At 38.5% G+C, this 60,948-nt stretch overlaps 6 protein-coding genes across 8 annotated transcripts; 3 read left to right on the top strand and 3 right to left on the bottom strand.

Annotated features, from left to right (window-relative positions):
• Positions 1–2,721: 2,721 nt before the first annotated feature.
• On the top strand, positions 2,722–5,731 carry LOC126790579 (uncharacterized). The gene is made up of 2 exons (XM_050516877.1): positions 2,722–2,908; positions 3,360–5,731. The coding sequence occupies exon 2, from the start codon at positions 3,399–3,401 to the stop codon at positions 5,394–5,396; it is 1,998 nt and encodes a 665-aa protein (XP_050372834.1). The 5' UTR covers positions 2,722–2,908; positions 3,360–3,398; the 3' UTR covers positions 5,397–5,731.
• A 4,063-nt stretch (positions 5,732–9,794) lies between these two features.
• On the top strand, positions 9,795–12,962 carry LOC126790224 (peptidyl-prolyl cis-trans isomerase FKBP62-like). Its single transcript, XM_050516381.1, has 11 exons — positions 9,795–10,140; positions 10,230–10,316; positions 10,737–10,997; positions 11,091–11,165; positions 11,256–11,336; positions 11,424–11,618; positions 11,715–11,801; positions 11,895–12,070; positions 12,162–12,284; positions 12,368–12,514; positions 12,622–12,962. The coding sequence occupies exons 1-11, from the start codon at positions 9,936–9,938 to the stop codon at positions 12,886–12,888; spliced, it is 1,704 nt and encodes a 567-aa protein (XP_050372338.1). The 5' UTR covers positions 9,795–9,935; the 3' UTR covers positions 12,889–12,962.
• Positions 12,963–24,985: 12,023 nt separating this feature from the next.
• Positions 24,986–28,631, top strand: LOC126790211 (histone-lysine N-methyltransferase, H3 lysine-9 specific SUVH4-like). Its single transcript, XM_050516370.1, has 2 exons — positions 24,986–26,408; positions 28,611–28,631. Exon 1 carries the CDS (start codon positions 24,986–24,988, stop codon positions 26,273–26,275), a length of 1,290 nt encoding a protein of 429 aa, XP_050372327.1. The 3' UTR covers positions 26,276–26,408; positions 28,611–28,631.
• On the bottom strand, positions 28,319–31,989 carry LOC126790210 (U11/U12 small nuclear ribonucleoprotein 35 kDa protein). Of its 3 annotated transcripts, none has more exons than XR_007671699.1 (8): positions 31,755–31,989; positions 31,609–31,660; positions 31,429–31,499; positions 30,660–30,750; positions 30,501–30,576; positions 30,172–30,247; positions 28,808–29,904; positions 28,319–28,731 (listed from the first exon to the last, which is right to left on the bottom strand). XR_007671699.1 is itself a non-coding variant. In XM_050516369.1 (7 exons), exons 1-7 carry the CDS (start codon positions 31,983–31,985, stop codon positions 29,365–29,367), a joined length of 1,137 nt encoding a protein of 378 aa, XP_050372326.1. In that variant the 5' UTR covers positions 31,986–31,989; the 3' UTR covers positions 28,319–29,364. The 3 variants fall into 3 exon arrangements, 1 of the variants encoding a protein (XP_050372326.1); XR_007671700.1 differs by having other exon boundaries at positions 28,319–28,639; XM_050516369.1 differs by having other exon boundaries at positions 28,319–29,904.
• Positions 31,990–50,470: 18,481 nt separating this feature from the next.
• Positions 50,471–52,394, bottom strand: LOC126792189 (uncharacterized). Its single transcript, XM_050518662.1, has one exon. The coding sequence runs from the start codon at positions 52,367–52,369 to the stop codon at positions 50,471–50,473; it is 1,899 nt and encodes a 632-aa protein (XP_050374619.1). The 5' UTR covers positions 52,370–52,394.
• A 345-nt stretch (positions 52,395–52,739) lies between these two features.
• Positions 52,740–54,382, bottom strand: LOC126792188 (uncharacterized). The gene is made up of 2 exons (XM_050518661.1): positions 52,867–54,382; positions 52,740–52,765 (listed from the first exon to the last, which is right to left on the bottom strand). The coding sequence occupies exons 1-2, from the start codon at positions 54,365–54,367 to the stop codon at positions 52,740–52,742; spliced, it is 1,527 nt and encodes a 508-aa protein (XP_050374618.1). The 5' UTR covers positions 54,368–54,382.
• Positions 54,383–60,948: the final 6,566 nt, after the last annotated feature.

Below are 60,948 nucleotides of genomic sequence, written 5' to 3'. Positions count from 1 at the left end.
ATGTGGAAAATGAAGTAGATAGTGGAAGTATTGTAGACTGTGGAGTAGAAGTATTCGTAGACTGTGAAAAGTGGAGTGGATAGTAGAGTTTTTCGTATACTGTGAAAAGTGGATTTGACTGTAAAAGTCTCAGTGGAGTGGAAGTATTTGTGGAGCTGTTTGTTTTCAGTAAATTCAAAGATATAAGTGAAGAGTAACTGGTTTCTTATTGTTTTTTGGAATTGCCACAACTCATTCATTCATTTTTGTGTGTAGGTGCATCAATTGTCATCCCAGTAGGTATGCTAAAGTATTAAATCTTGCTAGCTTTGGATCCGGTTCATGCTTTGTCTAATTATATACTGTAACTCCATTAGACTTGTATATATATTCCACTTGGCCTTTGTTGAAGGAATTCACCAGTTGGTGCTATCTTGTTCCAACCTTCAATTGGAACTTGTTTCATGATTAATAATGAAGTTGGTTTTCATGTGCAGGCCCTATCTCCACCACTCCAAAACGTGGAATCATAGTAGGTTAAGGTATGTAAAACCCTTTTAGTCTTTAACATTCTTATGATATGCCTCACTGTTTGGTTTGTTAAAGACATAACCATAACATTGTCATTGTATTGCTAATTTGCTATGAAACAGAAGCTTTGTTTGTTAATTATAAACCTTATAGCTTGGTTCTTTTTAACTTTGTTCAATTTATTAAGTGTGGTCATTGTTTCAGGACAGCTTAATTTCTTATTATGAAGAGGAAAGCAACAACAACCCCTAAGACCAAGAGGAAAGCAACAAAAACCCCATAATTTCTTATCGAACTATGAATTTGTGTGTTTTATGATGTATGAAACCATGAATTGTGTGATTTTATTGAGATATCACTTTGGGATTTTGAAATTATGATGTATTGTATTGTTAGAAGTTAGAAATAATTCTTTTAGGTCACTTTGGGTCAAATAGAACTTCAAATCCTACAATCTATCTCATTCAGTTCAGTTTTTTTTTTAGAAAAAAAAAAACCTAAAAAAATGAGCCGAATTAAACCGGTCGGTTCATTTTTCAATTTTGCCTTTCTATGAACCGTGAACTGAATCAAACTGAATCGATGTTCAGTTTTAGTTCAGTTTTCAATTTGAGTCCAAAATCGAACTGTTTGGACCGAATTCTACCCCTAATCACAAGCCTATGAGAGCAACGAGGTTTATCCAGCCTTTATAGATATGTATGAAGTTTATTACCACTATTAATAATATACATTACCATTGAAGTGTTAGATCAAACAATCACATATCATTTAATTGTTTAAGGGAATGGGAAGAATAAGCTCAACGTACAACCTCCTCATCAAACTGTTGATAAACTAAAAGCGCATTCCACCTGTAGGAAAAAAGAGTTCATGCACCATACCATCGGATTGATGATAGATATTTCTGAAAAGGTACAGTGTAGGCAACAAAGAATCATTTTAAATATGCACATATTGCTTATCTCATATTTGCCACCTTTCATGAGAGTAGTACTCAGTGAGTGAGAAGAGCTAGAAAAGGTGCATTCTAATCTCGAAAACCCATATTACATTTATCTTTAGGCTGCCATAATTTCTAAGACAATTTATCTAGCTGTATCTTTTGATCGATCTTCTCCCTTACGCTCGCACCAAAACTTCACACACATTTGATGGTGCTTCTCAAAGAACAACCAACAAGAAAAAACCCCTATGCAATAACCGAATTAAAAGCTCCTATCCAGCTACACTAAGCAACTTACCTTGTCAATCTTCGATTTTTTTTTTAGTCTCTTTGTAAGTTAAACAAAAGTTTCAATTTGTTGCCGACCAAGATAAATGGATAAATGAAGAAACTTTTTGTCATGTTTGGACTCAATCCGGACCCTAATTTTATCAGCTAACATACTTTTTGTGTCATCCAACACGTACACTCTTACAAAAGATCGACCACACCACTTTTAGTCTAATAGATTTTATGCCTTGAAGCACTCTCATAGTCACTCAATATCTCTTGCATTTCAGTACATTCTTCAAACCTAACATTCCCAATAGCAAATTGCGTCTGGGGATGCATGGAGGCTAGGAGGTTAGGATACCTCATGGAGATATGGCTCTGTTGCGGTATTGCGCTAACCTATTGTGGGAAGTAGAAGCGAAAAATGTTATTATTTTTAGCGGGTAATGATCATACTTATAACGTCTTTTGACACAACATAACATGGACGACCTTTAGCGAGGAATAGATTTGTATTTCACTCTCTCACATTTTAAGTGTACACACGAGACTATTAAACACCCCAACAGTGAAGTTCAATTTATGCACTTATTTTTGGACATTTATTTTTGCTTTGGTTGTTTTTTATTTCCGCAAATAATTTTGCAGGGTTTTGTGTTCATTGAAACACCAAAAATGATTTAAATATGTGTCAAACATTGGTTATTTGTGCTTGCTAATTTAGGAACAAATCCAGCCAGTTACATTTACTTGATAATCTGTTCGGACTTCGGACTGCGTACCTTTTTTCTTCAAGAGGACTACGTACACAATTTGTTGTTGTAACCAAAAAATGAAGATACAAAGTAGATTTTATTTTGAAGAAAAATGAGACTATAAAAACTCTCGGAATTGATGACATGGAAATCGAGAAATCATTAGTCCTTAAACCTAACAATCTCGCCCAAAAAAAAATTTCGAGAAAAAATAAAAACAAAAATCCGAACCCTAAACTCCAACTCATCTCTCTCTCTCTCTCTCCCCCAAACCGCAGCGCTCTCTCTATCTCTATCTATCCATCTTCCCTGATTCGCTTTTCCAATTTGAATTGTTTCAATTGCCCTCTGTGTCCTTGCATTCATTGATTTCAATCCTCCAAAAGCGAGCCCGCCGTGAGATCCACAGCGATCACCACCCGAGGTAGGCCCCCCTTAATTCTAATTTTTTTGTTTTGCTTCAATTGTTGATGGGATTGAATCCCTTCTTGTCTTCTCTGTTTGGGCTCGTAACGTTTCGGTTAAAGCAATTGAAATTCTGGCTTTGTTGATTGTTTTTTTGGGGTCAGATTTTGTTTTCTTCTGATTTGATTTGTTCATTTGCCAATTCGAATTAATGAGGAGTTTCCTGTGTCTGATTCGGTTGTATTCCCCAATTTTGTGTTTCCTTTTCGATTTTTCGGACTTGAATTGGGCATTAGAATCTGTCATTTTCGCTTTGATTGTGCTGACCCTTGAATTGTACAATTCACATGTTTATGTTTGCGATTTTGTACAGTAGAGGTTAGTTTGGTATCGAAATGGTGCTTTAGGGTTTAATACGTGCGAGGTTTTGTGTACTGAATTAGATGCAATCTATATCTTGAATGCTGCAGGAGTTATTCTATTTTCTCTGGTTTTGAAATTTTGAGAACATGTCTCCGGTGTCGTCGAAATCCAAATCAAAGGACAAGAAGTCCGGGAAAGAAGCCCCCGCTCCTGTTTTAAAGCCGTCGTCAGGGCCTGCCAATGCAGGGAGTGGGATCCCGGCTAGTGCGTATAATCCACTTTTGGGGACTTTCCATACCCTTGAATTGTCACCGACGTCGTCTGCAGCGGCTGTCCACAGTAATAGTCGATTTCGAAATATAGATGAAACAGATGACCATTCTGGGGGCTCGATGGCTGCTGGAGTGGAGTATGATTCTGTTTCGAATAATGGTAGCTGGTCTGGTGAGTCGGAGGAACATAAAGAGAAAACGTCTACTCATCCTGTAAAGCCAGAAACAGTACCGGGTGCTGACAGTGACAAGCGAGAGAAAATCCGTCAGAAGAATGAGAGGAAGCATCAGCGTCAGAAAGAGCGCCGAGCCCAAGAGTTGCATGAACGATGTATTGGTTACCTTATGTCAAGAAAATTTGAGGCACTTGCTCAGCAAATAGTGGCAATGGGTTTTGAACAAGACAAGGCAACAGAGGCTCTCATACAGTATGAAGGCCGAGTAGAGGAATCAGTAGCATGGCTTGTTGATGGGGCTGGAGATTTAGGTAAGCCAAGAGATCAAAACATTGGTGGGAGTAATTTAAAGATTGACATATCAGAAGAGCTCGCTCAGTGTGCAGAGCTGGAAGTAAGGTTTAAGTGCTCGAAACAGGAGGTTGAAAGAGCTATTGTAGCCTGTGAGGGTGATCTTCATAAGGCTGCTGAAAGCTTAAGAGTAGCAAAGCAAGACCCACCTTCTATATCACCTAAGCCAGAACAAACGGGTGATCCTCCAACTGCTTCTAATGGCAAGCTTCCAGTCACTGTTAATCAGAACTTGAGGCCACAAATAAAGTCTAATCTTCCTCCTACAATACAACAAAGAAGGGATGATAAGGACTTCAACTACACAAAACAAGGAGCTACAGTTGGAGGGCCTGTAGATTCTGCAAACAAACCTCTACAGCCTTTGAAGAGAGGACAGCCAAAGTTGGAGTGGCCAAAAGGCCAACCGACTCCAGTTCCAGCTGAGAGAAGGTGGTCAAGTGCTGGATCAAATCCTTCAGTTTCCTATTCTTTGGCGCCCCCTTTGCAGGCATCATCTCCACCGATCAAGACAGAGGCACGTTATGTAGCTGTTGGAGGTGAGTTAAAAAATCTTCAGCCTGGAATTGTGAGGGAACCAGTTATCATGATGCAGCGTCCACAATCTGTCAATACGAAGCAGGTTCCTGCTACTAGCATTAGCTCATCACCTCCTGGAACTGCCACCAATTGGTATCCTTCTACTAGTGTCGAACTCATGAGGTCAAGTGGTTTTTTGCCCCAGATTCCAAGCAGTGCAAACTTTAGTACTAGCAGTTTGGGATCAAATCAGATGTACCACCAGTTTCAGCATCAACAACAACAGCAACATCAGCAACAACAGCTGCAACAGCAACATCAGCATTTTCCTGGTGGCCCTGGGGATTCCCCTGGAACAAGTCGAGGAAATAATTTGTGGAATAGAGCAGGTGCATCTCAAACACTCGCCGCTGCCTCCTCCTTAGGACTGTTCTCCAGTTTGGGGTCAACTGGCTCATCAGGGGCATCTTCTCCGGTTGACTGGAGTGCTGGCGGTGGCTCATATAGGCACTTAGATTACACCAACATAGACTGGAGTTTGGATAGAGGTATGACACCTTCTACAAGGTCGAACGGGTTGTGGACAGGGATGCCTTCTGCTATGAAGAGCAATACCAGCTTTTATGATTCCAAAAGTACTGGTTTGGGTGCTCAATCAGCAATGAGACCGGCTTCCGCGAACATGAATGGTGTTACCCTTGTGGGTTTGCAGGATGGAGGTTCAAATGGTGATGCATCAGCTGCTGGTTCCGGGGAGTGGACTTCTCCTTTTGAAGGAGTGGATCTCTTTAGGATACCCAGACAGTTTGTTTCTTCTTCGCCATAGGTGAGAGGGGGAAGCATTTCAATGAAAAAAATAAAAAGAAAAAAAGACCAAAAATTGTGCGTGCATTTGATGTTGGTGTTGATGCTACTGTGTTCATTGTTGGTGGTTTACCTTTTTTTTTTATCAGAATGGCATCCAGCAGTCCCTTCCTTTTCTTCAGTTTAATTGTTTTATGCATTTGGGAAGAGGGAGAGAGATGCATCATTAAACGTTTAGTCCCAGAATACAGAATCCTGGTAAGAACTTGGATAGAGAATTGAATCAAATCTGACAAGCAGAACCTGTTGTACATTAAAGATTACTGTTTCACTGGCATTCATTGCTACAGATAACTGCATTATATCTTCTTCACTACTACAAATGATTTCAAAACCCAGGAACGACATACAGCAACAGTTGTGGTAAATGTAATGGAAGAGGAAGATGAAGCTTTACTCATAGAAAACAATTAAAGTTGATCTATCCCGAGTCGACCATTACACGTTTTAGACTGTGGATCATACATTTGAATGTTTGATCAGGAATTTTAAGAGAACCAGAGTACTAGTACCACTCTTAGTGCTAGAAGCCTAGAACAACTATCAATATTTGTTAGATGTTCTGTCTAGCTAATAACTGCGTTGGCTGGGATCACAGAAAGTATTGCCAAGATATTTATGCAAATTCGGCATATTTGTCAACTTGTGTGAAGCAATTAATGATTAAAGGATACACCGAAGACCAACATTATTTCTCGCGAAATGAAAGACGATTTAGAGGAATAATCCTCATTAATTTTGAGTTTTTAGAAGAAGCAGCACGTCAAGGTGGTTAATTGGGAGCTGAAAACCCCAGTTGCTTGTTTGTGAGATCGTTTGCAACTGACAAAAGTTAGGACACTTATAAGAGGGGGATCATTATTTGGAAAAAAAAAATGAAGTCCTTCAAAGATAGATACACACCTAGCTTAATATGAGAGCATCTCCAATAGCTCATTTAAAACTCAAATAATCTCTATTATAGATAAAAACATCAATTTTTAGCTCCAACAGTTTCTCTAAACCGTCTTTTATAATAGAGAAAGTGGGAAGATAGAGAAACAAAATCTCTAGATTTATATAATTTTCAAAACAATCTCTAAAATTTATTTCTTATCAAAACAAATTCACTCTTGATCCTAAAAAATAACAAAAAAAAAAAGAATGATTTGATTCCGTCTTTATCATTCCTTGTCTGGTCTTGGTATAAATTATGACATTATGAGATTTAATTTGATTTTCATTTAATTATACACATTTGCATTTAATTTTATACAATAGAATATATGAGTTATTGAAGTTGAGGTTTGTTTTTAGAGATTTGGTGTTTTCATCCTTTATAATAGAAAATTTTAAGAGAAACTGTTTGTCACGACCTTGATATTTCGAGTATGAAACTCGAATTCGAAGCCATGAAAAACTCTAAAACAATCTCAATAAATTGAAATCATTTCAACGTTACAGTGGATAATTACTGAGTTCATGGTACAACTCAGTCAAATTGATTCTTACAAACCAAATTTAAAATATAAGCATTATATCAAATGGAAATGTAAAAATCCTCTCAATCCTCACCACAAGATAAAATAAAACAACTTCAAAGTCTTCAGAGTTGTCCGTCGATTCCGCTAATCCACACCTGCAGAACTACCCCCTACAACATCGAATAGGTGCACCGGGATTGTAAACACAAACCCGGTAAGCTTTGCAGCTCGTATGAGTAAGACAACAATATAACTCACATATAAGTACATAAAAGCATACATAAATCATAAATTATAAATGCACTCATGAGTCATTAGACGGCCCCTCTGGTTGTCCAATGATATTTGAAAATATATGTACTCATGAGAAATCAGGCAACCCCTCTGTTTACCCAAATACATTTATAATATGGGTACTCATGAGCGCTGGTACACCTCTGTTACCCCTCATGTTAGTACGCCGCCCGACATTGGGCAACCACTTGCTACCCAATATCTAAAATATGGGTACTCATAAGAGCTGATACACCTCTGTTACCCCTCATGTTAGTACCCCGGCAGACAGACTAGAGCTCTAACGGATCGTAACTGTCGCCTGGCCAAGGCTAGGTTCCAACATGCCAACACGTCCGAAGACAGGTCCACATACCAAAAAAAAACGTTTTAACATAACTCAAGTTAAAACCACGTACAATCACTCATCACATGATATTGTACAAATCAAATTGACATGCTCAAATAAATAAAAAATCAACGCTATAATGAACTCATTCAAAAACGGAAATTATGACAATATATAATATAGCAAACCATATACATGTACCTATTTTACCAATTATACACATACACAATCCACTATATCATATACATATCATAGTTCATTCTTTTAAAATTTAGCGTAATTATGAATCTCCGCATGGGTAGATTCGTCACTGTGAGATTTTACTCACCTTATATTCCTGAGCGTAATTTCCACAATTCCGAACTCGAATCCTTTACTTGTTGTGTCGATCACCTAAAAGAGATAAGAAGTGAATTTAGAAGCGTTACGTAAAACCTTAAATGCCGAAACAGTAATACTGTTTTACTGTTCATCAATTTCTGGTCTTTACGAAATTATTATTCACGTAATTACTATTCACATATTTATGTACAAATACATATCAATTACGTATTCATGTACGAGTACATACTATTTACATATTTCTATATGAGTACATACTATTTACGTATTTCTGTATAAGTACATACTATTTACGTATTCTTGTACAACCATGTACTATTATATCGTAAATACTGTCTTAGTAATTAATAATTACCGATTTACCCTTCAAAAATTACTTTTACAATTACTGTATGTAAATTACATTTATATTTACTGTACGTAATTTATTTTTTACATTTATTGCACGTAAAATAATTTTACATTCACCGTACGTAAAACAATTTTACAAAAATTTACTATTCATGCACCACCTCCGGCGACCGCGCGTGGAGCTCACGCGCCACTCGAACCGGCGCGCGTGGCTTGCCCACCGCCGCCCAAACCTTCTCCTTTCCTTCCCCTCTTCCCCTCCACGGCCCAAGGCCGTCTCCTACCCTCCTTCACGCGCCGCCTTAGGCGGCGGTTCTCCCTATTTCTCCTCCTCCGATTCTCCTCAAAAATCCACAAATTCAACCACAAAGCATCTCAACAACCAAATGAATCGAAACCTTACCTAATTCGAGCCTTGGAACCACCGGAGAGTCGCCGGAAGTGCAGCTTGGACGGCACGATTTTTGCAGATTCTTCGTGTTGCCGGTTGAGCTCCGATGTGACATGGGGCGGCGTGTCGAGCTCGAGGTTTGTTGCGGAGGACCGTGTGAAGTTGTTGGGGCCAGCGGTGAGAGCCACGACGGCCTGGTTCGTGAGATCGCCGACGGAAAATTTCTAAGGGAGAGAGAGATCGGGGAGAGAGAGAGAAGAGAGAGAGGGGTTTCCGAAAATGGAAACCCTAATCTCTAAAATTCCCTTTTATATCCACTTCCAAGATCAGAAACTAACTTCCGTTGTGAATAACTTTCTCGCACCACGTCCGATTAGGATGCGTGACGTGCCCACGAACTCATATCGACGAACTCTACAACTTTCGTGAAGGAAGTTTTCACATCCGAGCGACAGAGTAAAAGTCGATTCTCGCGTCGCGGAAACGTAACGTTTTCCTAATTAAAATTTCCGATAACAGTTTTGTTTTTCGACTAACAACGTCGCGAAGCGAACAATTGCGGCTTATTAAAATTTACAAACTCTATAAATTTCTAAGACTCAATTTATTTGACTCCGAAAAATCGGGTCATTACACTGTTGAAGATGCTCTGAATCAAAACGAACAATTTCTCAATTACACATTGGAGACTATAGAGATCACATAAAACTAGACAACAAATGACTTTTTGAATTCTTTTTAGCGACCGCGGGAGCTTAAACTCTTGACGGAGATCTCGCTAAAATGATTTTCACTACCTAAAGATCCATACCAGAAGACCTCCTATTACGGAAATAACTCCTACACAATCACACACAACATGACTTAAACTTGCTTCCCTTATACCAATTTCGTTGTGATCTTTGAGACTGAAAATTGTAAATTCTTATATTTCTAATAAATAATTTATTTGTTTAAAAAAAATTCTTTTACTCATGGTCTCCTTGGCTAGAATTCCTAGAAAACATATATTTCTTTCCATTTTAGTAAATTCAAAACTTAAAAGCAGGGCTAAGTTGGATTTTGTCCAACCCCACAGAGGCAGAACCTATAAAAAGAGCGTGCGTCAAAAATGGAGAGATTTCTGGAACCATCCTGACTCTCTCTCTCTCTCTCTCTCTCTCTCTCTCTCTCTCTCTCAAGTTTTCAGAACTCTCTAGACCCTCACTCTCCCTCACTATAAAACTCCCCAAATCTCACCCCATCTTCTCCACACCAACATCAAAAGCAAGCAAGCAAGCAAGCAATCAAACAAACCTCTCTGCAGAACTCTCTCATCCTCATTCAGCTCTAATGGAAGACGACTTCGATTTCCCCACCGGCGCCGACCCCGAGGAAATGGACATGGACATCCCCGAGGAAGAAGAAGACGACGCCATCAGCCCCGGCCTAATGAAGGTTGGCGACGAGAAGGAGATTGGGAAGAACGGGCTGAAGAAGAAGCTTCTCAAACAAGGAGAGGGCTGGGAGACGCCTGGCTCCGGCGACGAGGTCCAAGGTATGTGCAAGTGGTTGATGACGAATTGTGTGGTTGGGGTTTCTTTGGGGCGGTGATTGATTGGGTCTGGTGTTGGTTGTTGTGTACAGTTCATTATACTGGGACTTTGGTTGATGGGACTAAGTTTGATTCCAGCCGTGATCGTGGGACGCCTTTCAAGTTCAGTCTTGGTCAAGGTTAGTGATTCGCTTACGTTTTATAAGACTCTGGGTGTGCAAGTGTGTTTAGGTTATGAGTTTACTGTTTACTGTTTCAATTATGATTAAATACCTGTACATGAGTGACATAATTTGGCTGAAACGTGGTTGGGGTTCGTGTTTGGGATTACAAATGAAATGTATGAGTTTTCGGAGATTGGTTTGTGCGTCAAATGGATTTGATGCGGTTAGCTCATTGAGTATGAACAATGATATTCATGTGCCTGTGTTGTTGAATATGGGTCATGAATGTTGTTATAGATTTTGTCGTGTGCTACGATTTGTCATCTGTGACTGCGCTTGTGCTGAAAGGGGTTGTGTGAAATATTGCTTTCGATTGGGTTTTGGTTTGTTTGTTTCTTTGTTTTGAGCTGAAAATTAATGGGCTATGGATTGCAGGACAAGTGATCAAGGGATGGGATGAGGGTATTAAGACCATGAAGAAGGGTGAAAATGCAATTTTCACCATACCACCTGAGTTGGCATATGGCGAGTCTGGATCCCCTCCTGCCATTCCTCCCAATGCCACACTTCAGTTTGATGTGGAGTTGCTATCCTGGACTAGTGTCAAGGACATTTGCAAGGATGGAGGGGTTATTAAGAAGATTGTTACTGAAGGGGAGAAATGGGAGAACCCAAAAGACCTCGATGAAGTATTTGGTACATTGTCTATCCATAATGTTTTCTCTCTTGTTAACACATGTAGATTTATGAATTGAAACTCATTGGATCCTTTTTGTTGGAAACTCTCAGTCAAGTATGAGGCTAGACTTGAAGATGGCACCCTCGTATCGAAATCTGATGGGGTGGAGTTTACTGTTGAAGATGGTATGGTTTATTGCCCGTCATTAATAAAATTCCTTTGCGTTCTTGAATATATACTTGTTTGTAATTAGAGTATGGATCCTCTGCTTGCAGGCTATTTCTGCCCAGCCTTGGCAAAAGCTGTGAAAACAATGAAGAAAAATGGAAAGGTCCATTTGACTGTAAAACCACAATGTGAGTTCTGCTCTAATTTGCCACCTTTATTATTGGTTGTTCACAATTGTGGCCATATCTCATCATTTTTCTGTGGAATTGTTACAGATGGATTTGGTGAGGCTGGAAGACCAGCTGCTGGTGATGAAGGCGCAGTGCCTCCGAATGCCACTCTGGTCATAACGTTAGAGTTGGTTTCTTGGAAGACAGTTTCAGATGTTACCAAGGACAAGAAAGTCTTGAAAAAGGCCTTGAAGGAGGGAGAGGGTTATGAGCGCCCTAATGATGGGGCTGTGGTTCAAGGTACATTGAGGACTCATTGTATAAGTTCAGTTTCATTAGAATTTGTGGATGTTTGTAGGATCTGAATGTATTTGTACTTGTTTTTGTCTCCAACAGTGAAACTGGTTGGGAAGTTGCAAGATGGCACAGTCTTTATGAAGAAGGGACATGATAATGAGCCTTTTGAGTTCAAGACAGATGAAGGTAATGACCAGTGTAGTTTAATAATGCATTATGAGTGACCTTAATTTGAAATATTGTGGTTACAATTTTTTAAAGCAACATTTACTTGTGCAGAGCAAGTGATTGATGGGCTCGACAGAGCGGTGAAGAGCATGAAGAAAGGGGAAGTGGCTCTGGTAACCATCCAACCAGAATATGCTTTTGGGTCATCTGAGTCTGTGCAAGAATTGGCAGTTGTTCCTGGAAATTCAACTGTTTATTACGAGGTGGAGTTGATCTCCTTTGTCAAGGTACTATATTATGTTTCCTGGATGTTTCCTGAAGGACCTGGTTGCGAAGGAACTTGAGTAATCTATTGAACCTTTGCTTTGATTACTGCAGGAGAAGGAATCTTGGGACATGAACACACAGGAAAAAATTGAAGCAGCTGGCAAGAAGAAGGAAGAAGGCAATGCACTCTTTAAGGCTGCTAAATTCGAGAGAGCTTCAAAGAGATATGAGAAGGTAATCTCGTGTTTTGATGTATACAGATGATCACAACTGACCTTGTCGTCCACATCAGATTACAAATCTCTCTTTGGTGCCAGGCTGTGAAATTCGTAGAATATGACTCGAGCTTTGGTGATGATGAGAAGCAGCAGGCAAAGGTACTCAAGATTACCTGCAACTTAAATGATGCCGCGTGCAAGCTCAAACTTAAACAGTACAAACAGGCAGAGAAGCTGTGTACAAAGGTACTTGTTGCTGATTTAAGAACTTGATAGCTGCCTGCCTGTTCAGATATTGTAGGGTTCTTTACTTCCACATCTGCATCTCTAATGTTTCGGAAATGTGAATGTAGGTCCTGGAACTTGATAGCCGGAATGTGAAAGCTTTGTACAGGAGGGCACAAGCATATATCCAGCTTGTTGATCTGGACCTGGCAGAGTTGGACATCAAAAAGGCCCTTGAGGTCGACCCCAACAACAAAGATGTGAAATTGGAGTACAAGCTTCTGAAGGAGAAAGTTAGAGAGTACAACAAGAAGGATGCACAGTTTTATGGCAACATATTTGCAAAAATGAGCAGACACGACCCAGTTCCAATGACAATTGATAGCAAGGCATGACCATTTTATAGTACAATTAGAGGCCTTGTGTTATATTGCGTGTGTGTGTGTGTGTAAGCCTCAGACGTCTGGGAAAATCATTGTCATGGAATAATACGAACACTTGGTTGTTTCTTAATTCTTATTTTGGAAACGCAAAGTATCGGATACAGACTGTAACCAAGTAACCTAGAACTTGTTACAAACTTGTTACAGCAATGGCGGTATAAAAACCTCCAGGTTTGTGAAAAGTATTGACACATTGACACTTAAAATCCTCCTTAACAAATACAAACAACGCCGTTGTGGTAGTAGGCTGGGACAATCTACGTTCCTTAGCACCATCGCTGAACAGAAAGAAGGGAAACCTGCGACTGTTTATGTATACAAGCCTGACTGCATTCAGCTACGTAGTCACTAATAACCTTCGGGGATATATATGTTGGTCAGTTGATCATCTCAAACAACACGTACGTTCTGCCCCACTTTCATGTTCTTCTTTGGCTCCCTTTTCATACCCTTCTTCTTCAACCTTGCTGTAATAACCCGATTTTTTTCGGAACGATTATTGGATTGTTTTTAAATTTATAAAGTTTGTGAAATTCTTTAAACGTGTTTGTGTCGCTTTGCGACGTCGGAAATCGAAAACGGAAACGTTATCGGAAATTCGATTTAGAAAACGTTACGTTCCGCGACGTGAGAATCGACTCTTATTCCGTCGCTTGGTTGTGAAAACTTCCTTCATAAAAGTTGTAGAGCTCATCGATACGAGTTCGTGGACGCGTCACGAGTTTGAATCGGACATCGGACGGGAAAGTTATTAACGTCGGAAGTTAATTTCCGATTTTGGAAATGAGTATAAAAGGGACATTTTTCAGATTAGGGTTTCCATTTTTGGAAACCCCTCTCTCTCCGCCTCCCTCTCTCTCTCTCTCCTCCCTCCCTCTCTCCCTCTCTCAAAAAAATCTCCACCGGCGATCTGCTTCTCCGGCCGTCCGTGCCTCTCACTGCCGGCCCAGGAAGCCTTGCACAGACCTCCACAACAACCCTCTAGCTCGCCGTGCCTCGTCTTGCCGTGCCTCACCTCGCCGCCATGAAGCCGCACGACATCGCCAAGCTTCTGCGATTCCACCGCCGCTGTCGAGCTCCACTCCGACGCCTCTCCAGCGATTTCAAGGCGAGAAATATGTAAGGGTGAGTTCAATTGATTGTTTGTGTTGTTGGTTGTTGTGATTTTGTTGAAATTGGATCGAATTGGTGCGGATCGGAGGAGGAGAGGGTGAGGAGATACCGCCGCCTAGAGGCGGCGCGTGTGAGGGCGTGAGGAGGTCTGGAGGCGGCCTTGGGCCGTGCAGGGATAGAGGAGAAATGGGGCAGCGGTGGCGTGCTACGCGCCGGTCGTAGGCTCGGCGCGTGGGCCCCACGCGCTGCCACAGTGACTGGCGCGTGAGCACCACGCGCGGTCGCCGGAGGTGGCGCGTGAACCCCACGCGACGCCACGTGCGGTGGCACGTGAATAGTATTTTCGAAACAGTAAATTTGTAAAAATTTATTTTTACGTCGGTGAATGTAAAAGTGATTTACGTACAATAATTGTGAACTTATTTTATCTACGGTAAATGTAAATGTAAATTACGTTCGGTAAATGTGAAAGTAATTTCGGAAGGGTAAATTAGTCGTTTTTATTTACTGGACAGTATTTACTGTGAATCGAACATGGATGTACAGAAATACGTAAATAGTATGTATACGTATAGAAATATGTAAAGAATATGTATTTTTACATGAATACGTATTTAATATGTATTGAATAGTAAATACGTGAATAGTATTTTCGTAACCCAGAAATTGCTGAACAGTAAAATAATATTACTGTTTCGGCATTTATGGTTTTACGTAACGATTCTAATCAACTTCTTGTCTTTTCAAGTTGATCGATAATTCAAGTAAAGGATTTACTATCGGAATCGTGGAATTACGCTCGAGATGATAAGGTGAGTAAAATCTCACATTTACAAATCTACCCTTGCGGGGATTCAAGATTATGCAGAATTTTAAAGAATGAAATATGACATGTATATGATATAGTGGAATATATATTTGTATAAATGGTAAATATGTACATATATATAGTTTGCTATATTATATACTGTCATGATTTCGTGGTGAATATGTTCATTTTGGTAATGAGATATTATATATCGAGCATGTGAATTGATTTGTACAATATGACATGATGATTATTGTACGTGGTTTTAATATTGAGTTTGTTAAAACGTGATTGCTTCGGACGAGTTTATGTCTTCAGACGTGTTTTAGGTCTTCGGACGAGTTATGTCTTCGGACGTGTTTTATGTCTTCGGACCAGTCTTTGGACGTGTTTGGCATGTCGGAAGCTAGCCTTTGGCCGGGCGAAAGTTACCATACAGTTAGAGCTTTAGTCTGTCTGTCGGGGTACTGTATATGAGGTAACAGATGGGTTATCGGCTTATGAGTACCCATATATTTTTGATATTGGATGATAGATGGTTGTTCAATGTTGGCGGCGTACTACATGAGGGGTAACAGAGGAGTACCAGCGCTCATGAGTACCCGTATTATAAATGCATTTGGGTAAACAGAGGGGTTGCCTAACTCTCATGAGTTTATATATTTTCACATTATTAGACAACCAGATGGGCCGTCTAATGAGTCATATGTGCATTTATATTTGTTGATTTGTGGATTTTCGTATATATTGATATGTGAGTTATATTGTTGTTTTACTCATATGAGCTGCAAAGCTTACCGGGTTTGTGTTTACAATCCCGGTGCACCTATTCGATGGTGTAGGAGATAACTCCGCAGGTGTGGATTAGCGGAAATCGACGGACCACTCAGAGGACTTGAAGTTATTTATTTCCATCTTGTAGTGAGGACTTTGTGTGGATTTCTTTGTGAGGATTATACATTTCCATTTGTTATAATGTTGAATTATAAATTTTGGTTTGTAATAATCGGTTTGTCTGAGTTGTATTTTGAACTCAGAGATGATCCGCTGTGACATTTAAATGATATCGATTCATTGAGATTGTTTTAATGTTTTTCATGACTTCAAAATTTGAGTTTCATACTCGAAATTTTGGGGTCGTGACACTTGCCCTCCTCTAGCCACCTCATCCTTTGCATCACCATTGGGAGTTGGCGGGAGGAATTTTCGCTTCGTCCTCAATCTTCAAGATGCCTTCAACACTTTGGAGAGGAATTGAGGAAAGGTTGGGTTTTCTTCTCTATGAGGTTCATGTTCTTCAAAAACCATGGGTGCTTCTTGATCTCTTTCATGGTGATCCTTCTTGCTGGGGAGACAAGATTGAGCAGAAGGGTATGACGATTTCCATATCTATCTGCCTGCTCCTCTTGAATAGCTTTGACATAATGATCATAATATTGCTAGAAGTAGCTTGTAATTTCCATGGCATCAGACTTTTCAACTCGAACTAATTCAATACTATCTATAGGTTGGACAACACGTTGGAGCTTTACTACTCAAATGTGAAATCAGAGCACTTGAATCCAAAATTCAGGGTACTATTTATCATGGTCTCATGGATCCAGGAAGTAAAACAAATTTCGAAGCAATTCGGAGAAAAACTTAATCTACCAGATACAATTATAATTATTAGCTTTTTCAGATATGGATCGATCATATGATAAATGTTATCACGGATCTCTGAAACACAAACAATCAAAATATCAAATTCGTACTCTCATCAGAATATGCCATCGACTTAACAAAAGCCGTACGTAACTGCGTATACACATGTTTGCAGAAATTCATTGTAATCTAGGATTTGTTTTTCACAAAATTCATACTTGAATACGAAATTGATTCAACACTATAATTGAATGTGTTTGATGTGTTATCAGGACCAGGAATGGTGAGCTGGACTTGAATAATTTAGTGTCTTATTACTAACAAAGTCATGATGATTCCATTCTAGTAAGACTAAAACAAGTATCATATCTGATCACTTTTGAGATAAAATATTTACTCTGAGACTGCTTTTTTTTTTTGGTCAAACCTCTGAGACTGCATAGGTTAATTTGTATACGTTGAAACTACCAAATGTCTTTAGACTCATAAACAATCGCCATACCCTCACCAATCATTGCAAGCCTGACAATGAGGTCTGTTGGAGCCATGGTCCAATCTGTGCGTAGAAGCCACAGTTGAAGAATTTGATTATATTACTCGATTACATCATAAATGTATACAACATTAAATTGGCTTATATAAGCCAACTAAAGTATCTTTGGTGACAAATGCTTCCTTGATTTCCTCCGTGAATCACTCCCGTGATTTCCGGAGTTCATCATGCTAAAGCTAAAGTGAATCACACTAACACTCCCCCTCAAGTTGGCGCATATACATCAACCATGCCCAACTTGCTAAGTGCGTCATAAAAAGCCTGTTTAGACACTCCTTTTGTGAGCATATCGGCAAGTTGCTCTTCTGTAGGAACAAAAGGAAAACTAATGATCTTCGCGTCCAGCTTCTCTTTTATAAAGTGACGATCAACTTCCACATGTTTTGTACGATCATGTTGCACAGGATTATGTGAAATATCAATAGCTGCCTTGTTGTCACAGTACAGTTGCATAACACTTTTAGGCTTAATACCCAAATCTTGTAGTAAATTTCTAAGCCATAACAATTCACACACCCCCTGAGCCATACCTCTGTATTCTGCTTCAGCACTAGATCGAGCTACCACATTTTGTTTTTTACTCCTCCACGTAACAAGATTGCCTCCAACAAAGGTAAAGTACCCTGATGTGGACCTCCGATCAGTAATATTTCCAGCCCAGTCTGCATCTGTGAAGCCACAAATCTCAAGGATATTGTTGTGATTAGAAAACATTACTCCTCTCCCTGGAGCTGACTTCAAGTACCTCAAAATCCTCACAACAGCATCCATATGATCCACACTCGGATTATGCATGAACTGACTCACTACACTTACTGCATACGCAACATCTGGCCTGGTATGTGACAAATAAATCAGACGTCCAACTAGCCTCTGATAACGAGTTTTATCAGTGGGCACTTGATCTGGGTACTCTGCTAACCGATGGTTCTGCTCAATAGGAATATCAATTGGAGTGCAATCTAACATACCTGTCTCTGTTAGTAGATCAAGTATGTATTTCCTCTGACACAAATAGATACCATCACTTCCCCGGGCTACCTCAATACCCAAGAAGTACTTGAGTGTACCTAAGTCCTTCATTTCAAACTCTGTGGCTAGCTGCTTTTGTAATCTGTCCACCTCAATAGTATCATTACCAGTAACTACCATATCGTCAACATATATGATTAGGGCTGTTACATTCCCTTGTTGGTGTTTGAGAAATAATGTGTGGTCTGAATTACTCTGCGTGTAGCCAATTTTCCTCATAAATTGTGAGAATCTTCCAAACCAAGCACGAGGTGACTGTTTAAGACCATACAAAGACTTTCTCAATCTGCATACAGAGTTACTTAGAGAAGTGGCCACATATCCAGGCGGAAGATCCATGTATACTTCCTCTGTTAGTTCTCCATGAAGGAATGCAATCTTAACATCAAACTGCCTAAGTGGCCAGTTCGAGTTAGCAGCGATAGAGAGCAATACCCGGATAGTGTTTATCTTTGCAACAGGTGCAAATGTCTCATCATAGTCTATGCCATATGTCTGGGTGGACCCCTTTGCTACTAGGCGTGCTTTATACCGGCTTACTGACCCATCTGGATTGTGCTTCACTGTAAACACCCATCGACATCCTACAGTCTTCTTGCCATATGGTGGAGGTACAAGCTCCCAAGTATTGTTCTTTTGTAATGCTTCCATCTCTTCCTCCATTGCTTTCCTCCACTTTGGATCTCCCAATGCATCTTACACTTTGTTAGGTACTGATACAGTAGATATTTGATTCACGAATGACTCATATGACTTAGATAATCTTTTGGTAGATATAAAATTGGCCACCGGATACTTGGCTTTAGTTTGAAGGGTAGGTTCATATTTTTTTGTGGGTTGACCTCGAGTAGACCTATTTGGCAAAACATATTGTCTACTATTACCCTGAATAGAATGACTAACCTCAGATGAGTGATCTTCTGTACCAGGAGAGCTTTGGTCAGGGATATAAACAGTAGTACGGGATACATGAGGGGCAGTTGTGTTGTCAGCTTCTGGTACCTGAATCTCTTGAGTGATGACCTCCGGTGGTGCCTGTGTGGCTGACACCTTGGTAATCTCAACGGAACCTGTTACCATATCGACTGGCTCATTTGTCTCCCCCTCTCCATGATACAACTCTTCAAAATAGGAATTCTCCCCTGAAGAGCAGTATCAGAAGAGGAAAAATAACTCATGTCCTCAAAAAAGGTAACATCCATAGTGACATAGTACTTCCGAGTAGGAGGATGATAGCACCGGTACCCTTTCTGATGTCCTCCATATCTAACAAACACACATTTAACCGCCCGGGCATCCAACTTAGAACGCTGATGTTGTGGAAGATGAACAAAAGCAACACAACCGAAAACACGGGCAGGAAGATTATGAAAAGAGGGTAATGAGACATGAGATGCAAGCACCTCGTAGGGAATTTTCCCTTGAAGGACACGAGATGGAAGACGATTAATGAGGTGGGCGGAAGTAATGACAGCATCACCCCAAAGGTATTTAGGCATGTGGGCACTAAAAAGAATACACCGAGCCATTTCAAGTAAATGACGATTTTTTCTTTCAGAAACCCCATTTTGCTCAGGTGTGTAAGGACACGTTGTTTGATGAACAATTCCGTGTGTGTTAAAGAACTCCTGAAAGACATGATTCACATATTCCCCCCCATTATCAGACCGAAGAACTCTAATTGTGGCATTATATTGGGTTTGAACAGTGGTATAGAAGGCTTGAAAAGCTGGAAAAACCTCATCTTTAGTTTTGAGGAGAACAACCCACGAAAGACGGGTGCAATCATCAATAAAAGACACATAATACCTCATCCCTGACACAGTAGACTCTTTGGATGGTCCCCAAACATCAGAATGAATTAATTCAAAAGGAATAGTACTTTTATTAGAAGTACTAGGGGAATAAGTAGACCGATGACTCTTGCCTAAAACACATGTCTCACAACGTAAAGAAGACTCATCCACACAAATAAACAAGGTAGACATAGATTTTTTCATAATACTAAAAGATGGATGCCCTAAGCGACGATGCCATAACCAAATTTCACTTAGCTTGTCAGAAGTGGAGATTAAAGCGGTCTGAGACGGTGTCCCTGGTTTCTCCCCAGCATATGTCTGATCCAGATGAAACAACCGACCCCTCAAATACCCCCGACCAATTAGCTCCCCGGTTAGAAGATCCTGAAATATCGCATACATAGGAAAAAATGTCACAGAGCACTTAGCATCAGTGTTCAATTGGGGAACAGATATCAAATGATGAGATAAATCAGGTACATATAGTACATTGTGAAGCTCTATTGTAGGAGTAATACGAACTGACCCTTTCCCTAATACGGGGAATGCCTCACCATTAGCATTCGTAACATAGGGTACTGGTGGAGGAGACAATACGGAAAAAAAAGATTTATCATAAGTCATATGATCAGACGCACCAGAATCAATAATCCATGTATTAGAACCAACAAAATTAGAAATGTGTAAAGCCATACCAATTTCCGGTTTGATGCAGCGGAAACAAACAAAAAAAAGGTTTTGAATCTGTCTTGGGTGCACTTGCACTGTCGGTGAACCGGATCGGATTGGAAACGGACCGGGTCGGGTCGGAAGCGGACCGGGTCGGGTCGGAAGCAGACCGGGTCGGGTCGGAAGCGGACCGGGTCGGGAATTCGCCGAATTATCGCGTGAATTCGGATCTCGCGAATTCGGGCCGGGTCGTCGTCGATTTTTCCGGCTTCCTGCCCCTCCGGAGGTGCGGCTATCGGGGATCCGGAAGAAACGAGGTCGTCGTCGGCGCCGGTGATGAACCAACAGAATGGGATTTGCCCGTGGAAGTGGGCTTGGTCGCTACGCACCTCCGTGCTTCGACTGCGCCTCCTTGGTCGTCGTCGGAGCGGAGAGCGACGTGGCTTGGTAGCTGCGCCTCCTTGATCGTCGTCGGAGCGAGGAGGACTTGGTCACGGGGTTTCGACCTCCGGCGGCAGACTGAGACTTTGGAACAATGAAGTTCCACCGAAACAAGGCACGCGCAAATTTCCAAAAGATTGAAACCGAGGGAGATGATTATCTGATTTATCTCCAACAGAAGGGTAGCTGCAGATGAGGAGTTGTTGATTCACGGAGGAATGGCGTCTGCGTCGACTGGTCGATGCGTGGAGAGGAGAGAGATACCAAGCAGCTTCGAGTTACAAAATGAAGGAGATAACGGGGAGCGGGATTTTCGCGGGCGAGGGAAATGTGGAGCCGGAGCAGCTTCGAGTTTTCCTCGGGGAGCGCTTCGTTGGAGCAGGATACCAAGCAGGTAAGCAGCGTCGAGTTGTCCTCGGCAAGACAGAAATGCACGGCCAAAAAACCCAGAAAAAACAGAGACTCAGCTCTGATACCAAGTTGAAGAATTTGATTATATTACTCGATTACATCATAAATGTATACAACATTAAATTGGCTTATATAAGCCAACTAAAGTATCTTTGGTGACAAATGCTTCCTTGATTTCCTCCGTGAATCACTCCCGTGATTTCCGGAGTTAATCATGCTAAAGCTAAAGTGAATCGCACTAACAGCCACCTTACATTTAAAAATAAGAAAATCAAACAAAAATCAGAATCAACAGTCTGAAAATCAAAGAATATGAGCTTAAATCATCGATAGGCGACGCGAGGTTGCTCAGGGGATAAACTGTGTGGGTTGAAATCTGATGAAGAAGAATCCCACCTATGGTAGGAATGTTTCTCTAATCTAACTTAAAAACCCTAGACGTCGACGGAGTATATATATATATAGATATATATATATATAGCATATATTACAATGTTTTATTGATTGTTACTAGGTGACCATAATATTACAGAAGGTTTAATACAACAGAATGGAAACTAAAGATTACTGACTTAATAAGAACTTATGCATGAATTAAAAGAACTATTACAATGAAGAAGCTCTCGGATTGTCCAGAGAGGGAGAGAAGAGAGGAATTGGAAAATTCCGGGGTGATTCTAATGAAGGAGAGGACCTCCTTATATAGGAGAACGAATCTGCTTTTACTGTTGACTTTGACTGTTACTGAATAGTGGACTGTCTGACATGTGAGTGAATAGTAAAAAGTCACTGTTCATGAATAGTATTCTGTCGAGTGACTGTAGCTTCGGTGGAAAAGCTTATTTTGACTTTTGCTTAGATCTTTGACTTGGGCTTGAATCTTGACTGGGTTTGCTAATGCTGGATTATCTATAGTTCGTATGGGTCTTGACTATCTTGGTAATCAGCCCATCTGGTTGGTTGACTCGGTCCAATTTCTTAAATGTTGCCTCTTTGGTCGCATTATTCGATCAATATTTAAAGTTTGGAATGCCTTGTCTAATTGAGAAATTATGGTTGAATCGCTATCAGAAGTGGAATCAAGAGTTTGTTTTGTATTGATTACAGAAATTGTATTAGATGATCTTGGTACATTTTTTAAGTTTTTTAATAATTTTTCTATTTTTTGGATTGAATTTGTAGGCGCGACAATAGGTTTACTATTGAAATGAATTATTGGAGATTCTGTTTTAGGGCTGGGTAAAATATGAACTTTAGATGTAACATGATCAAGTGTTGTTTCTATTTTGTCTAATTGTTCTCCAATAGTAATTAGGTAATTATTTGTGTAATTATTTTGTTCAATAATCTTCTTAGCATCTGGGTTAAGTTCCTTAACTTTCGCATCATCAGAAGGATTTTTAAAAGGCGAAGCTAAAACTGGGCTTGTTTTATGATTAAAAACTATGGTTTCTGAAGGAGGATGACTAGAGGAAATAGTGTTAGTTTGAGTTGAATTAGGAAGGACAGTTTGCCATTTTGTTTTTGTTAAAGTCTGAATGTTTTTATGTCCATTTAATTGGTCTAGGAAATCAAGAAAGAATATTTCATTTTTTGTTTTTTGCATCAAGTCTTGCCAATCTTTAAATAATTGTTTTCTTTGATTTTCAAAAGGAAATTTCATTCTAAAAAGGTTTCTTCTAAGGATATTTTCTTTAGCTTTCAAATGAGTATCTAATTTAGGATAATCGATTTTGAATGGTTGATTAAGTGTATTTATATGAGGATTTTCTGGAGGAACTACAATAAAATCTGAAGCTGTTGGGGATGTTGGAGAGTTTTGTCTTTCTTCAACAGTTGTATTATTATTATTTTCAGTTTCAGTATAATTTGGGTAGCTGACTTGTTCATTTGTCCTTATACTGTTAATTCTTAAATTCTGAACTTGTTCTTCTAATTCTTTTATTCGAATTTCTCTGATGACATTATCAAGTTCTATGTCACGATCACGGCGAGACGTAGAATCTGCAGTGGTTGAGCCGGCAAATGATTGCCTGGCAGTGGCAAAAGAATGCCTAGAGGAACTTCCTATTTCTTGAATTCTTGGTGTTCTGCTAATTTTTGAATTTTGGAAGTTAATTCTTATAGTTCCATCATTGTATTGACGAATAGAATCTAAATCAGAAAGATTGCGTTGAGTATTTGTTGGTTGATATTCATTGGTAAGAGACCATTCAGCCGGAAGATGAACATCCGACCATCTGATAGTTTGCGGGACAGTGATGTTTGCATTATTTTGACTGCTTTGAATTAACAAGGTTTGGCTCTTAGGACTTCTATTAATGGCTTGAAAATTCATATTTGTGCCAGTAACTTTGTAATGGATTCGGTAGATTAAAGCAAGTGGTTGGGTTCCTTCAAGGATATTGTATCCTGAGGTTTTAATGTTTAAAGTTAAAGTTTTTAAGATATGAGGGTCACTTAGGCTGATTGAAAAGTCTGGGAAACAATTAAAGTGAACTGGTCCATTAAAAAGACTTGACTCGATTAGACCAAGGGTACTATCAGTGAAGTTGGTAAATCTTGCATCTCTTAGACATAAGAGAATAGAGGCATTAAGACCAAGTCTTGTTAAAGGTTTAATACCAATTTGAACTAAGCCAATATGAAGGAAATGGTGACCATCTTTCTGATGTTTTTTAATTGAATCTGGACTGAGAAGTTGGCAAGTTTCATGTTGTTTACTCAAGGCGTAAACTTGTTCTACTGATTTAATGTGATGTTCTCCTTTAAAGGCTGCAAGATTCCATTTTTTCCTATAAATTTCACTGGTAGGTACTCTGGGTATGTTCCAATCATTAGGGTCAATATTATCATTTGACTGGTATTCGATCTGTTCTTCATTAACAATGTCTGGGATCCTATTCAAGGAGAAACTAGACCCTCGAGAGGAGACTGAATTGGATCTAAAAAGTCTGCTCATTGTGCTAGGTGGGAGGGATCTGGTACTAGACTTAAAATGGTAGAGAATTGACTTCAGAATACTTAGACCTAAGGGTAACACTCTTCTCTGCTCCGCTCATGCCGCATCCGCTCATGCCTCACTTGGGACTTAGTGTTTGGACCTGGAAAACTTACTGTTTGGTTGGAGAAGAAGGAAACCCAGAAACCCAGTAAAAAGAAGTAAATTCCTAAAGTCTTAAGAATAGAAGCAGAAAAACAAACAAGTAGCACAATAAATAGAGGATTTAAAGATTCAACTCAAGGACCACTCTAGGAGGCTAGGCCTTCCAATCGGGGATTGAGAAGTGTTAATAAATAGATCGATTTAGGATCCACGCTTAGGAGGCAGAGCCTCCACCTGGGGACTAAGAAGGTTTAAAAAGCAGAGATTGATTACTTACAACTCTTATATATATATATATATATATGTGGTTCCGCCTCCATTGACATCTTTGCCTATATATATATATATATATATATATGTGTGGTTCCGCCTCCATTGACATCTTTGCCTATCTAAACATATCCAAATTTCCTCCACTTCATTCCCCCAATTAGCTCTTGTTCTCACTCCCCTTTTTCCCTGATCACAATTCGATGGGGGCCTTAAAGGGATCCACCGGTGAGCCTAGGGTTAGCCCCGGCAGGAAAAACAGTCGCAAACGGACGTCACCAAGGGATGCAAAGAGAGACGGCAGAAAGAAAGCCAAGGCTAACGGTGAAACTGCAGACACTACGGAGGTAAATAATTTAGGGATAAGTTGGTTTGCTCCTTTATCCGAGTTGGGCAAGAACTCTATAAGCTCTATCAAAAAGCTCAGAGAAACCCGTAGACTCAACTATTTAATCACTACTGATGAGTTCCATCTAACTCGCAAGAGTCAGCGGGATTTAGGTCAAGAGTCTTCCGAAGATGTTGAGAATGAGTTACCTGGCTTGGTTTGTAGTGATATTTGTAATGGCAAAGAAAATATATGCATCCCTGTTACTAATGAAGTTGACGTCCCTCCTGTAGCTCCGGAAGAGTTTGAATATCTTAGCTCCATTAGGGTTGCAAAAAATCTAGTTATTCCGGCGAGCGCCGACGGATGTAATTGTAAAGGAAAGTGCAATGCGAGGACTTGTTCGTGTGCTATTCTCAATGGATATGATTTTCCTTATGTTGCCAAAACTGGTGGCGGCAGGTTGTTTGAACCCAAGGCTGTTGTTTTCGAGTGTGGTCCGAACTGCGGCTGCGGCCCCAAGTGCTTGAACCGCACATCTCAGCAAGGATTGAAGTATAAGCTAGAAGTATATAAGACACCTGATAAAGGCTGGGCCGTTAGGTCCTGGGATCTTATTCCGTCCGGGGGTTATGTGTGCGAGTATACTGGTGTTCTAACGAAGACCAGTGACCTAGACAATGTCTCTGTGAATGATTACTTTTTTGAAATCGATTGTGAGCATACAATGAAGGGGATTGGAGTTAGGGAGAAGCGTCTGGGTGAAGTGCACACTGTAAATGGCCATGGTGCTGGCGAGAATGGAGGTAACAAGTCATTAGACGAAAGTGACCCCGAGTATTGTATAGATGCCGGATCCAGTGGAAATTTTGCGAGGTTCATCAATCATAGTTGCGAGCCAAATCTTTTTGTGCAATGTGTATTGAGTTCTCACCATGATGTTAAACTAGCTAGGATTGTGTTGTTTGCTGCAGATGACATATCTCCGATGCAAGAGCTGACATATGACTATGGTTATGAGCTTGGTAGTGTGGTTGGTGCTGATGGAAGAGTCAAGGAGTTAGCTTGCTATTGTGGTACAGCAGACTGTCGAAAGCGTTTGTACCAGCTTTTGTGCCATGTTCGATTACTATTGGTATTGGATGCTCCAACTTGCTACCATTAAGTAGGAGAAGATGTTCTCAAACATCTGAAGTAGTCTAGATACTCAACGACAAGGCATTATAGGAGAATTTAAGAGTGTACAAGAAGAATGCACAATTTGGAGTTAGTTCAACTGCTAACCTCTATATATATCTGTGAGTTCTTCCTTTACTCGTTTATGGAGTTAGTATTCATTGAGAACATAGAAGCAATTTGATCAACAAGCATAAAATATTTGTAATGCAAGACATTTGTTGGTAATCAGTTTGGTGTTACTTTATAGTTAGGGTAACTGATTAATGACCAGATAGATCATGCTGAGTTAGGAGTTAGGATTTAGAAACATATACAGAATCTGCATGGTGCAGCATAATTTTGAGATTTTATGGTCTCTCTCAAACCATTTATTAACTCAACATTAATAACCAAAAAATTAAAGTGGAATAAAAACAAGTTAGAGTTTCTCTATGTCATCACGTAAGAATTCTCAACTCAACATTAAACTATATCGTTTCTGCTGGATCCATGCCATCTATGTGAAAGAGACTTGGTATAGCAAGAATCTAATTTTCTGGCATTTCATAAAAGATTGATGACACCAACTCTTCCAAATCTCATATTTTGAAAGGAAGTTTTGGATTTTATAGCTACAAAACGTACACTGATTTTGTTTTCTGTTCTTCAGTTCATAAATATTCTAGCAAAACCATAATGTTATAGCATGTTATTTTTATACATGTCGGTGAGTTGTGCACTGTTAGTAATGGATGGTAAGTCCACACTATTGCTTCATCTCTACCTGTCACACGACATGTTTCCTACCAATAGGCAAATTCTGATTCCGATAGTTCGAGCCCCAATATATATTAACGAGAAATGGAGCATTGTTTGGTCGTGTCCATCCAGTACGTGATGGCGCAAGACTGATGCAAGAGGAGTGTAAATTTTTATTTGTTCTCCAAACAAGAAATAATACCAAAACTCAAGGCACCCGAGCACTGGCGTGTAATTAACGTGGTTTGTATAAATTATAAATTGCATGTCCATCTACGAGAGCAGGCTCTAATGACCCTTATGTGAAGATAATGGAGTTACAACATACAAGAGCTAGAAACCGATCTTAGGTTGAGCGGCCAGCTAGCCAAGGCTTAATTATGATAAGGTTAGAGCTTTCTTGAAGAAGTGGACAGCTAGGCTGGCATGCAGTTGCCTGAGATAGCTAGGTTATAGTAATTGTGAAACTAATACATACTTTTTTTTAGAGTTTTAGTTCTTTCATACTGTATATGCTCGTGCTAGGAGGCTAGGAGCTTGGGATGTTCTTTCACAATTTCTTTTTCGCTTCCCTTTTTTCTTTTTGGTTAATTTTCGCTTCCCTAACTAAGGGCTAGCTCCATGCCCTCAAACGAAAATTTATTTATAGATAAAAAATTGTACATAAAGGAGGAGGAAGGGCTAGGCCAAACCCACGTACTACAAATACATGTCAAAATATATACAATTACGTATGTAGAGTCGCAAACAATTTTTAGATAAAGAGGGAGATATAAGAGGAGCGTCTCGCTATCACAGCTTAAGGTTAAAATAACAATAGAAAATAATAATAATAATAATAACAATAGAAAAAAGAAAAAAAAAAAAGAGGGGGACTTGGAACCAAAACCTCTGAATCAAGAGAAACAGAGGGATATAGTCATAGACAAGAAGATTATTTTCTTCAAGCACTTGATTTTTTCATTTTGCTGGTCAGTCATTTGGGATTTGGATGGGTTTTTATTACTGTGTTACAAGAGCAAATTAGTTTATGACCAAGCAGGCAAGATACTTTCCATGCACTCAAGTGCTCAAATTTTAGATTTTAAGTGCTCAAGTGAGCTAGAAGCTAAATACACTGCCGTCTTCTCGGGGACCCTGCAAACTAGATATTGTAATATCAGATGAATCATAATTTTACCATTCTATCTAGTCGCCCGACTTGGTTCATCCATATGCGACTTGTTCTGGTTTGAGTAGAGATTCGGATCAAACAAAAATGAAACAATAATACAAAATCCGATTCCAATGATAAACATTATGAGCAATTCTTTATCAAAAGAACTTTGGAGCAATAGTCTGAAAGTCGAGATAGTTTAGATTTTCTTCATGTTTACAGGCTATAAACTGGAAGCCTTGAAGCATGATACATTGAGTTTACCATGCATTTCGCCATGGAGCTTTTCATAAAGACCAGTTTTTAAAACCATACAAAGCTATACTAGTATTTAGCAAAGATGATCCATGATCCCTAAGGTTATACCTTTTGTTGATACATATATATCAATTTCTGGTTGCCAAATTAACTCCTTTCACTTCCGCAGATTTTTCTCTTGGTATGTCCACTGTCCGTCTGGAAATGGATCAAATATACTACTACGTCAAAGGTTCCAAATATACCAAAGATGACCAAGAGCCACCGGCCAAATAGCAGAACCAAAGCATCTTGCAATGCATCAAACATTTGACTTCAAATTATGATCAGTCACAAAGAGGAGGGAGAAAGTGAAAAAGAACTCACCAGAAGTGGAGACCCTTGAGGAGAAGCTGAACCCCTGAAGTGAGATCTAAAATTCGTCAAAATGTGAGCAACCAACTCTCTTCTCTACAATTTTGCCAAAAGTTGAGGTGACACAATAGTTCTAGACTTCTAGTAACTCCGCAATTTGCATGGAGCTCATCTTTTATTCTGATGCATAGTAGAGTATAGACATATCGTTCACGTGAACTCTTAACTTGGGCTGAAATTCAAACTTAAATAATCTTTACCGACTGTCAAGAGCAAACAGACAAGTTCAAAACTAACCATTTCTGGTCTCCCCGATTACAGTAGACAATAAATCATATCATCAATTGACTGGCTACCTTAGCAGGAATCTTAACTGTTGCCCAGTTCTTTTTTGATGCAGCTGAAGATCAACAATAGCTCCTGCATTAGTGCTCACTCACTAGTTCTTACTGTTCCAGCAGGGTCTTACTAATTCTTACAGTTCCAGAAGGGTCTTAAAGCAAGATTCCGTTTGCTGCATCATAATTCTCTCCTTATCATTCCCATTGCTGCCCTCCCAGATCCAGATTTTAGGAGTGGTCATAACTAGTAGACCTCTCATGCTGACGGGACTTGTGCCGCCTGTGAGAACACTCATCCCTATCCCTAGAACTCCTTTTGTGTGAATGCTCATCCCTATCCCTAGAGCTCCTTTTGAGTGAACGCTCATCCCTATCCCTAGAGCTCCTTTTGTCCGAACGCTCTTCCACATCCACAGATGTCCTACTGCGATATAATTCTTCCGTATGAACAGAGCTTCTTTGGATGGAAAGGTCCTCCAGATCCATAGATTTTTTACAAAATGATTCTTGCTTATCAACAGGACTGGTTTTGGGCATGCTTGCTTCCCTGTCACGGCACTTACTGTAAGTAGCTTCTTCTCTATCTCTAGAGCTCCTACTGTGATGGCGTTGAGCTGAATCATCAGAGTTCCCCGTGGATGAGAGGTAATCACCATCCGTAGGCCTTTTGTGAAACCTGTCGTCCTTATCCACAGAATCCACTGACCTTCTGTGAGAACCTTCTTCCCTATCGACTGAACTTCTTTGTTTTCTAGGTGGGGATGGGTCCTATCAAGAAAAAAGAACTGGAACTGAGTAATAGAAGTTTCTGGATTGACAGGTCTAGTAATACTCTCAAGCTAAAGATCTACAATGCTTTGAACAACTGCTGTTCTCGGTGGCAGATGGAAAATAGTAAACAAAATGAGATAAAACATGTATATGTAATTTATAGATTACTTCACTTTAATTGACCTCAGGTATGGAGGTTAAGCAACTAAAGAGCACCTCAAATTCATGGAGAGATAGAAGGATCATGAGGTCAACAAGGAATACCTGACAACGGGACATGTATCGCCCTTCTGGTATAGGTGGGATTCCACGTTTCTCCAGATCATCATATGGAATACGACTGCAAAGAGAAAAAGATAAGTCCATCTTGTCATTAACATCAAATGTAAAAAGCACAATGCTATTTTCCCTAAGAAACGAAAGTTTGACAATTTTCAACTTTAATACTGTGCATGCACTAAATACGCATCATCACCCCACACCTAAAGTCTAACACATATCAAAGGAAATGGTGTACAACAATGTCAAAGACCTTTCATGCATTGGAAGATTATACAGCTTTGCACAGGAAATAAGGGAATGAGGCATCATACATGGGAGCTCGAAATGGTCTTTCTCGTCCTCCAAAACGAAGCTGCCCAGATTCCTTCTTACCACCAAAACCCCCTCCTGAAAAAGAAACAGCCAAATTTAAACATGAAACTAATCTATATAAATGGAAACTTCCCAGTAGAATGAGATTGTTAACCGACCTAACCGTCTTGGAATCCATCCTGGCATCAACTGCTGTCTGTTGTAATCAACAATAATTTCATAGTCATCAACAAGGGAATGGTGAGCTTCCTGCAAACAATTAGATAGATAATTTCATAATGTTGATCAACTGAACTGCATTCTTACAACAGTTTATTCAATTATCAAATAATATGCATGGAACAGAGACAAGCAATTAATAACTCATACTGGACAATCATGACAGGTGCGTATACGACTAGATCCTCCATACCAAATCATCAAAAACTTCAAAAAAATTCCAAAGTCCTCTTTCCCCCTTATTGTGGACTAAACTCATTTCAAGACCCAACTTTCAGTCAAGCTTCCCTGACTTTGATTCCATACATGACCAAAATGACCATTCTAATAAGTAATGCCTGCTTTCAGCAAAGAAGCAAAGCACCACCATCAATAGTCCAGAAGTTGCACACATTTTATGTTTACCTAGAGAAATCAAGAGTAGTCAGCAAAATCATTGTCCAATAGATTATTACACAGTTAATCCTATACCGTTGTGGTGGCAAAGATGATCAAGTTGTTATATGATGTAACGGATGTTACCACAAAACTAGCAAGTACAAACTGAAATAGTTAACACTTAACGCGTAAATAATTAGTAAAAACTCCACATTAACATCAAAGCTCGAGTGCCAAAGTAGTATTCACCATAACATACACCCATACATCCTATGAGGAGATTCCCCATTCCAACTGGAGTAGTTAAAACAAGTTGGTCGGTTAATGTACCTTGTATGCACACCGCATCTCCCTCTCGGTTTCGAATTCAACAAATGCATAGCCACGCGACGCACCGGTTACTGAAGTCAAACATTATTTGAATCAAGTTTACAGCATATCCCCCAACTCTCACACAATTAAAATGCAACGAAAATAAACAAGCTGCAACAATGTGAAAGCCAAGCATACCAATATGCCTGACCAAACGCAAGTTCTTGACCCGACCATACTTGCTCATATCCTGAAACAACAAAACTGAACCGTCCCGCTTACAGCAGCAAAATTTCACTGATGGAAAATAATATAGGGATTTTGAGGAGGAAGTAGTGAGCGACCTGGCGAAGAGTGTGTTCGGCGGTGAGGTGAGAGAGGCGGCCGACGAAGAGAGTGCAGTAAGGGTCGCCGATGAGCTTGGGATCGCCGGAAGGGTCGTAGAGGGCGGCGGAAGAGCAAAGCCAGGCTCGGTAGACTGTGCTGTCGTGAGGGAGAGTGTCGGTGCCGTCGATGCTTCCGGCTTGAATCGGGTGGTACGTCTCCGCGTAGAACCTCGCCTCCGTCTTTCTCATTCTTTCTTTCCGCTTCTTCTCCTCCCGACCAAACGACCAAAAGCTGAGTTTATAATAGTGGGACGAAAGAACTGTCACGTGCTTCGCATGTGATTGACCCAAATATAAAAGAGAGACCCCCGCTGCGTCGAGAACAGGCACAGGCTCAATTTGAGACGGTTGTGCTTGTAGCGAAATGATTTTTGAATTTGTTGCGAGTCGTGAAGTAGTTGAAATGTTTAATAAAATATTTTTTTTATTTAGGTAAAGGGTTATGAAAACTAATGAAAATGTGAAATAATATTAGAATTTCTTACAAACAAATAATCAGAGAGAATAATTCTTTTTTATTCACTTGTAGGGGCACATCCCTATAGTTTATGCTAATTATTTCCGTTACATTAAACTTTTCCTAACTTACTTGGGACAAGAACCTATTCTTGTTTTGTTGTGGTCTTGCGAATGTGCTACAACATCCTCACCATGTAGGATAGTAGTGTGAAACGCTTATAGAAGATAAGTCGATTTTAACTGCTTAATTTTTCTTGGTAAACTAGTTAGGAGATGGGTCTAAATATCTAGAACAAAGGGAACTAAAATTTAAATTTTGTTGTAGGAAATATGGAATTGGTCTACTCATCTTATTGCACAATCCTTTTATATAGGGAGAGTATTACAATGGTAATTACATTGTACATTATGATGATAATAATGACTAAACGTTATATAATAATAATTAAATGCTAATCACTTAATCACCTCTCGTCTGTTACATTAACGAAGACACATAACATATTTTTCTTTCAACACTCCCCCTTGTGCCGAGTCAACGGTAAAATGGTGCATAAGGTGTTGCCTCATTAAAAACTTTGCCACGTAACAAAAAAAAACGTAGTGGGAGAAAATAAAACCTTGATCAAAAGGGAAAAAGAACACAACACACATATTATAATTGAGAATAGCATATATGTGATAGACTCCCCCTGATGTCTGCAACAACGTGAAGAGAATAAATCATGTCATTTTTTCTTTTCTTTTACAGTGACTATAAACCTAAACTTTTAAGTATTGTTGTTGCGTGGGCACTGAGCTATACAATGAATGAGAGGCCAAGTCAAGTATATTGTATTAAGTGCAGTAATGTGTCTTTGCACTTGTATATGAAATTTCATTTCCCAACACCTATTTGTCATCTTCCATTTAGACGAAACATATCTATCTTTAAAGATTTCGACTGATCATGGGAGTTGTAGATGCCTCACTTTTAGTTTTAGAGTGTTTAAGTCAATTGATGATTAATCATCAACATTATAGTTCTCGATATTCATATCGAGACTGTGTCTTCCCAAAGATCTTTTTCATTCTCAACTTCGGATTTACAATACATATTAACATCTCTTTAGTTCATTAGGAGTCTATGCAAATCCATTGAATTCGCAACAATATAATTCATCTGAACCCTATTCCAAATCAAGTATTTACTTCTTGAATGTTTTCAAATCCTTTTGTAGTGCTTCATGGTTTGGAGCCACTTCTTGGGCGGATGAAGTCGTTTATAGGACTTCATATATATATATATATATATATATATATATATCATAATTTCGATCCTTATAAAGATATCTTATTTCACCATTCATAAGCTGCATTTTATCAGTTTTTTAGAAACTACCAAATTGATAAGGTAGTGGAGTGTAATGACATCCATTACGAGAATATCACTTTATGGTCCATTACTTAGGAATATCTCCTCGTAGTCGATTCCAGTGCATTTGTGAGAGACCTTACGCCATAAGGTGAGTCTAAACTCTTATTTCTCATTTCGCATACTAACAAAGACATATGATAGGGTTTACACATACGATGTCGGATTCACCTACCCAAATACCTATATCTTTTCTAGAAAACATTGGTTCATGCTGGATCGCTTTTTTCCATTAGGCCAAAATTACTACGTTGGTATTTCTCAACGAAGCGTGGTTCGATATCAAGACTCAATATCTTATATCCTCATGTGGTTTATATTTGTAGATATTTCTATATTTTCAAGGATTTGTTATATCTGAGGTGTCCCTCAATGATAACCAAAATCCAGGAAATTCTCATGAGGTGAATTTAAGATTATGGATCAATAGATCCAATTGTGCCAAACTCGCTTTATTCCTTCGATCGAGTATATATCGAACTTAAGCTGGTCTCCCCTTCTTTCTTGGAGAGCCATGGCCTATGACACCATTTATGACACTTTATGGCGTTACCATGCCACCATTTATGGTGGCGACGCAATGCCTAATTCCTTTTAGGTGGCGTCATATCATTTTCCTAGGACATTGAACCTTATAAACATATTTAATTTGCAACTAATTTATGTGATCTCATCATTTTGTGCAATAGTGGGGATCAAGATGAGACACAGTTGATGGAGCGTTCTAAGACATCTCACAATTAACCCTGTAAAATGTCATAGTTAGTATAGAATAGGCATATATCGTTCAGTCCGGGGAATTGAAGTGAACTCTAAACTTTTAGTGTTAATAAATAATATGGGGTTTGAGATTGATTATTAACTACTAAAATAAAACCTAAATTACTATTAACATGATCGACTTCTCTTTACCAAACTAAACCAAATTCACTAATGCACCACATAATTAGAGCCTTAGGTGAACATTTAATCATGCAAGATTTATATTGACATTTAAGTTGACTTATGGCAACAACTAAATTGCATGCAATCAAGTTTAACAACACTTAGGGTAGAAATAAAACAAAATTACATTTAAGCACCAAATCTTTGTTGGAGACATGCTTCACTGTAGCATCACTCACCATGGGGTACATGTAAATTTCCAGAATTTCCCACTTTAATTAACACAAACCAAACATACTTAGGGCATGATTCGATTTGTGTCAATATGGATAATGAAAATAACACTCATATACAATCTTAGGGACTGCATTCAAACACTAAATTCGTATGCACATATCTGAAAATTATCTAAGAGCAAGTAAAAGAAGAGTATAACACAACAATAGAAATACAAACTTCAATAATTATAAGAACATAGATTAGTCTCAAAAACATATCGAATACAATCTGAAAATTCTAAAACAAATACAAAACCAATACTTCCACATAAACAATAACTTACAACCTTCATAGACAACAAATTGTAGATTAATACAAATAGACGAAGTAATAGAGATGAGTTGCGAAAATCACACGTTATAAGAACTTTAGAGGTACGGCTGCAATAGGTGAAACTCGGTGGAGATGATAATGGTTTTGTGGTGGACGGTTTGGCTGATTCTGTGGGAAGTTTATGGTGGTGTTTTGATAGAGTTTTGGCTCTTGAATGCTAAGAAGAAGTGATGATTTTTCTTTGTGAATGATGTGTTATTTATAGAAGATTTTTGGCTCCTTGAATATTATAGCTTGGATTTTTTCTCCTCAATTTCTTTCACTTATTTTTGTCATTGGTTGGTGAAATCTCCTTTGATAAATTCATTCTTTTTCTTATTTTTAGGTGTCTCATTCTTTCTCTCTTGCATTATCTTTTTTTATTTACTTAATCTCTCATTTATCTGTTCTTTTTCTTTCTCTCTTTTTCTTTCACTTATTTTTGTCATTGGTGGGTGAAATCTCCTTTGATAAATTCCTTCTTGTTCTCCTTTTTAGGTGTCTCCTTCTTTCTCTCTTGTATTATCTCATTTTATTTACTTAATCCCTCATTTATCTCTTTATTTTTTTTCTCTCTTTTTCTTTCACTTATTTTTGTCATTGGTGTGTGCAATCTTCTTTGATCAATTCTTTCTTCTTCCCCCTTTTTAAGTGTCTCATTCTTTCTTTATTTTCCTCCTTTGCTTGACTTTTCCTCTATTTTTTCCCTTCATTGTAGCAACATAATATCATCTTTTAAAATCTGAAAAATAATAAAAGATAAGAATAAAGACAAGATAATTCATATAAAAAGATCAAGTAAGTTACTAGAATATGAGAGTAAAATTAGGATACTTACGGAATAAGCGTTTCAGTTCAAGTAGGACTTTTCTAAATAGTACGTTTCCTAGTCTAAAAAGGACTCCTAATATAAATAGGATTCTCAAATTATCACAAATGTTATAGAAATGCAGATTAATGAAAACGCCTAATTCAACTAGGTTTCCTAGTTACACAAAGAATCCTACTCTAAATATGACTCTCGACAATTTCTGTGTTTTTCAACATGTTTTAGCACCAAAATACAACCAACGCCACCATAGACTCATAACTCGACTAAATGATTCAATACTACAACAATAAGAGCTAAGCAAAGTACAACCGGAGGTAAAAACATGTTAAAAACGTCGCACAAAGTGCTCATATCAAAAGTGGGGACAAACCACGACAATTCATGTTATTCCACTTAAACATTATTTGTTCTTATCTCCCCCTAACGACGGGAAGATTGTCTCATCAAAGTTATTTTCCGCATATCTAGCAGAAAAATAGACTGCTGGTCAAGGTTACAATATGGCGGACTATCTAGATGCTCATCTCCAATAAGAACACTTTTTCACATTAATTGGCTTCACCATTATGCGATGTGGTGTCGCAATTTGACACATCTGTTAATCTAATTGAGCTCAAGGATTGTAGATACGTATCAACCCTGGCGAGCTTAAGGATTTAAATCCTTCGATGTCATAGATTGTAATTCATTTTACAATGATGATGGTGATGGCTGGGCAGTAGTGAATAAGAGGTTGTGTATGCATAAATTATATTACCCTAAACGGAATTTAAGTGTGCATTACCACTATTAAAACTATTACTGTAATCGTTTTCTGTGAGACCAATTGGGTTTGTAATTAGCATAAGTAGCATTAGTTTGAGTAATGAATAGTGTGATGACACGTGACCAGCGTGTCGACACATCAACCAACACCAAAACATTTTAAGGTGTCCGCAAATTAGTTGAATTAATCCACATAATTTTTGTTAGATTCAATGTTTGATCATAATGAGAATACATATAGGTGTCATTTGCATATGATGGTCTCAAACTTAATTGCTTTAAGAGATATGCTTTGAATGATTAATTTGTCATAATGTAATCACATTAGACATAAGAAGCATAATAATATGTTATTGCATATACTTGTGCATCAAACATTTCACGTTACACCTCAGGGGAGCGATGAAATATGGGGATGAAATCACATCATCGATTCCTCCATGGAATAATTTTGTAGGGTTTTTACGGTCCTTTTTTTTCTTTAGTTCTTGCTTCTATGTATTCAAAAACATGAGTATCCGTGTGTGTAATTCTTTTAATATACAGACGCTCGTATCATGATTTGTGTATCCCAGTGAATCGTGTCAAAAGGCCAAATATGTCGAAATCCTGAAGGTCAATTTATTTTGACGTTGATGGATTTATTAAGCAATTACATAACAGCTAGATAGACATAAAAACTTCTCTATTACTCGGTTACATCCGCAGTCATTAAAGATAATGCAAAGGAAGTCAATTGTAATCTCACTAATTCGTTTCACATGTAATAGTCGTTGACATAAATACTCCAAACGTATAAATGTTCGATTGTTTCTTGTTGGCGATTGTTGCATAAGATGCCAATGAGGTATATAGTTAAGACATAAAAATATAATATTAACTCAAATTATTTAGAGTAATTGATAGAATCGTAAAGCGATATTTCTATCCCATAAGGTATGTACATTGTGAATTCCAAAGGATTAGAAAAGATCAATTTTTAATAATATTATTCTATACTATTTTGTAAGATGGGGCTTCATTACTCATGTCATATCCCCTATGCATTTTTCACACGGTACATTGTTATCAATTATCATTGATCGTTTTGTATGAAAACTACATGTCCATAATAATTACCCTTTGCTTTAGGGTTATTACTGTATTATTTTGCAAACTTTGTTTGATGAAAATTTCTTTTTTTTTAGAGACCTTATGTTGTCATTCAAGATTTTAATTATACTTCCAAGCTACGTGCATGAAATATGTTTGCATAATTCGATCATGGTTGAGCCTTGGCTGGCTAGTAGGGGAGGTTTGTACTCAAATAGTTTAGTCCAATATATAGAAGTCATATTGTGCTGGTTTAGCCAATTGCAGATAGAGTACACGACATTAGTTTCACAATCTATATAGACATACATGACAACTAAACACACCAATGTACATTATGGTCACTTTGGAGCGTTGTGAAGTTACATCATCACAATAAAGACATACAAGTTAATTAATTTCCGAGAAATCAAATTGAATTGCAAGATCAAGATTGGAAATGGTCATATTTTTCTATGGTTCATGAAAATACTTTATCATAGTAATATGTTTGTCCTTTTTTCAATATAATGCACATAAAGTTCTGTTATAATGGCAATGCTCATTTCGTATAACATGCTAAATGAAATAATTATTTAAAAGAATAATAAATAATACATGATCATAAAACATAGCATTTAACATGGTCAAACGATTTCAAAACTTGGTCAAAAATCGTAGTCACATAACATGCTTAAGAATGTATATATATAATGCTTAAACATAAATCACTGCATTCATGCCAAACAAAAATTAAATTGACATATCATATAACATGTGACATGATTAAGACAATAAACTGTAACATGTATAATTTCATTTGTTTAAATGAAATTTAATAAAAGCGGCAACTTCAATTTAGATCTTACTTGTAAGTTCGCCAAATAAACTGCATATCAAGCGATTTTTGATCTCATGATTCAATGTTGTTTATCACGTGGTAATGAATAAATCACATAAAAATAAACAAACAACAATAATTACATGATTAGTCACTTTTAATCATATGTAATGAAATTATATTTCATTTTAATTTACCTTATACAAAGAAAGTAGTAAATAATATATCAAAGGTAAAATGTATTTCACATTTACCATTTACACATAAATATTAAATTGTAGATCAGTAATAGTGAATAGTGTAACGACCCCGAAATTCTGACCATAAAAACTCAAAATTTCAAAGTCGTTAAACACCAAACAATCTCGATGAAATCGAAATCATTTAAAATGTCACAACGGATCATCTCTGAGTTCAAAATACAACTCAGTCAAACCGATTATTACAAACCAAATTATAATTCAACATTATAACAAATGGAAATGTATAATCCTCACAACAACCTCACAAGATAGTCACACAAAATCCTCACACAAGCTGGAGATAAATAACTTCAAGTCCTCTGAGCGGTCCGTCAATTCCCACTAATCCACACCTGCGGAGTTATCCACCACACCATCGAATTGGTGCACCGGGATTGTAAACACAAACTCGGTAAGCTTTACAGCTCGTATGAGTAAAATGAAAATATAACTCGCATATTAATATATATACGAAAATCCACAAATCAAACAAATATAAATGCACTCATGAGTCAATGGACGACCCATCTGGTTGTCCCAAAGAAATATGAAAAGAAGCGCTCATGAGAAATTAAGTAACCCTTCTGGTTACCCAAATGCATTTATAATACGGATACCAAGAACGCTGGTACACATCTGTTACCCCTCTCGTAATACACCGCCGATATTGGATAGCCACCCGCTACCCAATATCCAAAACAATCTGAGTACCCATGAGCAGATAACCACCCGTTACCTCACATGCAGTACTACGACAGACAGACTAGAGCTCTAACTGTATCGTAACTTTCGCCCGGCCAAAGGCTAGGTTCCGACTTGCCAAACAAGTACAATAATCTCACATCATATTGTACAAAATCAAGTCCGAAGACAAATCAACATTTTAACAATCTCCATGTTAAAATCACGTACAATAATCTCACATCATATTGTACAGAAATCAAGTCCGAAGACAAATCAATATTTTAACAATCTCCATGTTAAAATCACGTACAATAATCTCACATCATATTGTACCAAAAATCAAGTCCGAAGACAAATCAACATTTTAACAATCTCCATGTTAAAATCACGTACAATAATCTCACATCATATTGTACAAATCAAAATCACATGCTCGATATGTAAATCTCGTTATCAAAATGACATAATCACGATAAAATCATAACAGTATATTATATAGCAAACTATATATATAAATGTACATATTTACCATTTATACAATATATATATATAATCCATTATATCATATACATGTCATATTTCATAAACACGTCCGAAGACAAAACATTTTAACAAACTCATGTTAAAACCACGTACAATAATCACACCTCATATTGTACAAAAAATCAAATCACATGCTTAATATTTAATTCTCGTCATTCGAAATGACCAATTCCAATGAATTCATAACAGTATATAATATAACAAACTATATATATATATGTACTTATTACCATTTATACAATATATATGTAATCCACTATATTATATACATGTCGTAATTCAATATTAAAAACTCTTGCAAAATCTTGAATCACCGCAAGGGTAGATTCGTAAATAAGTGAGATTTTACTCACCTTCTTTCTTGCGTGCAACTTCCACGACCCTGAAAGTAATTTCCTCACTCGTTTCGTCAGTCACCTAATAGCACGATAAATGCTTAGAAAATGATACTTAAAATATCAGGTGACGAGTTCAGCACAGCTAAATGTTGTTCATAAAACATTGTTTCACAGAACACTGTTCATGTTTACTAATCAATGTTTTTACCAAACCACTGTTCACAGTTACTGTTTTTTACCATGCCACTGTTCACATTTACTGTTACAGAGCACTATTCACATGCGCTATTCATGCGACGTTACTGTTCACAGTCACTGTTTCAGATCACTATTCAAAGTTACTATTCATGAGTCGGTACTATTTACATTTACTATTCATGCGGCGTTACCCACCAATCATCACCAAATTTCACCACCACAACCTAAACAACATGTCCAACAACTTCCTAGTTGACACTAAGGTCTAAATCCGAGCCTAAACAGTCTAAACAACGAAGAACATAAATTCGGCACTATTCACAAACCCTAGAAAATTGAAATTTTGATTCGGGTACTTACACTTCGATTTGGCTCGATTCCTTTTGTGGGAATGTTGCTGGGACTGAGACAAGCAAAACCCCCCAAGAATCTCGAGCTATGGTGGCCGGAGGAGGCGGCGCCGACACAGCAGTAACTTCCGGCGGTTGCTACACCGTATGTAGTTGTCGCCGGAATGCAAGACGTAGCTCAAAATATGGAGATCGTCGAGCCCGTCAGTTTGATAGGTGGCACGACACGAGGCGACGTCGGATGGTGGAGAAATCGGCCGGAGAAGTTTTTTTGGTCGGGTGAACAGTTCCCGAGCTCAGGTGAACAGTAACCGAGCGGATTTTTGGAAAAAAGTTTAAAAAACTGATTTTCTGATTTTTAACCTCCTCTCCTTCCTTTTATACTATTTCCAAAATCGGAAACGAACTTCCGACGTTAATAACTTTTGCGTCCGACGTCCGATTGGAACGCGTGACGTGTCCACGAACTCGTATCGATGAGCTCTACGACTTTCGTGAAGGAAGTTTTCGCAACCGAGCGACGGAATAAAAATCGATCTATACGTTGCGGTAACGTTACGTTTTCTAATTAAACGATCCAAGAACGTTTCCGTTTTCGTTTCGAAATGTCGCAAACCTCCAATTATCGTCTGGAATTAATTTTAGAAGTTTAACACTTTGAAAATACTCGACATTTAGTTTCTAAAAATTCAGGTTATTACATTCTACCCCCCTTAAACGAATTTTGTCCCGAAATTGATACACCATACTCAACAACAGCTAAGGGTACCCAGCCCTCAACATGGTGACTCCACAATTCCTTCCCCAATAATTTTCCTCTCTATGATGCCTCCACGAGGCGATCACAGCTCACTTTTCTTCTATTATGGTGTTATATAACTTCATTGTGTCTGCAAAGAATTCTAACAATGAGCATGATAACACCCATCCAGGAAAAACCACGACTCGAACATCCCTAATCAAATGCAAAATAAGTTGTTCTGCAACACAAGACCTTTAAGGTATAAGGCGAATTTAGAACGAACTTCACTATTCAACCAAATTCCAATAGGTCATAACTGCATTTACTTATATAACACACATTGAGTGCATATGTACAACCTTAGCGTATGCACATAGCATATCATATGTACCTGAACCTGCTAGATGACCTTGCTCCCGCAGAGTCCAGCGTACCCTCGATGTCAACTTCTCTTCTTGTCCACTCTCACCACCCCACTATAGGTGCGCCCTTCAACTAGATGGTCACACGGCGCCATCTAATAGTCTTCTCTTAAGGGCAGGATAAGTTCAAAAGTACATATTGCACGGTAGGGCATTAGGAGACATGCTAGACATCGTCGTCTTGAATGTCACCAGCTTGTTCAACGAATCTTACAGGTGACTTCTCTTCTCTGACAGATCTCACTACGCTATTAAGAATGAGATTTCGAGGTTGAGTGGTCTACCACATCGACACTATATAATCTCTCTTTACACTGTGTCGCTTTCAAGTCTTAGAAACCAACATTTCCAAGTCTCTCGGACCATTAGAGTTTTCAAACACCACATACCTCAAACTTCTTCCAAATAGACAATCTGTCACATGTTCTAATATTAATAGCCACATGTAAGCCACCCAAGTGAGTATGCTTGTAATGGAACCCAACCATCGATAGCGGAACCCAACATCTAACATGAGTCAAATCAATGATTAACACATGCCTACTACTTACATCACACATAGTGGTTTTCAAAAAAATGTGCTTTATCACGAAAATACCTTCATGAATTCACCACAAATCATCGTTAGAATAACGAACCTACCATTCCTTCCAAACAACAAAATAATCCCCTTTCATGATCATCTTATTATAACCATAAAAAGTTGTCGTGCATGATACCCACTCAAGTACCATATTTGTATCGGCAACTAGATAAAGAAATCTTAACTCATTGAGTTCACAACCACCACAGAACACCACATTGGATTAAGAATTACTCTCAAACAATTCACCAGAGAATCGACTAATATACGCACAAGGCAGTAGAGAACCTCTACCGCCACCACAAGAGTGACGCATCACGCATCCCATCACACTCACCAAAACTTACCGTCAAAAATTAATTACAGCTTCCTGCTTCCATGAGTGGTATGCCACAATTTGGGGTTCAGACAAAGAAGGTATTTATCTCCCAATAGTGGAACATGAAAATTAGGTGAACTTTACAGCGCAAAATCCAACACGACCACAACTGAGATATACTTTACCCCCTGGTTCATTGATGCCTCAAATGCATGACATACGGTCCCATACAAATACTCCAGTGCATCATCTAAAATATTGGTTTCCCCCACCATTGTAGTACTAATAAGTTTAGTAATTACTTCAACATAACCCGATATTAGGTCCACCATCTCCTCAAAACTAACCCCAAAATGATTGCTACACCACCACTCTAAACAGTTGTTTCTTTACTTTCAATAAAAACCCTCATGGCCAACGCATTCGGCCAAAATAACTTCTCTGTAAGCAACAATATACTTGATTACCCTTTTATCGTAAAATTTATCCCTTGTTGAACACTTCAGTCAACACCACTTTATCCAACAATATTCAATCTAATGCATAGAGGAAAAAGAGCCTCTAAGTCACCAACGCTAACACCACTTGCACTTGAAAAGCAAATTTTTGGTTCTCAACCATTTCTTTACCAGTTGGAAGGTGATTGTCACGAAAAATTCGTTAAAACACTACTAAGCTAAGGTCATCTCGTTCCTTACCTTCCATAAAGTTACTTCGCCGCTATAGCGTCTCATTTGGACCTGTGGTATTGTGAAATTCCAATCCCCAACACCAAAATGATTAAATCCTGAAAGATCAGCGTTCTCAATTAAATGCTCATCTAGCAAAATAATTAATTCGTGACGTCAAAATGAAATTTCTCTAACACATTAGATTTCTTGCTCAGCCAAGAACAATGTGTAACTTCAATTGTCAATGTCCGAAACAAAACGAGTTGGAACGCAACAACGACGTAATGTGAATCTCAGTTTAATAATTGTATCACCACCTTATGGATGTATCACACACATCATCAATCCTAGGTAAATGATACATAGTCTTGATGGTCACCTTAATCATTCCCCTATAATTCACACTCAACCGCATGAGACTTCTTTCTTATTCACGAATAACACCGGCACAACTCAAGGTGAGACACTAGGTTTGATGAACCCTAGGTCTAATATGTCATCTATCTGCTCTTTCAATTCTTTAAACTCGTTCTTTCCCAATCCCATAAGGCGCCTTTGATACAGATGCTATACCAGGCACATCATCAATAAAGAAATCAACAACTCTCGAAGAAGGTAAACTCAGTATCTCCTGAAACACCTCACTATACTCGAATAGTAAAACAATGTTTGTGATAGCTACTTCCAGATCCACAGACTCCACATTTGCCAAGACTCTAGCTATCATGGCATTATCCGACTCGAGGCACAGATACGAAACTCTGGTTTCCTGGGTCTATGAAAGAACTCATCATGTCAACACAATCAATCACCGCGTACTGCGGCCTCAACAAATCAATTCCTCATATCACATCATAGTGTGGTCCGGAATCACTATCAAATAAGCAGAGAACTCTCTACTTCCAATCACAATAGGACAAGCCTTTCATTGTCTCCAATTTCGAGGAATACTCCAAAAGTGAAGTGACACATAAATAGTTTCCCATAGGCGTAGGAATCAATCCTAACCCCTCCACTGCCAACTATCAATAAATGAATGTGGCTATCATCCTCTTCTCTAACTCAGAGTACTCAATCATCACCAAGTAAGTCTCAATACTCCGATCCAATGGTCCGCTACCATATGATCCAAGCGTCATGAAATGATAGCACTAGCAGCTCACTCATGTCCTTGATCAACCTCAACACACGACTATCGTCTCTAACGATAGCAACAAGATCAACTTGTCTTTCTAGTGGAGCAGCCTCCTCATAAAGGTTCTCCACATTGCGGACTCGGCCTGCAGCCCTAACTCGGCCTCGACCTCTCGTCCGTCCTCGGCCCTGTCCACGGCCATTTTCCAAATTCATCACCATTCAACAATTAACACTCATTCATATATGTGAATTCTCGAATTCGACAAAATAGATCCAACTGATATCAATCATGAAATTTCAGAAGAAAGTGAATCATCGGAGTATCATCACAATACTCCCTACATGACCAAACCATAAGGTATGGCTCCTAACACTCTCGCGTACCCGGCGACATATCAATACCTAGGAGCATGTGATGGGTGCCTGCCTGCAGTCGGATCATCGCTCCCGGATGATATTGATAATCGCCAAATACGCACTTAGGCTCTGATACCAACTGTAACGACCCCGAAATTCTGAGCATAAAAACTCAAAATTTCAAAGTCGTTAAACACCAAACAATCTCGATGAAATCGAAATCATTTAAAATGCCACAGCGGATCATCTCTGAGTTCAAAATACAACTCAGTCAAATCGATTATTACAAACCAAATTATAATTCAACATTATAACAAATGGAAATGTATAATCCTCACAACAACCTCACAAGATAGTCACACAAAATCCTCACACAAGCTGGAGATAAATAACTTCAAGTCTTCTGAGCGGTCCGTCAATTCCCGCTAATCCACACATGCGGAGTTATCCACTACACCATCGAATTGGTGCACCGGGATTGTAAACACAAACCCGGTAAGCTTTACAGCTCGTATGAGTAAAATGAAAATATAACTCGCATATTAATATATATACGAAAATTCACAAATCAAACAAATATAAATGCACTCATGAGTCAATGGACGACCAATCTGGTTGTCCCAAAGAAATATGAAAAGAAGCGCTCATGAGAAATTAAGTAATCCTTCTGGTTACCCAAATGCATTTATAATACGGGTACCAAGAACGCTGGTACACATCTGTTACCCCTCTCGTAATACACCGCCGATATTGGATAGCCACCCGCTACCCAACATCCAAAACAATCTGAGTACCCATGAGCAGATAACCACCCGTTACCTCACATGCAGTACTACGACAGACAGACTAGAGCACTAACTGTATCGTAACTTTCGCCCGGCCAAAGGGTAGGTTCCGACTTGCCAAACACGTACAATAATCTCACATCATATTGTACAAAATCAAGTCCGAAGACAAATCAACATTTTAACAATCTCCATGTTAAAATCACGTACAATAATCTCACATCATATTGTACAAAAATCAAGTCCGAAGACAAATCAATATTTTAACAATCTCCATGTTAAAATCACGTACAATAATCTCACATCATATTGTACCAAAAATCAAGTCCGAAGACAAATCAACATTTTAACAATCTCCATGTTAAAATCACGTACAATAATCTCACATCATATTGTACAAATCAAAATCACATGCTCGATATATAAATCTCGTCATCAAAATGACATAATCACGATAAAATCATAACAGTATATTATATAGCAAACTATATATATATATATATATGTACATATTTACCATTTATACAATATATATAATCCATTATATCATATACATGTCATATTTCATAAACACGTCCGAAGACAAAAATTCGTCCGAAGACAAAACATTTTAACAAACTCATGTTAAAATCACGTACAATAATCACACCTCATATTGTACAAAAATCAAATCACATGCTGAATATTTAATTCTCGTCATTCGAAATGACCAATTCCAATGAATTCATAACAGTATATAATATAACAAACTATATATATATGTACTTATTACCATTTATACAATATATATGTAATCCACTATATTGTATACATGTCGTAATTCAATATTAAAAACTCTTGCAAAATCTTGAATCACCGCAAGGGTAGATTCGTAAATAAGTGAGATTTTACTCACTTTCTTTCTTGCGTGCAACTTCCACGACCCTGAAAGTAATTTCCTCACTCGTTTCGTCAGTCACCTAATAGCACGATAAATGCTTAGAAAATGATACTTAAAATATCAGGTGACGAGTTCAGCACAGCTAAATGTTGTTCATAAAACATTGTTCACAGAACACTGTTCATGTTTACTAATCAATGTTTTTACTAAACCACTGTTCACAGTTGCTGTTTTTACCATGCCACTGTTCACATTTACTGTTACAGAGCACTATTCACATGCGCTATTCATGCGACGTCACTGTTCACAGTCACTGTTTCAGATCACTATTCAAAGTTACTATTCATGCGACGGTACTATTCGCATTTACTATTCATGTGGCGTTACTATTCACCGACCGCCACCAATCATCACCATATTTCACCACCACAACCTAAACAACATGTCCAACAACTTCCTAGTTGACACCAAGGTCTAAATCCGAGCCTAAAGAGTCCAAACAACGAAGAACATAAATTCGGCACTATTCACAACTAGAAATTGAAATTTTGATTCGGGTACTTACACTTCGATTTGGATTGATTCCTTTTGTGGGAATGTTGCTGGGACTGAGACAAGCAAACCCCCCCAAGAATCTCGAGCTATGGTGGCCGGAGGAGGCGGCGCCGACACAGCAGTAACTTCCGGCGGTTGCTACACCGTGTGTGGTTGTTGCCGGAGTTTAAGGCATAGCCCAAAAGATAGAGATCGTCGAGCCCGTCAGTTTGATAGGTGGCACGACACGAGGCGACGTCGGATGGTGGAGAAATCGGCCGGAGAAGGTTTTTTGGTCGGGTGAACAGTTCCCGAGCTCGGGTGAACAGTAACCGAGCGGATTTTTGAAAAAAAAACTGATTTTCTGATTTTTAACCTCCTCTCCTTCCTTTTATACTATTTCCAAAATCGGAAACGAACTTCCGACGTTAATAACTTTAGTGTCCGACGTCCGATTCGAACGCGTGACGTGTCCACTAACTCGTATCGATGAGCTCTACGACTTTCGTGAAGGAAGTTTTCGCAACCGAGCGATGGAATAAAAGTCGATCTATACGTTGGGGTAACGTTACGTTTTCTAATTAAACGATCCGAGAATGTTTCCGTTTTCGTTTCGAAATGTCGCAAACCTCCAATTGTCGTCTTGAATTAATTTCACAAGTTTAACACTTTGAAAATACTCGACATTTAGTTTCTAAAAATTCGGGTTATTACAAATAGTGAATATGATTCACTGAGCGAGAAAAGTAACAATACAATTACCTTTGACTTTTTACTGATAGATGTAAATTCTAATTCACCTTAGGTACAAAACAATTTCTTGGTGAGGGCGTGTAGATCCAGTCGGAGGTGGCCATATCGAGATTACATCGGGTCGGATCCGACAAATTTCGGTCAAGCAAAAAACTGTAGCCGCTGATTCTGGGTTGGAAAACAACCGTTTTGAGACGCCGTCGTCGAGATCCATCGGACGTCGGAGATCTGGGCTGCAAGGCGGAGGGTCTAGCTTTGGGATGACATCCATGATCCTGAACAAGAAGGGTTGTCCTCGATGGGCTTGGCCGGTTGGATCGTCTGGATAATCCGAGAAAACAATCTTGTTAGGGTGGCGTCGGGAAAGGTTGACAAGCTTCAAAAATCCGGACCACAGTCGGGTTGATGGTTTTGGATTGAGGAAGTCTGGTCCTTCGTCGGCGGGTTAAGGTCTCGGCGGCGCTTAGATGCGTTGCTAGTGACGTGAGGGTAGCCATGAATGCGTGGGGCTGCGGCGAGAGGAGGCAGCTAGCGTCGCTGGTCTGGGCAAGCCAGACGAAGGTAAATCAGAGAAAATGGTAGCCATGTAGATCAACACCGGTTGGTTTAGGTCCCTAGAGTGGAAATTTGGGTGCCCAAGTTAAATAAAGATTTTTTTCTTCACTTCTTTCGCCGGAGGAAAGGATTCAGCGGCGATCTAGGTTTTTTTTTTTTTTTCTCTTTTTGCCGAAAAACTCAAAGATAAAGCGAAGTGCTAATAACATGTTATTTGAAATATGGAATTGATCTACTCATCTTATTGCATAATCCCTTTATATAGGGAGAATATTACGATGTTAATTATATCATACATTAAGATGATAATAATGACTAAACGTTACACAATAACTATTGAATGCTAATCACTTAATCACCTCTCGTCTGTTACATTGATAAATGCACATAACGTGTTTTTCCTTCAACAAATTCTCAAATTTGTACGAATTAATTTTAGTTTACTCTCAAAACCATAAATGCAAAATCAGTCCACATCTTAAACTTTTTAAACATTTTCTTCCTTAAACTTTGAATGGATGTCAGAAAAAGACAACATTTAGATTTTCTCTCTGATTCTGATTATAATCGGTTAAAATTTGATTAAAAAATCCTATGAAAACAAGAATTCAAATCATATATGCAAGACCAAAACATAAATCCCAGCAATTTTACAAATTATAACAATATTGAAACTTTGAAATTAGGTTTCATAACATCATTAACGAGCATGGGCGTAACCACACTAGGGCGGCAAGGGTCAATTAACTCGGTTGAGATTGTCAAAGTATGTCGTACAAATAGGTGATTAGTTAGAGCAGGTGATCATATCAGTAGAATTGATCCGTCCAACAACAATGGAAAGTGATTTTAATTGATCCGTCCACATCTTTACTTTCAGTATTATATTTGCTTCTCCAATTAATTTCACATTTGGACAAATTTTCAAGTCTCTTACGCCCCCTTTTTTTAGCATATTTTCCTAATCAATAACCAATTGTTTTCTCATATTTACATAAAGTTTATGTCTATATATACAATTTTGGTTCGCTCTTCTCCATGAAGTTGATCGATACTTTCATATTTGAAAACATGGAATTCACAAGATTTATTCGAAAATATCGTAAGAGAAAAGCAACAAATTAGTTCCTTAAAAAATTATATTGGTTAACATGCATTATCTGAAACATTAATACTTAGTGTAATTAGTGTTGATATATTGACCCTCCTAGTTATGATTTATGGCTACGCCACTATTAACCATATAGTCCATATAAAAATCTGAATTTTGTACATTTTTTGATATCTATTAAAAATATAAGAGGAAATTGATTATAATAAAATTTTAAGGATTGCAATGATTTTACTTCTAAAGTTTATGGGAGTTAATGAAATTAATTCTTAAAAGTTTGCCAGTGTGAATTTCCATTTCTTTTATTAATTGGCTATAACTGTGTTACTGTGTTTTTCAGAAAATGAAACTTGAATTTTGTACTACAAGTCTACAAGAAGAATGTGGGTGCACGTGAATAGAATGGATAACATGAGCTGAACCTTATTAGGTAATTGAAAAATTCAAGGGCATACAGATGTTCAACATACAAAGTAAGATGGATGTCCAAAAGAAAACGATATGAGACAGATGTATGCATTCACATGCACCTTCTCCAAATGATAAACTGAATCTCACACAATACCAAATACACAAAAACATAATGAGTAACTTTAAAAATTTAAAGAACACTTAACTGAGCTCTTCGATTCGAACAGACGATTGTAAACTTTCCAAATCTATCCCACAGAAGCCATCTCGGTGAAAGTTTATATTGCACACTTTGCATTCAAAGACCAATCCTTTGCAAGCCATACCACATTTCTCACAAGGAAGAATGATGTATCTCTTATCAAATTGAATGGGGCTGGGCCACTTGCTAACAAGAGTGACATGGTGTTCTGCATGAGCATCATGCTTGTAAGTGATGCCTAGTTTAACTTGCGGATACCTCCCTAGAATGCAATGAGGATGACAATCAAAGTCACAGTGTCTGCACAGGTAGAACCAATGTTCTGGATCCCTTTTCCCTTCACAAATTTCACAATAGTATTGACCTTTCTCGTGTTCAGGACTAGCATAAGTGAGCTTGAGAGGATGATTATCGTATCGGTGCCCAGCAGTAAGAGGTAACTTAACACACGAAATACAAAGGTGAAAGTTGCATTTCTTACAACTAAAGCAGAAAAAGATCTTGGAACGACAACCCCTACAATAGAAGTCCTCCCATTCTGTATAAAGATGGAGCTGGTGAGGATGAGACTCGTGTTTAAGAGTCTTATTTCTCCAATAAGTACTGCACTCAAGGTCAAGGTAGAAAAGATTTTCGCTTGCTGGAGAGGCACATTCTTGACAACTGTATACAAAGCCCTGGTTAAAAATACCACACATATAACATTGAAACACGCCGTCAAAAGAAGGAGCCCGAGAAAGGAGTGTGAATACATGTGTGTGAAGGAGTGGGATGAACATCTTTGTCGGTAATCGAGCACATATATCATGGAGAAAGAAATGGCATGACTGTTCCTGTTTGGTACAACCGTAAAAAGTTTCAGTAATATTGATGGGTCGAATGCAACCTTCACAAGTCATTGTCTGATCTTTGGCCACCTCATGCTGATCATTCGCAAGTAGTAAATGTGGATGACTAAAGTGTTCTATTTGCTCTGCATCATCAAACTCATCATCATCACCAGAGAACCTGTTTGGGTTTTCTTCCTCCCGAAAATACTCCATTATCATGCATGTAGTGTGAGAAACATAGCCATAACATTCATGACAATAATAAACAGCACGAGATTTTTCAACAGTTGTGTTGCAGACTCCACAAAGTTGATCATCCTTAGGGTATATGTCTTCAAGAAACCAGGTTAACTTGAGGTGATGTTGGTGCCTGGACATTTTAATGTCACGTGGTAATGAAGCACATTCTCTATGGACCAAGAGCTGGCAGATGCTACAAATATAGTAGGCGCTGCCACTCCAGTAGTCACCACAAATGTGACAGTTGATGTGGAGGTCAGCCAATTCCAGGGGTGGGACAATGAACTGATGCTCGTGAGAGGCATTTCCAATAATGTTCTGCCAATTGGAGGCACATTTCAGGTGAAGGTTGAAGTCACATTTGGAACAATGGTAGCGATAGATGCAAGGCCGGTTGCAAGCATTACACAAGCAACGTACTTTGATATTCTGAACTGAATTGTGGAGAGAAAGTGGGTGTTGACGGTGCACTGGGTGTTGGATCTCCCTGTGTAACTCTGCACATGATTTATGGAGATTGAAGCAACATCTGCGACGTCGGTATGTACTAATGCATGTGTAACTAGGTCCGAGTATTGGATCTTGGCATCCATCGCATACAACTAGTGGACCGGTATATTCGTTTGCTTTATTTCCCCTCTTGAACATTAGTGGATGTTCGTGACTAAAATGTGTGAAGCCTTTCTCAGAAGCACATTTGAGATCGATGTTGAAGTCACATTGAAAACAGCTGTAGTTGAATCTGCGGCTACAGTCTTGGTCACAGAGATCACAATGACATTCTCGTCTTCCATTAAGGTGGAGAATGAGTGAGTGTCGGCGGTGCATCGGGTGCTGGATTTTAAGAGGTAGCTCTGCGCATGATTTATGCAGATGAATGGAGCAGCTTCTTTCCCTACCTAAGCTTCTTTTGCAAATGTAGCTGGGACCAAGCACTTGCTCTAGGCAACCAATACAAGAGACTGGTGGACGACCTGTAGATGGCTTATCAGTTAAGTTCAGTACGTGCTTGTGACTGAAATGTAGTATGCAATCTATGTTTCTGAAATTAGAGGCACATTTGACGTCAATGTCGAAGTGGCATTCAGAACATGTGTAAGAGAAGCCCCTGGAGCTTTTGCGACAAACATCGCATGCATACCAACTGTAGCTTCTTGATTTGCTTGTGATTAGAAGAAGCGGATGCTTATTGTGCATTTCATGTTGGAGGATCTCTCTGGGTAGCTGTGCACATGATTGATGGAGATTGAACTTAAAACATTGGTTGCAACTGTAATTTGGACCGAGTATCGGATCCTCACACGCAGAGCATAAAGTTGGTTTACCTGACGCTTCATGTTTGTGGAACAGTAATGGATGCTCATGATTGAAATGTTGAAAGCCTTTACAATCAGCAGCACACTTGAGGTGAAGTTTGAAGTCACATTGGAAACAATTATATGTAAATCTGCTACTGCAATCTTGGTCACAAGCATGACAAACGCATTCTTGTGCTCCATTTTGGTTGATCTTAAGTAAGTGTTGGTGCATCGGGTGGTTGATTTCAGGAGGTAGCTCTGCACATGACTGATGTAGAACAATGGAGCAGCTACTATCCCTCAACGAATTCCTTTTGCAAATGTAGCCAGGACCGAGCACTTGCTCTAGGCACCCATTGCAAGAGACTGGTGGGCCACCCTCAGATAAATTATGAGTCAAGGTCAATATGTGCTTGTGACTAAAATGTAGCAGACAACCCATGCTTTTGAAATTGGAGGCACATTTGATGTCAATGTCGAAGCGACATTCAGAACAGGTGTACGAGAAACTCTTAAAGCTTTTGCGGCAAATATCACATGCAAACATACTATAGCTTCTGGATTTTGCTGTGAGAAGAAGAAGTGGATGTTTATCATGCATCGGATGCTGGAGGATCTCTCTGGGTAGCTTTGCACATGACTTGTGGAGAATGAAATCACAACGTTGATCGCAACTGTAGTTGGGACCAAGTACTGGATCCTCACATGCAGAGCATAAAGCTGGTTGACTCGATGCTTCATGTTTGTTGAACAACAATGGATGATCATGATTGAAATGTTGAAACTCTTTCCAATCAGAAGCACATTTGAGGTGAAGGTTGAAGTCACATTGAAAACAACTGTAAGTAAATCTGCTGCTGCAATCTTTGTCACAAGCATCGCAATCGCATTCTTCTGCTCCACGGAGATTAAGCATAAGCGAGTGCTGACGGTGCATTGAGTGTCGGATCTCACGTGGGAGCTCTGCGCACGATTTATGTAGATGAATAGAGCAACTATTATCCCTATTGGCAATTCTTCTGCAAATATAGCTGGGACCAGTCACTTGCTCGAGGCAGCCAATACAAGAAACTGGTGGACGACCTCTAGATGGCTTATCAGTTAAGTTCAATATGTGCTTGTGACTGAAATGTAGTATGCTATTTGTGCTACTGAAGTTGGAGGCACATTTGATGTCAATGTCGAAGAGGCATTTAGAACATGTGTAAGAGAAACTGTTGAAACCAACGCGACAAATATCACATACATACCGACTATATCTTCTTGACTTGCTTGTGATTAGAACGAGTGGATGCTCAGTGTGCATCGGGTGCTTGAGGATCTCTATGGGTAGTTGTGCACACGACTGATGGAGTATAAACTCATGGTGGATAGAACATTGGGGACAACTATAGTTAGGACCAAGCACTGGATCGTCACATGCAGAGCATAAAACTGGTGGATCACCTGATGCTTCAATATTTTTTTGTGGGGCTTCTCCCTTGAACAACAATGGATGTTCATGACTAAAATGCTGAAGCGGCTCCATTTCTAATGTTTCTTCTTTTGTCTGCATGCAATTGACAACTAATTTAATATAGATGCATGAACAAGAATTAAACCTCTATAACTAATTGAGCCAATCGAGTAATCTATTTTCTTTATATTGGTAAAATATATTGTCTAATTGCTAAATTTTAAAGGATATAAAGAATTCAATTATGCATAGAAAAGCAATCAAAATGAAGTCCATAAAAATTAGAAAAACCTTCAATATTATGGTAAAGTCTAGAATTTGGTTCTATGTCCTTAAGATGAATTTGCCTCCCCACCGGTGCGCGTTGTAAAAGAATATAAGTGACAAACGTCTCTCAGGATACAACGGTTTTCTTCTTATAGTAGCAACACTCCAAACCCATGAACATCGAATAAAAATTGTGTTTGAACTCTCTCTTAGGAAAAACTCATTTGATTTTCAAGTGAATTATTCAGGGATTTTAGATGATTAATTTGGGTTCCTAAGTCATTTTTAACAATTTTTAAAATTTTAATCAGAGGATAACAATCAAGTCTTGGAGTCTTGAAACATGTAGTAATTGCGGTGATCCCAAATTAATAAACAAGCAAACGATGTATTAATCATCCAACTCGAAAGACTCATAATCTCTTGCCTGATGTCGTTATCAGCAGAGAGGTATATAATGGCTATTCATGCCACATAAGTTTTTTGATTTATCGTCAAAAAATGGTAAAATGGGATAAAGTTTAACAATAAGAACAACTCATTTAAACAAAATTATGGAAGGTGGTGCTATGAGACTTAGATGAACAGTGCACCCAGCAAGATAACAATGAGAAATAGAGATTAAGAAAAGACAGGATACCATCAATATGAATTGGTGCATTCTTGTAGCGAACTCGAACGATAAATAATAAACATCAGATGTCGTGCACTACCACATCACCAACTGCTGCCTCGACTCCTCTAAAACGGATATCCAAGTATCTGATATAGTAGTGTCAAATTTGTGTTCCACGTCTTGAATGATGAAGTAATCCTAATTTGTATCACAAGAAGTGTGGGCCAAATAAACGACTCAAATACAAAAACATGACAAATATTTTGGTCAAATTATCCTTCTCCTAGTTTAATCAGGAGAAGTCAAAAGTTAACTTGGTCTGAGGTAAGAGTGAAACGGTTAAATGGATATATTCTGGTATCTCTCCATTTTCTCGGAGTTGTCGATTTCGCTGAGAGGAAGGAGGTCTGCGGTGGAGAAATGGCAGTGGAGATTAGCGACAAGACAGAGGAAGGATATCAGATTAGGTTCAAGTCAGTATATATTAAAGAGAGAGCTGGATTGGATTTGAGGAAAACAAGTTAAGCTCACCAACCCATCTCTATTTTGTTTTAAAAAGTATCAAGATTGTGTCGAGTCTGGAAGAAGAGCCTAGGAGGAAGTGCTTTCGTTTATATTTTGCTTTGTAACAGTCACACCTCATACATTAGTGGTGTTGGGTGCTTAACGTTTACCGACGCTGGAACAAACTTTGTCGTCCTAAGGAGGAGAGAAAAATGAGTTTCAGAGATTTGTATGCTAGTTTTGTTGGCTCACATGGTTGGAGGTGACGAATCCTACTTCTCTGGTTGATTTCCAAATATAGATTTCTGTAATGCTCCATCTCCAATTCGTTCCTCTGCTTGTTGGAAAAGTATTTTTGAGGCTAAGGATTTTTTGGTTGATGGTACTCGGTGGCAGATTGGTACTGGTAGTCAAATGCACACTTGGGAAGCTCTCTGGTTACCCAGGCCCAGGAATTTCATATCGGTTTCTCGGTTGAGTTCTAGATTCATCATGGTTAGTGATTTTATTACTGCTAATAGTTGACCCGAGAGGGTCGGTATGGAAGGAGAGAAACCAAAGATTATGGAAAGATAAGCGGTCTACCTTAGCCCAGGTGCATTATAAGATTCGTTCTTATGCATCTTTGTTGCAGTCAGTTTGGCGGACTAAAACAAAGCAAATTTGTTTGTGAACGCCTTGGGTTCCTCCTCCTATTGGTTTGCTTAAGGCTAACTTGGACGGTGCTTTTGACTCTACCTGTAGACAAGGGGGGCGTGGGTGTGGAGATTAGAGATTCCTCAGGTGTCATTGTGGGGGTATGAGTTCTCAGCTTGATTATATTACTTCACCAACGATGGTGGAGGCTATGGCAGGTAGATTGGTTAGTTCCTTTGCGTTCGAGAATGGTCTGGCTCCTATTATTTTTTAGTCTGATTGTTTGCAGCTGGTTCCGGCGACAGTTGCTTCTGGTAGTGATGATTCTGATTTTGGTTTAGTGGTAGGGGATATTTAGGTGTCTTTGGCTACTCCTTTTTCTTTTTTCACTCATGTTATTAGGGAATCTAATTTTGTTGCTCGTAAGATGGGTAGGATGGCCCATAATACTGGTATAACCTATAGTTGGTATGGAGCGAGTCTTTCGGATGTGGAAGCTCTCTTACAAGCTGTTTATACTTTTGTAGAGGTGGCAAACAAGCCAAAATCATGCTCGTACCGTGCTCGGACCGACCCAATTATTTATCGAGTTCAGACTGTGTCGAGCTCAAAAAGAGTTCGGACTGAGCCTGGCCCATAGAAGCTTATATCTTAGCTCAGCCCGGCCCATTATAATAACAGACTTGATCCGGGCGGGTCATTAACGGACTCGGGACGTGCCAGACAACTTTTAACGGGTCAGACCCAGGCTTTTTGGCCCACTTACCACCTCTAATATAAAAAATCAACCATGTTGAGAACTACAATTTTATAATGGACTTCATTTTAGGTCTAATGTCTTAGAGGGCTACAACGTAGAAGTGACAAATCCTAAAAAAAATTTGATGATTACTATTAAATTCACCGATTCGACTTAGAATGTTGATGTAATGACAACAACCATTACAAATTGTTTCCGACATTGCAAGAATCAATGAAATAATGGTATTAATTTTAATCAAAATTTAGTGAAGATGAAGGTATTCATAGGTTACGTTAAGCTATTTATGGTTTTCGTTATTGATATGTTATAGAAGTTGAGCATCTTATAAATAATTCTAGTGAAAATAACCGTGTTACAAATTCGGTAATTAATTCATCAATTATAAAATATTTTTAAAAATATTTATTATATTTATTACTTTAAATATTCGATAGGACGTAAGGGGAGTGCTAAAAAATATTTTAACATATGCATTTAGCGAAAATTCTAATAATATTGTGACGCCTGACTAGTTGAATTTTGTTTAAACTGAAAGGAATATAGTGGATAATGCATGGTTGAATTTTCCCCATATAAGTTCATCATTAATCTATACGATGGTAGGTAAGTGGAGAAAGAGTTTAAGAAAAATAAAAGAAAATAGTAGTGGTGTGACAATTAATTACATCTTTTATGATTTGGCCGGTTTCGAACATTGACAAGATTTGGCTTGCTACCGAAGGTGCCAATCTTGTTCCAGGTGGCAGCGGGGACGTCGGGGATGGATCATTTGCCTCGTTTAATCCTGGATTTCCTACTACTTGGATTTGGACGGAGGATCTGATTGCTGATTCATGGGTAGGTAGTGTCAATTTCAAGTTGAGCCTATCTAGGTCAGGGGTTTGGTGGAGGTCGAGGATGGTTAATGGCAGAGCCTCGATCTGTGGAAGTGATGATCGAGTTTCATATCTCGATGTGGTCGATGATGACAAATGTCTCCCAACATATGGAGTTGGATTTCTCGCCTAGATTGCATAATTGTTGATGTTGCAGACAAGGTTTCTTGTCCAACCGAGAGGAGTCATTATAGTTGATGGTGTTGCTCTCCGGTGAGTCAAAGCAGACGTCGGCAAAAGAAAATGGATGTTCCATAGAGCGTTCGTCTATGGCTTGGGCTTCAGTAGGAGTTGTTGAGCTGGCTATGACTAATCAACTTTAGATCTGCATGACTTGGGCTTTTCGATGGCCTAGTGCAGGCAAAACTAGTAGTCAAGAAGATCTATTCTTCCACTACTAAGTTGGATACATTAGGGCTGTTAATCGGTTCCGGTTCCTGAAGGAACCGTTGGAACCGAACCGTTTTTAAAACAGTTCGGTTCGGTTCGGTTCTAAAATCTAAAATGCATAGGAACCGTTTGGAATCGTTTTGGGACCGGAACCGTTTGCAAAAGGGAGAAATTGTTTTAAACTAAAGTACTAGTTATACTCCATTTGAAGAGGACAGAGACTATGCCCTGGTTTGGAATTATCTTGTCTCGAATTATCAATCTTTCCTCATTTCTTGTCACCAGATATAAGTATGATATGCTCAAACTAACATCAGTCTTGAATTTAAGACAATGTTTTTTTGGAACCGTTTTGGGACCGGAACCGTCATGGAACCGTTAAGAACCGAACCAAACGGTTCCTATTCTGAAAAATACAAGAACCGAACCGTTTAACTAACACTGTTCGGTTTACGGTTCCACCTATTTTTAGCTGTTTTGGAACCGTTTACAGCCCTAGGATACATTGAGTTCGGTCACCGTGTTTAGGAGATTTGGTTATACCATTTATTCAATCTTCAAAGTCTTACTAAGCACTAAAATAAAATTCTTATAAACAGTATTCAAAATGGCATGTAGGTGTACTTTTGGCTTTGTAAACATAGTTGCTTCTAGGTTTGGAGGTCATTTGGGATGGCTCTTATTGTTAGTTCTTATGGGTAAATTATCTTTGTACTCTTACTGAATAAAATTTGTCTTGACTTCGTACTAAAAAAAATAAAGAAAATAATTTGAAAATTTAGCTAATAACTTACTTGTAGTTAATTAATTAAAGGAACGAAAAGAAAAGTAGTGAACTTAGTTGAGACTAGACATTTATCAAATTAGTAAGGAAAATATATATCATAGAAATGCATAATAAAAATAATTGATAGACTTAGTTGAGATGGCTAAGTCATTATGTGTGTAATTATGTGATCAGAGATTCAATTCCCCTCAACAACAATGTACCGATATCACGATATTTTCAAATAAGTGATCGCACGGTAAATTTCAAAATATATCCTTGGGAAAAGAACACACCGTAGGAGAGATATAAGTCCTATACGTAGGAAACAACCATGAGTTGGTCGATGAGACGATACGAGCCGGTTGTAGGGAGGCCGACACAGAGAGCGTAGCTAGCCGAAGCTACCCATTGATTACAGATGGAGTTATTCGGTATTTTGAAAAACTGGTAAAGCTTAGACCAGAACTCAAAAGAGGACTTCGCATTATAGTAAAGATCGAACGTTGGTATCATGGAGTGGAGCATCTGATTGATATGTTATATTATAATTTTTATTATGTTTAGAGAGAATCAGGTTTATTATCTATCAACCGTTGTAAGATTTTTATCTATCATGGGTATCGAGAATTTGAGAATGGAGACTTTGAGTTTAGAGGGTTGTGCAGCTTGTACTAATATTTAAGATTTTGGGTCATACTTGGGAATCTTGTTTAATTTTCACTAAAAAGTTACGAAAAATAGGACTAAATCCGTAAATATAATTATTTAATAATGAGTGAGGAAACCACCTTAAATATAGGGACTACATATATAATATACTTATCATGCAAGGTGGTTGCATTCTTGAATCTCGATAAGTAACCTGCTGCATAAAACCCAACATGCATATATGTATCGATATTCGGGAAAAGATGCATGACTAAATTACATAAATTTGAGATTAAGCTACATATATTGGTAAGAAAAAACACATCAGCACCAATTGACATGAACCGCCCCTTGTAGTTAAACACTTAAACTGAATAATGTACAGAGAGTAAGTCCAGAAAGGCGTACCTTATCCATGCAACGAGTTCTCCAAATATACAACCAATCTTAGAAACTCTGATGCAAATATTAGCTAGGTTGATAGTTGATACCAAATATAGCTGGGGACCTTCGGTCAGGAGCTGAGTCTGCACTTGCTCTTTTTATAGTGAGCTAATAAAAAAGGTAGAGGGATATATTTACACGCAAGTAAAGTATATAAACAGGATATGAGTAAAGAGATCAGCATATGTCGGCAGCTGGGAATTAAATTCAAGAAGGCAAGTATATATACAGAACCTGGTGCTTCTGTTTCTTTTTATTTTCTTACACTCAGTGAGCTTTAGAATTTGGCTTGCTTTTGTTTTTGTAGCATGTCCCAGAAGAAACTGCTTTGTTCTAGCTAAGCTTTCACGTCTTTTTTTTTTCTTTTTCTTTCTCAGGTGTAATTGGCCTTTTCTTTTACTTTGGTTATTCTTACCAACCTAAATGTTATTTTCCCTTGATAAATTTTGATACCTCTCTCTCTCTCTCTCCCTGATTTTGTTTTTTTAAGTACTAAATATAATCTATTTTCCAATTATTTTTGTGTAGCAAATAGTGTGGTGATCTAATGTTTTGTGATGTCTAAGTAACAGTACTATTTCCATTCTTTGTTCCTCCCTGTTGCAGTGTACGTAACTGCATTCAACTCTTCAAGGAGTCTTGATTGATGGAAAATCCCTTTTAATCAAAGAGAAGGAGCCAAAAAAAAAAAAACACACTTGCATGCAGTCTTACTACATTTGCCGAAAAATTTGAAGAAGA

The sequence above is a fragment of the Argentina anserina genome, chromosome 4 (genome assembly GCF_933775445.1).
Source record: "Argentina anserina chromosome 4, drPotAnse1.1, whole genome shotgun sequence".
NCBI classification, from domain to species: Eukaryota; Viridiplantae; Streptophyta; class Magnoliopsida; order Rosales; family Rosaceae; genus Argentina; species Argentina anserina.
This window is presented reverse-complemented; position numbering and strand designations above follow the sequence as displayed.

Excerpts from the sequence above, each read along its gene's own strand:
- LOC126790579 (XM_050516877.1), top strand. The coding sequence starts at position 3,399 with ATGTCTCCGGTGTCGTCGAAATCCAAATCAAAGGACAAGAAGTCCGGG.
- LOC126790224 (XM_050516381.1), top strand. The coding sequence starts at position 9,936 with ATGGAAGACGACTTCGATTTCCCCACCGGCGCCGACCCCGAGGAAATG. Across the intron at positions 10,141-10,229 it reads CTCCGGCGACGAGGTCCAAG|TTCATTATACTGGGACTTTG; the intron begins GTATGTGCAAGT and ends TGTTGTGTACAG. Across the intron at positions 12,071-12,161 it reads AGTTGATCTCCTTTGTCAAG|GAGAAGGAATCTTGGGACAT; the intron begins GTACTATATTAT and ends TGATTACTGCAG.
- LOC126790211 (XM_050516370.1), top strand. The coding sequence starts at position 24,986 with ATGGGGGCCTTAAAGGGATCCACCGGTGAGCCTAGGGTTAGCCCCGGC.
- LOC126790210 (XM_050516369.1), bottom strand. The coding sequence starts at position 31,985 with ATGAGAAAGACGGAGGCGAGGTTCTACGCGGAGACGTACCACCCGATT. Across the intron at positions 31,500-31,608 it reads GCGTTTGGTCAGGCATATTG|TAACCGGTGCGTCGCGTGGC; the intron begins GTATGCTTGGCT and ends GTTTGACTTCAG. Across the intron at positions 30,248-30,500 it reads AGACCATTTCGAGCTCCCAT|TCGTATTCCATATGATGATC; the intron begins GTATGATGCCTC and ends TTCTCTTTGCAG.
- LOC126792189 (XM_050518662.1), bottom strand. The coding sequence starts at position 52,369 with ATGCACCGCCGACACTCACTCATTCTCCACCTTAATGGAAGACGAGAA.
- LOC126792188 (XM_050518661.1), bottom strand. The coding sequence starts at position 54,367 with ATGGAGCCGCTTCAGCATTTTAGTCATGAACATCCATTGTTGTTCAAG. Across the intron at positions 52,766-52,866 it reads CCACAAACATGAAGCGTCAG|CTACCCAGAGAGATCCTCCA; the intron begins GTAAACCAACTT and ends TCATGTGCACAG.